Below are 71,294 nucleotides of genomic sequence, written 5' to 3' on the forward strand. Positions count from 1 at the left end.
TCTTGTGTAAATACTGATTTAATTTGATGATATTGAAGCCATTGTAGATCGTCTTTAAGTAACTGAAAGTCTTTTAGTGAGCTTTTCTTTCCTGTGATTATAATATTGTAATGCTATAGCTATCTAGCTATTACTGTCCCAGCTGCTTCCATTAATTCAGCAATAAGATGCCAGGATTCCCACAACAACTGGAATGCACAGAGAAACCAGTGAATTTAGAAGCAGCCGGTGAGACTGAGATGGGAGTGGGTGGAGATTGGCCCAAGGGTACTATGAATAGGGAGTGCCCCTGTGTTTGCTGTTTACACCCCCACAGTACAGGTTCAGCCTGCTCCTTTGTAAACAAAGAGGCCATGATGTAAAATGTCTCCTACAAAGCAAACGGAGGCCCTAAAAAGCTTTGTTCTTGCCACTCAAAGAAGTGGGGAACTAGACCTCCATTTACCCACCCAGGGAAAGAAATTACCCACCCCAGCCCTAATGGCCCACCCCTGAGGATTTGAAGCAAACATGGCCTCCACATGGTGTTGCTCTCAGAATTTCCCCTAGTCCCTATGGGACCATAGAGACTAGGTAGGGTTGCCAGGTCCCTCTTCGCCACCGTCAGGAGGTTTATGGGGCAGAGCCTGAGGAATGGGGGGTTTGGGGTGGGGAGGGACTTCAATGCCATAGAGTCTAATTGCTAAATCGGCCATTTTCTCCAGGTGAACTGATCTCTATTGGCTGGAGATCAGTTGTAACAGCAGGAGATCTTTAGCTACTACCTGGATGTTGCCAACCCTAAAAATGAGCAAAAGTAAAGATGGAGGCTGTTGGAAATGCAGAGATGCGGATGGGACCTTTTCCCATTGCTGGTGGTCCTGCAGTAAATTAAAGAAATTTTGGGTTATAGTGCATCAAGAAATTGAAAAAAAAAATACTCACAATCAAATTTCCATTAGAGGCAAAAATTAAGCTTTTGGGAATTCTACTGTAGACAAAAATAAAACAAAACTACTAACAGCTGCAAGAAGGTTAATCATGTTTAATTGGAAATCAGAAGTGATCCCCACGATTGATACTTGGCTGGAAAATCTAGCAGAATATGCAGTGATGGTGAAATTAACTAGCATTGTGAACAGAAGACCAATGTATAGGGTTGCCAACCTCCAGGTGGCAGCAGGAGATCTCCTGCTATTATAACTGATCTCCAGCCAATAGAGATCAGTTCACCTGGAGAAAATGGCCGTCTTGGCCATTGGACTCTATGGCATTGAAGTCCCTCCCCAAACCCCGCCCTCCTCAGGCTCCACCCCAAAAACCTCCCGTAGTGAAGAGGGACCTGGAAACCCTACCAATGGAGGAATTTCAGAAGAACTGGAAGTTGTATTTTGACTACGTAACCAAATAATACATGCAATAGAGGTGTAGCTAGAAAAGTGTTATTGATATAAGGTAATAACAGTAGATAATGGGTTACTAACAAAATAAAAAATTATATGTAAATATAGATATATACTTTAATTATAACAAGAGATTTTGTTGGCTATATTAGATATGAACTAGAGATAAATATTAGACGTTGGTTAAGATTAAAATACTTGGATTGAACTATAGTAGAGAAATACTGAATATCAGGCGTAGTAATATAAATTAACATATTAACACAATATAGTCTTAAATAAGATAAGCAATATATAGATGTGATATATGTGTAGATTCTAAGATCAGTATTAGATTATACAGAACGTATCAGTTCTGCTTTATTAGGTGCTTAATGAAGCATTTTGTATGGTGAGAGTATGATGTATGTGTGTTACTTTAAATTTAAAAAAGAAAGGCTTTTGGTTCTATGCCCATTTATTTACATTTAATCATCAAGCTTAAAAAACAAAATGTGTGCAAATGCTTTTTATTTAAATAATGTAAACAAAATGTGTGCAAATGCTTTTTATTTAAATAATGTAAACCTGGCCCACCAAGTGTTTATAGAAAGTGGGTGGGGGCCATGTGGGATTCTTGCCCAGCAGGACTTCTGACCGGCCTCTGGAGATCTGACTGGCTGTGCAGAATAAAATAACACTGGCTGGCTTGTTGGAAGGCACAGGCTGTGAGCCAGTCTTAGAACCAAAGGGACAACAGCCCTTTTGCTCTGGCCCTTAGCTCATGTTTCTGGCCCCGCCCACACTTCCTAAAGGAAGGGAATAACCAATCCTCAGCAAAGTTGTTAAGCAGCTGCTAAAGGTGTTATTCTCCCTCCCTCTCTGATGAATACGGTTGCTATCTTCCAGGTGGGACCTGGAGATCTCCAATAGCTACAACTGATCTCCAAGTAACAGAGATCAGCCCCCCTGGAGAAAATGGCAGCTTTTTAGGGTGGGATCTATGGCATTATCCCCTGCTGAGGTTCCTCTCTTCCCCAAACCCCGCCGTCCCCAGGCTCCACCCCCAGATCTCCAGGATTCTCTCACCCTGGTTTTGGCAACCCTATCTCATACTGAGTCTGTCCATTGGTCTATTTATCCCACAACTCTTTCTTGTTCTGGCAGTCTTCTAGGGTCTGGACCATGGAAAGGTCTTTCCACTTTCCAGTCCTGCTGCCTGAGTAGGGTTGCCAGATCCCTTTTTGCCACCGGCAGGAGGTTTTTGGGGCATAGCCTGAAGAGGGCAGGGTTTGGGGAGGGACTTCAATGCCATAGAGGCCAGTGGCCAAAGAGGATGTTTTCTCCGGATGAACTGATCTCTATCGGCTGGAGACCCTTTGTAATAGTGGGAGATCTCTGGCTAGTTGTCAACCCTACTCCTGAGGTCCTTTTTAGCTGGAGATGCTATTTCTGCAGTTGCCCCCTTGGGAAGAGGTACTGAAGGACATGTATGCTTACACCCTAAGGGGAGTTTGTAACAAGGAAGACAGGTGTCTTATTAGATCGTTTTTCTTGCAAGACAGTTCAAGAATAGAACTGGGGGTGCATCTTGTGTTGTACACACAAGTATAAAAATGCAAACCCTTAAGAACATAAGACCATATGAAGAGCCCTGCTGGATCAGACCAGAAATCCACCTAGTCCAGCATCCTGTCTCACATGGTGGCCAACCAGTTCTTCTGGAGGGCCAACAACAGGGCATAGAGGCCAAAGCCTTCCCCTGATGTTGCCTCCTGGCACTGGGATTCAGAGGTTGACTGCCCCTGCCTCTGGAGGCTCACCTCAGTCACCATGGCTAGTAGCTACCAATAGACCTCTCTTCCATGAATCTTAACCTCCTTTTAAAGCCATCTAAGGTCTGCGGCCATCACTACATCCTCTGGTATCAAGTGTCATTTCATTTCAAGTGTCCTTTCAATTCAATTCCAGCATGTCAATACCCAGTCCATAATCTGGTGTGCTTCATTTTTAACAGTTGTCAAACAGAGGAGGGCAACAAAGATGGTGAGGGGTCAGGAGACCAAGTCCTACGAGGAAAGGTTGAAGGAGCTGGGTATGTTTAGCCTGCAAAGGAGACAACGGAAAGGTGATATGATAACCATCTTCAAGTACTTGAAGGGCTGTCGTACAGACCTGGAAAGATGGAATAGACTTCAGCTTTCATGGTTTGGCAGGATCTCAACTATTAAGATGTATGTGCTACCGAGAATGAATTTCTTGTTTCAGACTCTTCCAATCAGTATTGGGAAAACCATAATGAACAAGTGGCAAAGAAGTATCAATAACTTTGTGTGGAAGGGGAAAAAACCAAGAGTTAGATTTAAGGTGTTACAAGATGAAAAACATAGAGGTGGACTTGCGGTACTTAACTTACTATTATATGATCAAGGGGCAGTGTTGGTGGCAATAACAGATTGGATTTTGTACCTGGAAGACAGGAAAATCAGGCTGGAAAAGGCAGTGTTGGGAAAAGGCTTTCACTATTGGCTTTGAACAAAACCCTCAAAGATTAAGCCTAAGGTGCTCCATCAAGAAAGCATAACAGAGCATTTGTTAAAAACATGGGGTTCTCTAAAAGTCCTCAAGTACCTGATATAATGTTACCAACTGAAGTGTATATGGAATATGGCAGTAGAATAAATAATGACTTTCTGACATATGGGGACCTAATAAAAAAGAATGGTCAAATAAAGACTCTATAGAGATGGCTGATGAGCAAGTAAAAATATGCATGATAAAGTGGATGCAAAATATTGGAGAAATGATTCCGATGCAAGTCTGGGAGAAAATGTGGAAATCAGAAATCAAATTTTCAAGGTCACAAGATGTAAGAGAAAACTGGTACAAGATGTTTTACCGATGGTATTATGGTCCAAAGGACTTACAAAAGATGTACAAATCAAATCAAGCAAATTGTTGGAAATGCTCAGAGGTAGAAGGAACATTCTTTCATCAATGATGGACATGTGGTAAAGCTCAGAAATTTTGGAAGTGTGTATATAGAGAAATTAAGGCAATTTTGCAAGTGGACTTTGAAATGAATGCAAAACGTATGCTTTTAGGGATAATCCCAACACAGATGCTGGCTGTTACCGCACTAGGTATTCCCAACATTTGGAAATGTTATAAAAAACATCGCTTTAAAAGGGTTTTTGGATGCCACGGCTAAAAAATGGTTGGAAGACGTCTTCACAGCTAAAGGGGCCAAACAAAGTGAGAACAGTATTTTTTATAACATTTCCAAACTCTTAATACATTGCTAGGAATACCTAGTGCGGTAACAGCCACAGACTCTACAAAAAGAAGTTTTTCAATATGCAGTAACAGCGGCAAGAATTGTATACGCGAGGCAAAGGAAAGATAAGGAGACACCAAAACTCTTAGACTGGATTACAAAAATGCAGGAATTTGCCTCGATGGCAAGACTAACAGATTCGTTACAAAGAAAACCAGTAGAAGAACATAAACAAAGATGGCCATCATTTTATGATAGATATGTGTGAGAGATAGAAAGTTACAATTGTTTCTATAGAGATGAACAATAAGGGGATATGACTAATTAAAACCATTATTGTGGAAGAATACATTTTCTAATGAGTTTTACTGAGACTAATATGATAGAAGAAATTAAACAGTTATAGATAATAGATATAAGGAGATAGTTATAGATAATAGATTATAAGGAGATGGGTTGCATGGCTTACAGTAAAATTGTAATTTTTCCTACCTGCTGTTTCCCAATTACCTTTTCCCCTAATTTCCCTTCTGTATCCTACAAAAACCAATAATTTTTTTTTTTTTTACAAAAAAGGTACTTGAAGGGCTATCATAGAGAGGATGGTGCCAAGTTTTCTATTGCCCTAGAAAGTCAGACCAGAACCACCGGGTTGAAATTAAACCAAAAGAGTTTCCGTCTAGACATTAGGAAGAATTTTCTAACAGTTAGAGCAGTTCCTCAGTGGAACAGGCTTCCTCGGGAGGGGATGAGCTCTCCTTCCCTGGAGGTGTTTTAAGCAGAGGTTAGACGGCCATCTGTCAGCAATGCTGATTCTATGACCTTAGGCAGATGATGAGAGGGAGGGCATCTTGGCCATCTTCTGGGCATGGAGTAGGGAGTCACTGGGGGTGTGGCGGGGGAGGTAGTTGTGAATTTCCTGCATTGTGAAGGGGTTGGACTAGATGACCCTGGTGATCCCTTCCAACTCTATGATTCTATGAATTCTGTTTTCCTGGCAAATCGTAAGCCCAAGCAGCAAGCATTCTCTCCCCCCACCCCCCACCCCGTTTAAATCAGCGGCAGACTGGCAGAGTAAAGGCACTGGGCACAGATTTGAGTGACAGCCCCATACTCAACAATCCTACCCCCAGATCATTCCCGCCAAACATCATTCTGGATTCTGCGACAGTCAACATTCCTGCTATCCTCAAAATGACAGGGTTGAGACCTGGCTCCTCCCCCTCCACATGAATATTCATCACGACGTTCTTGTCACCTCTTGAAGAAACAGATAATTAGGCGTTAATGATCTGGGGCTCTCTGGGGGCTTTGCCAGCCTCAAATTAGCAACCACAGCTCTCCTCCCCCATCCCCTGGCTCACCATTGATATGCCAGTCTACCCTTTGCCTCCAGACATAGAGTTTGGGAAAGGGAGGGACTTCAATGCCATAGAGTCTGATTGACAAAGTGGAGATCTCTAGCCACCATCTAGAGGTTGGCAATCCTACCTCCAGGGGAAGTAAACTCTGCAGTATGCAAGAAATCGGTTCTTATTCAAGAACTCCAACTATAGGATTGCCAGCTCTGGCTCGGGAAATTCCTGGATATTTGGAGGTGCAGTTGGCTTCCCGGGAAGGTGGAGTTTGGGACCTCAGCAGGATATAATGCCATAAAGTTCACCCTTCAAAGCAGCCATTTTCTCCATGGGAAGTGATCTCTGTAGTCTAGGGCTGTCAACCTCCAAGTGGTGGCTGGAGATCTCCCACTATTACAACTGATTTCCAGGCGACAGAGATCAGTTCACCTGGAGAAAATGGCCGCTTTGGAAGGTGGAGTCTATGGCATTATACCCCCTTGAAGTCCCCTCCCCAAACTCCACCCTCCTCTGGCTTCGCCCCCAAAATCTCCAGGTATTTCCCAAGCCAGAGCTGGCAACCCTACTGTACTCGAAAGATCAGTAGTAATTCTGGGAGATCTCCAAGCCCAAAATAAACGGGAAAGCAATGGGAAAGTATCTTCTCTAATTTTCTAGTAGACTTCACAGTGTGAGGGCAGTGTCAGGGTATTCCAAATAGTTATTACCGATGCATTTATTATTTTTAAATTATTATTTAAATTATTAGTTAAACATTATGATCTGAAATATGAAAGCGACCTTTCATAGTGGCCTAACATTTTTAACAGATTCATCTTTTGGATAGGGTTGCCAGATCCCTCTTTGCCACCAGTGGGAGGTTTTTGGGGCGGAGCCTCAGGAGGGCAAGGTTTGGGGAGGGACTTCAATGCCATAGAGTCCAAATGCCAAAGTAGCCATTTTCTCCAGGGGAACTGATCTCTATCGGCTGGTGATCACTTGTAATAGCAGGAGATATCCAGCTAGTACCTGGAGGTTGGCAACCCTACTTATGGCTCCATCTACCTAATGTCAGAAACAAAGTGTGATTATTTTTAAAGGCAGAATTTGGCTTCATCTGCTCATTAAAAGGCAGACATCACTCATCTGTTCTGTTATTTCTCAACCTGCTTAGGGCATGCATCCCTTATTCCCTTGCAAGCTTGAGCTTCTGAGGCGCTTGTCTTCCCCCCTATCTCAATGTCACTCAGAACGGAATCGGCACAAAAGCCAGACAAAGAACCAGGGGGAGGGGGCTCTCTGCAAAGCAAACCCACTTTTATGCTGCTAGTATTACTCCATACTGTTTTGGTTTTGCTCTGGGATGAAAATGGGGGTGGGGGGGATGGGACCACTGGTATTAAACTCTGCCTCTTAATTGAGCTGAGGAGGCTTTGGTGTTTCTTAAGGATCTCCCCAGGCTGTTGTCTAGGGCTTGGCTCACAGTGTGTTGGCTGCCGATTATACAGCTGTGTCAGTTCTGAGCTGCCGCTCATTCTCCCTGGGCGTTAGGCTGGGATTTCATGCATCATTGACAGCCTTCCACCATTAGTTTTGCAGCATTAGTGTGAGCGCTCTTGGCAAGGGGAAGCCTGTGTGATGGCTCCCGTTTGTTCTCTGCATGCACTTCAAGTTACTAGTCCTCATGTTGCTGGTGGAATTTGCAGGGCTGGCTCCAGAGAGCCCTACCAGGGCTACCGTTCACACTCTTCACAGAGCACTCCAGAAGATTGGAGGAGGAGGAGGAGGAGAAGAAGAAGAAGAAGAGGAGGAGGAGGAGTTGGTTTTAATATGAAGACGTTCTCTACCACTTAAGGAAGAATCAAACCTGCTTGCAATCACCCTGTGAGGTAGGTGAGGCTGAGAGAGTTCGGAGAGAACTGTGACTAGCCCAAGGTAGGGTTGCCAACCTCCAGGGGGTGGCTGGAGATATCCTGTTATTACAAGTGATCTCCAGTCGATAGAGATCAGTTCACCTGGAAAAAATGGCCGCTTTGGCAATTGGATTCTATGGCATTAAAGTCCCTCCCCAAACCCCACCCTCCTCAGGCTCCACCCAAAAAAACCTGGCAACCCTAGCCCAAGGTCACCCAGCTGGCTTCATGTGGAGGACTGGGGAAACCAACCAAGTTCATCAGCCACTCATGTGGATGAGTGAGGAATGAAACCCGGTTCTCCATATTAGAGTCTGCTGCTCTTAACCACTACACCAAAACCAACCGGCCAAGAGTTTTGTCCTGCTTCTTCATCCTCAGAACATTTGGGGATTTCACCCTGAAGTCAAAATGGAGACATCTCAAGAAGTTCAATGTGACTCTTGAGGCCTTTCTGTTTCCATTAATGTGAGGACCCTATCAAACACGGCGCTTAAGGAGGCGTTTTTAAATACCACCCTGTATTTCCTTGTTCATAAGGCACTGGATTTGATGTCTCCAGGCAGGAGCTCCACAGAGGGCTTGGCTTTCCTTTGCCGGGTCAGCGAGCAAGCATATTATTTCATAATTGAATTCATTCTTCAGATTAACACAAGCCACCTCTTGGCCTTTCAAAGATTGCGGCGTGAGGCCTTTAGAAGCTGGAGAAGATCTCTCTCGACATGACAGAGGCATCATTGCCTGTGGCACACACACTTATTCTTTCTGTAGTCTCTGGCCAAACAGGCTCGGCAGGTTTCTGAAGCACTTTAAAAAAACACCTACCACACGTGTTTGACCAGGCATGACAATGTCTGTACACCACAGGGAATGATGCCTGTTTGTATATGCATTTTGACTGTGCACTCAGATAAAATATCACGTCAAAGATCACTTCATCTGCTGAGTGGACAGTCCAAAAAGTCGCCACTTCCTAGAAAGACCATGTGATACTGTACAGGTTGGACATTGGGATGCAAGTCCAGGGCACCGCCTCAAAGACTCAGCAGGGATGCCCCTCAAAGAACATAAGAAAAGCCCTGCTGGATCAGACCCCTGGACTGGGTGCGATAAGCCTCCCAGGCCCATCAAGTCCAGCAGTCTGTTCACACAGTGGCCAACCAGGTGCCTCTAGGAAGCCCACAAGCAAGACGACTGCAGCAGCACCATCCTGCCTGTGTTCCCCAACACCTAATAGGCACACTCCTCTGATCCTGAAGAGAATAGGTCTGCATCATGACTAGTATCCATTTTGACTAGTAGCCATGGATAGCCCTCTCCTGCATGAACATGCCCACTCCCTTCTGAAAGCCTTCCAAGTTGGCAGCCATCACCACATCCTGGGGCAGGGAGTTCTACAATTTAAGAATGTGTTGTGTGAAGAAATACTTCCTTTTATCAGTAGTAGAAAAGGGCAAGAGTCCAGTAGCACCTTAAAGACTAACAAAAATATTTTCTGGTAGGGTATGAGCTTTCATACCCTTTTCATACTTTTATCAGTTTTGAATCTCTCACCCTCCAGCTCCAGCAGATGACCCCCCCCTTCTAGTATTATGAGAGAGGGAGAAATGCTTCTCTCTGTCCATTCTCTCCATACCATGCATAATTTTATAGACCTCTATCATGTCTCCCCTTAATTGTCTTCTATCCAAGCTAAACAGCCCTAAGCGTTTTAACCACTCCTCATAGGGCAATTGTTCTGGTCCCATAGATTTGTACATAGCAACTGTACATCCATATTCAATCAATCAATCAATCAATCAATAAACCTTTAATGGCATATCCATTATAACAATATATACTTCAAAAAAAAACATCCATATTTGAAGTATATATTGTTATGATAGTGGAATGCAGGATACTTTGATTAACATTCAGGGAGGCCTTAATCTAAGGCGAAACACTCTTTCCTGGAAACAAAGCAATTAACTCCTCATAATTCAGATGGAGAAGAGATGTTTCCTTTATGGAGACAAATAGGCAGGATAAGGATGACCATGTGCCCACTAGCCAGGAACAGCAAGACAGGTGCTTATTTGGTGCTTATTTGGATACGCCAGTTCTCTCTAGGAATTGCTAGAAACTCTATGGTAAAACCAGCAGTTCCTAGAGAGGACTGACGTCACTTCCCCGTTTTCCAGGAAGTGATGTTACTCCATCACCTATGGCAATTTAAAAAAAATTCTTCCACCAGCCAGTGGGGGCAGGAGATCTGCTACCCTCAACAGGCATATGTCAACCCTAGCTTGGCTTGCTGGGGAAGGGAGTGGTATCCCTTCCTTGCCTGCACTACAACTAATAGGGCAGCCAGCCTCCAGGTACTAACTGGAGATCTCCTGCTATTACAACTGATCTCCAGACGATAGAGATCAGTTCCCCTGGAAAAAATGGCCACTTTGGCAATTGGACTCTATGGCATTGAAGTCCCTCCCCTCCCCTCCCCTAATCCTGCCCCCTTAGGCTCCGCCCCAAAAATCTCCCACCGGGGGCAAAGAGGGACCTGGTAACCCTAATCCAGGAGGTGGCTGGAGATCTCCTGCTATTACAACAGATCTCCATCCAATGGAGATCAGTTCCCCTGGAGAAAATGGCCACTTTGGCAACTGGACTCTATGGCATTGAAGTCCCTCCTCTCCCCAAAGCCTGCCTTCCTCAGGCTGTGCCCCAAAAACCTCCCACTGGTGGCCAAGAGGGACCTGGCAACCCTCACCACTAACCAGGTTCAAGTGAAGGCCCAGCAGCTATGTCACAGTGGCTTGGCTTACCCTTGGCTCAAGATGACACAAACCCAGGAGGATTGAATGAATGGACCTCGCTCAGAGTGAGAAATACTTTCCACCGGCCCCACACCTCGCTTCCAACTGAGGAAATTACACCACTTTTTCAATCAAGATGCTAATAATGCAGCTTTTGTGACGGGCGGGAGGCTCCCTTTGTCATTCCGAAGCGATTGGTGGGTGACTCAGAAGCCTCTGAAAAGGTGCCGCGCCGGTGGCTGAGTCAGAATAATGCACAGCAGCTGGGCTCTCTGCCGTTCCCATATGCTTCGGCGGCTCCTAATTTGTATTTTAATGGAGAGGAAATGATAGAGCAAAACAGCCAGGAACAGTGAATGGGGCCGTCGCAGCACTGTTCGTGGGAGCTTGGGGGGGGGGGCTCATCGGCCCGCCTCCCTAACTGGGGGGAAAAAATCAATACACAATAATATTTTGCCAGGGCCGGTTAGGGTGGATTCCAACCGCAGGCCTGCTGGGAGTAGGGTTGCCAACCTACAACAGAAAAGAGCAACCAAAATGATCAGGGGACTAGAGCAACTGCCCTATGAGGAATGGTTAAAATGTTTGGGACTGTTTAGCTTAGAAAGAAGGTGGTTAAGGGGAGACACGATAGAGGTCTATAAAATTATGCATGGTATGGAGAGAGTGAACAGGGAGAAGCTTTTCTCCCTCTCTCATAATACCAGAATGTGGGGTCATCTACTGAAGCGGGAGGGTGATAGATTCAAAACCGATAAAATGAAGTATTTCTTCAAGCAACGCATAGTTAAATTGTGGATCTCCCTGCCCCAGAATGTGGTGATTGCTGCCAACTTGGAAGGCTTGAAGGGGGGAGTGGACATGTCTACGGAGTAGAGGGCTATCCATAGCTACTAGCCAAAATGGATACTAGTCATGATGCATACCTATTCTCTCCAGGATCAGAGGAGCACACCTATTATATTAGGTGCTGTGGGACACAGGCAGGATGGTGCTGCTGCAGCCGTCTTGTTTGTGGGCTTCCTAGAGGCGCCTGGTTGGCCACTGTGTGAACAGACCGCTGGACTTGATGGGCCTGGGTCTGATCCAGCAGGGCTTTTCATATGTTCTTATGTAACCTCCAAGTGGAGCCTGGAAACCTCCCTGAATTACAAACGATCTCCAGATTACAGAGATCAGTTCCTCGGGGGAAAACAGTTGCTTTGGAGGGTGGACTATATGGTGTTACACCCCGACGAGGTCCCTCTCCGCCCCCAAACTGTGCCCTCTCTGGGCTCCACTCCCAAATCTCCAGGTATTTCCCAACCCTAAGTGGAGACCTTAGAGGAATGTAAGCAGATGTCCTAAGGTAATTTGAGATTGTACTTCACTGTGCTGGTCTACAGGAAAATCCCCTGAACAAAAATCCCCACCTGGGTGGATAGCAACCTTAACCTAGAGTCCTTTCTAGAGGTGTTTTCAGAGGGCTCAGGCATTGCTCCCAGCCAGAGTTGCCAACTCAGTTGGGAAATTCCTGGAGATTTGGGAGTGGAGCCCAGAGAGGGCACAGTTTGGGGGCGTAGAGGGACCTCGTCGGGGTGTAACACCATATAGTCGGGGTGTATACACCACTTTCCAAAGCGGCTATTTTCTCCAGGCAAACTGATCTCTGTCACCTGGAGATCAGTTGTATTAGTGAGAAAGCTCCAGCCGCCACCTGGAGGCTGGCAACCCTACTTCACACAACAATTTTTGAAAACAAGTGCTGTTACCATAGCATGGCCACTGTCAGCAGCCTGGGCAGAGTTTAGGAAAGGCAACTGTAATCTCTCCCTCATCTCTAGCTCATCTCTGTCTATCTCAAAGTTTATGTGATTCACCAGGAATTTCAGAGGTTCATGAAATCCAAGAGTGTCAACAGAAATAGCTGACATCTCTGTGATACTAATTGAGTTGCCAGGTCCCTCTTCACCACTGGTGGGAGATTTTTGAGGTGAAGCCTGAGGAGGGTGAGGTTTGGGGAGGGGCTTCAATGCCATAGAGTCCAATTGCTAAAGCGGCCTTTTTCTCTAGGTGAATTGATCTCTCAGTTGTAAAATAGCAGATCTCCAGTCACTACCTGGAAGTTGGCAGCCCTAGATACTAAGAAGCTCAGTTCAGCAAACAGAAAAATAAATGGTTAGGCCTTCCCAAAAGTGACCAACATACTACAAAGATGCCAAGACTTATTTAAATTTGAAGCCCCGGAGGGCAGCCAAACACTTTGGGGGAAACATTCTCCGTGTTTAACAGAGAACTGCCCCTTTCCATTCTGTTTCTTGTGCTGGGGCAGCAGATTCAGCTGACCCTATCAATCCTCTAACTTCTGAGGCTCAGGAATATCCCTTCCCCCCCCCCCAAGATTTTATGAGAGAGAAAATTCAAGCTACACCCTTTCACAAATTATTTGTTTCATTTATACCCCCACCAGTGTGGTGTAGTGGTTAAGAGTGAGGGAGTGTAATCTGGAGAACCGGGGTTGATTCCCCACTCCTCCACATGAGCGGCACTCTAATCTGGAGAACCAGGTTCAATTCCCCCCTCCTTCACAAGAAGCCTGCTGGGTGATCTTGGGCTAGTCATAGTTCTCTCCAAACTCTCTCAGCCTCACCTACCTCACAAGGTGTCTGTTGTGGGGAGAGGCAGGGAAGGTGATTGTAGGTCACTTTGAAACTCCATAAAGGTAGAGAAAAGCAGGGTATAAAAACCAACTCTTCTTCTTCATCATCATCATCATCCCCAGTGTAGACCCAAAGTGGCTTATTCATCCATCTTATCTAAACAACCCTGTAGGGTAGGTTATGCTGACAGCGTGTGACTGGCCCAAGATCACCCAATGCATTTCCACGGCACATGTGGGGATTTGAACCTGGGTCTCCCACATGCTATTCTTAACCACTACACCACTCTGGCTCTCTTTTCATCAAAGGCGAAATCTACGCAGCGGAATGGATTTTATTTCACACCAAGAATAGACATGTGGCGTTACGTGGCTGGTACAGTATGCATAAATGTTTGCTTGAACCGCCAGGCGGTATTTAACTACAACGGAAGCGGGTAATTACAACTGATTTAGATGAGTTGTGTTTGGAAGGTCAAAGTAATAATGACGGCAAGAAATGCAATTGTCACTGCACTCTTCAACAGGTGGCAGAGTTCTACGTTGCCTCACGGCCTTATTATCTCTCTTTATCCTAACAGACCAGAGGCACATTTTGCCTGGGTTTTTGTTTTGTTTTTTGCATCGATGGTATTTTATCTATCATCTGTTACAATTATATTCTGCTTTCCTTTCATTGTGCTGAGTGAGAACGTGAGCATATGAGGCTGGCTCTGTATTGCGCATGGAGGGATCAGAAAGGGCACGGTTGCCTTAACCAGCAGCCGTCTGTTCTGTGATACTGATATGCATTTGCTTTATGTGTTCCTGAAGGATTGGGCTGCACGTTTGGCTTGGTCCCATGCTCCCAACTAAAGAGGGGAAACCAATAGAAATAAAAAGCAAACGGAATAACTAATCACTTCAATGATAGCTATAATGAAACCATTTTTTTAAAAAAAAAAGAGAAGGAAATGTACTAAAAAACCCTTCTTGTGGGTCACTTCTGAAAAAAAAAACCACTGGCTCAACATATTTGTACATGCGGCAGCTCAGTGGAAGATCTACCTAGTTATGTCTTGGCTTGTCCTCTATATATTGAGCCTAGGATAAGTCCCTGGACAATACACTCCTTATCTGATGCTGATAAATTAATTTTTTTGATATCAGATGTGAATTATTTTGTCTCTCGAAAAATGGCACTCAGCGCTTTGGCAGCCAGGAAAATCAAGGGAAAGAAAGGCATTAAAGGAACAGAACCTTCTTTCACAGAAAAGATGGTTTGAGCCGAATTTTGTCTCACTTGTTTTATTTTTATTGTTTTAATGAGAAATGGATTGTCAGGTGAAGTTTGAGAATCTTATCATTTTCTGGATCTTATTAGTGTTATAATTTTTAACTCATTGTAATAATGTTTTTGATTGTAAAGGCCGTGTACCATAAACTTGCCTACTAAAAAAAACCCTATGCATATCTCTAGCGGCAAAAATCCTTCCGCTGGCATTGATTCAGGCACATTTCCCAAGCAACTCACGAGGTGTAGTCACGCCCAAATGAAATACACTGCATGGATCGGACATTCTTCTCTCGGCAAATCTAGTCCCACGTTTCTGTGGGCCCTGAACAAGAGACCGGAAAGAGGGCCCATTTGTCCTTAGACTAGAAGTGACAATCCTGCAGAAAATGTAAAAAAGCACTACGTAGGGGTGGGGTTGTGGCTTAGTGGTAGAGCATCTGGTTAGCATGAAGAAGTTCCCAGGTTCAATCTCCAGTTAAAAGCACCAGGCAGTATCTGATGTGAAAGACCTCTGCCCTAGACTCTGCAGAGCTGCTGCCAGTCAGTGTAGACAATCCTGCTGTATGCCCCCAAGGAACACATGAAGCTGCCTTAAACTGAATCAGACCATCAAGGTCCATCAAAGTCAGTATTGTCTACTCAGACCGGCAGCGGCTCTCCAGGGTCTCAGGCAGAGGTCTTTCCCATCACCTACTTGCCTGGTCCCTTTAACTGGAGATGCTTGGGGATTGAACCTGGGACCTTCTGCATGCCAAGCAGATGCTCTAGCCACAGGGTATCTATGACAGAGAGAAGATCCAGGCAATTGGTCCCACGTGTGGTCATTGGACTTTCCACAGTACACAAATAGCTGTGGCACAGATCCCCAGAAAAGCCCTTCCCACGGCACTGGCATCACTAGGGTTGCCAACCTCCAGGTACTAGCTGGAGATCTCCTGCTATTACAACTGATCTCCAGCCGATAGTGATCAGTTCACCTGGAGAAAATGGCCGCTTTGGCAATTGGACTATATGGCACTGAAGTCCCTCCTTTCCCCAAACCCCGCCCTCCTCAGGCTCTGGCCCAAAAACCTCCCGCCAGTGGCAAAGAGGGACCTGGCAACCCTAGGCATCACATTTAAAAGGCACCTTGGGTTCCAAAGTAAAGAGGGTTAAAGATGGCAGCATTAATTTCTCAATTGCCTTGGCAACGCTAAATGGCTTCATGTGCCTCCGAGGAGCTGGCTGCCACGTTCAATCTGTGTTAATTTGATTGAATACATAAGACATTTACTCACCTGGAGGCAGGGGGGGGGAGAGAATTTGCACACGCCACTATGAGAATGTTACACCTTCTTTTCTGTTTAACGTATGACCTCCAATGCGTTCCCTTTTTTTGCCGCTATTAACTCTTGTCTGGGAGAACGCAAAAGACCTTGTTCTCTCTTTATGGATTTAATCAACCAGAAAAACATAGCGAGAAAATAGACGTCCCTCCTCTCCCCACCCCGCCTGCAGCTCATCGTCTGTATGGCTTGTCTCAGTAATATTCTACTTTGCAAAGAAAAGGAGAAAGACAGCAAATCAACATGTCCAAGCATGTTCCTGTCTATGCGCTGTACCCAGCGCATTTGTTTGCAATGTGTACATACCTAAAGACAACAAGGGTGTAGCGGGAGCATTCACAACGCCTACCCCTGCCAAAATCACGTTGGGTGTCTAGAGATAAGGGTGCGTGCCTTTGTAAGTCCTGTTCTCTGTGTACACTCAGAATATCAAGAATAAACAAGATATTGTCGGAGATAGACGAGGCCTTTGTAGCTCTGGTAGGAAAGGAACCTGTCCCCCGTTCTTTCCTCAACTTCTTTCGGTTTTATTATTTTTCATCAACTGGGATGGTGCAAATAATCCATCGTCACCCACCCTCTTGTCTGATCTCAGAAGCAAAGAAGTGTCAGCCCTGGTTAGTACTTGGATGGGAAGACACCAAGGAAATCCCATGTTGCTATGCAGAGTGATGGTAAATCACCTCTGTACATTTCTTGCCCTGACCTGGATGGCCAATTCTAGGAGGAGGAGGAGGAAGAAGAGGAGGAAGAAGAAGAGTTAGTTTTTATATACCGACTTTCTCTACCACTTAAGGAAGAATCAAACCAGCTTATAATCACCTTCCCTTCCCCACAACAGACATACTGTGAGATAGATGAGGCTGAGAGAGTGTGACTAGCCCAAGGTCACCCAGCTGGCTTCATGTGCAGGAGTGGGGAAACCAACCTGGAGCACCAGAGGAGAGGGGAATCAAACCCGGTTCTCCAGATCAGAGTCCACCGCTCCAAACCACCACTGTTAACCACTACACCACGCTGGCTCAAGCTAGAAGCGACTTGACGGCACATAACACCCAGAGAAAGAATCTCATTCTTGTTTTAGTATCAGATTTAACCGCTTTACTTGTCACAAAGTTTGGAAATGTGCCTGTTGTATCCCTGGAAACCTTGCTCCTTAGAGACATGGACTGGCCAAGCAGAAGACTGGCAAGGATCTGGGGTTTCGGCAGCACTACCAACCAGGGAGTTTACAGAATATGTCTTTTCTCCCCCTAGCAGCACTCCAGAACAAGGCGGCCTGGATTAATGTTTAGCTAGCATCCAGAAAACGTGCAGGGGGGAATGTTCAGGGAGAGCGAGGGGACCTCCGACGGTCAGAAAATGCAAGCATAATCAAAGCAAAGTCCCAAAGGAGCTGGCAGGGTGAACGTGAGGAAACAGCCAGGCATAAATGGCTGACGTGTAACTTGCCCTATGCCAGAGAACAGGCCTGCTTTGCACAGAAGTCAATGTTGCGGAGCAGCCAAGAACGACAGCTGAAAAGTCCCTGGTTCAAATCCAACCTCAGCTCATTAAAGAATGTTAGGAAAGCTACTCTTCATCTGCAAATATGGAGGGGGATGATAATAGGAGAGACCTACCTTATAGGGGTGTCGTAATAACAGTAGGAAGTTGGACTTAGACTAGGGTTGTCCCAATTTGTGCAGTTTGTGGGGTTGCCCACGCTCTTCCATCCTTTGAAAGATGACTTTTAAAAATATTTCACTAGTGAGAATTGCTATCCTCAATGCTTTCAACCCGCTGTCCTCTTCTGGCTGGAAATTTGATGTCCAAACTGCTTCCAGCCTCTAGTGCACATGTGTGAAACATCAGCCTAAGCCCATGAGCATTAAGGCAGCCAGCTAAGAGAGCCGATGTGGCGTAGTGGTTGCCATACCGGACTAGAATCTGGAAGGCCCAGGTTCATGTCCCCTCTTTGCTGTGACGCTTGCTGGGTGACCTTGGGCCAATCACAAGCACTCAGCCTAACCTACCTCACAGGGTTGTTGTGAGGATAAAATGGAGAAGAGAACGACATAAGCCGCGTTGGATCCCTGTTGGGGAGAACAGCAGGGTAGAAATGAAGTGAATAAATAAATCTATACTTGTGGTCAATGCTATGTCTACTAGAAGTGAATTCCACACTTTATTTACCAGTCGAGCAAAGAAATATTTCCTGAATCTATTGCCCATCAACTACGTTTGGGAGAGGCAGAGGAAGCACTCTGGTGCCATTTTCTCCACCCCAACCTCCAATTTGGAGGGGAGGTATTGAGAATAGCTGTTCACAGCCAACTCCAGGTTGGAAATTCCTGGAGATTTTGGGATGGAGCCTAGAGAGGACAGGGTTTGGGGAGGGGAGGGACTTCACTGGGGTCTAATGCCAGAATCTACCCTCCAAAGCCAGCGTGGTGTAGTGGTTAAGAGCGGTGGTTTGGAGCTGTGGAGTCTGATCTGGAGAACTGGGTTCGATTCTCCACTCCGCTACATGAGCGGCAGAGGCCAATCTGAGGAACTGGATTTGTTTCCCTACTCCTCCACACGAAGCCAACTGGGTAACCTTGGGCAGATCACACACTCTCAGCCTCACCTACCTCACAGGGTGTCTGTTGTAGGAAGGGAAGGTGATTGTAAGATGGTTTGAGTCTCCCTTAAGTGGTAGAGAAAGTCAGCATATAAAAACCAAATCTTCTTCTTCTTTTTCTTCTTCTTCTTCAAAACAGCCATTTTCTCCAGGGAAAATGATCCAGCAATGTGATCTCTAGCCTGGACTAGATATCAGTTGTAATTCTGGGAGCTCTCCAGATACCTATCCACCTCCAGCTTAATAGCTCCTGCTATTACAACTGATCTCCAGCCGATAGTGATCAGTTCACCTGGAGAAAATGGCTGCTTTGGCAATTGGATTCTATGGTACTGAAGTCCCTCCCCAAACCCCTCCGTCCTCAGGCTCCGCCCCAAAAACCTCCCATGCGGGGGGGGAAGAGGGACCTGGCAACCCTAACATGGAGGTTAGCAACCCTACCAGAATATATATATATATTAGCCGTCAAGTCACAGCTGACATATGGTGACACCGTAGGGTTTTCAAGGCAAGAGATGTTCAGGGCTGGTTTGCCATTGCCTGCCTCCCATCTCACACCCCTTGGTATTACCTAGAGGTCTCCCATCCAAATTCTAGCCAGCATTTCCCAGGTCCTACACCAGTGTGGTATAATGGTTAAGAGTGGTGGTTTGGAGCGGTGGACTCCAATCTGGAGAACCGGGTTTTTATCCCCCTCTCCTCCACCTGAGTGGAGGATGCCAATCTGGTGAAGTGGGTTGGTTTCCCCACTGCTCCACGTGAAACCAGCTGGGTGACCTTGGGCTAGTCACAGGTCTCTCTGAACTCTCTCAGCCCCACCTACCTCACAGGGTGTCTGTTGTGGGGAAGGGAAGGTGATTGTAAGCCAGCTTGGTTCTTCCTTAACTGGTAGAGAAAGTCGGAATATAAGAACCAACTCTTCTTTTAGTCCCACACACTGAACAGACAAGCAAAAAGGGTGACTCCATAAAACAGTGAGATCCTTCCCTTCCCCACCTTTAGTGTGCCTTCACTTACATCCCATTTCTGCTTTCAAATCAGGAAACCCTCCCCCCCCAAAAAGCTCAGCATAGGCAGACGGAGCTCTCAGTAATGTGGGTGGGTGGTGGTTAACAGAGGAGAAGGTGATGAGAGGGAGGGCATCTTGGCCATCTTCTAGGCATGGAGTAGGGGTCACTGGGGGTGTGGGGTAGTTGTGAATTTCTTGCATTGTGCAGGGGGTTGGACTAGATGACCTTGGTGGCCCCTTCCAACTCTATGATTCCATTATTCTAAGAGCATCTCGATTCTCTTTTGTAAAGAGGGGGGGCCTGTTATCGAATAGGCATTAGAAATACTTGCTCCCCACCCTTCCTCCAAAGCTGGCGGAGTCCTGCCACCCCCCAACCGTTCCCGTCCCCCCTCCCTCACACTGACACACGAAGAGCACCTCGGAGAGGAGGAGAAGGCGACCCTGCCCGGATGGCACAGCTCTGCTTCTAAGGCTGCGTCTACACAGGGAAGAGAAGAGGTTTCACGCCCCCCCCCGCGCAGCCCCCCTCCGTTTAGCGGGAGATGCTGCCCGCACGGCCAAAGATGCAACCCGCAATTTGCTTTCTGCAGCGGCTCTGAAAGGGGGAGGGGGCGTCGGAGGCTTGGCAGGCTGAAGGGGGGAGCTCCATCGCGGACGGTTGCAAAAGACCCCCCCCCTTTATTTTCCCGATCCAGGGAGCGCTTGCATCCGCCTCCCGCTATCTTCTCCCCCCCCCCCGCCCCGCGCAAACGCTCATGCAGCCGCTCAGGTAAGCCCCCCTGGGGGGAATCTTCTTCAGTTTGCAATAATGATTGGGGGGGGGGGTCATCTTACTCTGCAACTTTTATAATTGCATTATTCCCCCCCCCTCAAAAAAAAAATCCCTGCATGCTGGTTAGCCCTTGCGGAATTGCGCTTTTCCTTTCCTGCGCCCCCCCCCCCCCGGACACCTGCTCTCTCCCCCCAGTGCGGATTCCCTCCACCTCCACCTCCACCTCCCTAATCCCGTTTACACGGAGAACCTGTTGAGTCTCTCCGGGCCGCTTTGCCCGCCGGCGGCTCTACCTAACCACCCGCGGCAATTTGACACTCGCTTCCTTGGGTGTCAACCCCCCGGCACATGATGGCCTTACTTCCGAGTAAACCCATGCGAGCCAACTTTGCCCACGCGCGGATTGCCTTGGGCGGGTCCAAACCCCCCCTTCGGGGTTTTTTGGGGCATGTTTACTCGGAAGTAAGTCCCAGGGGCTCCGCCGGGCTTACTCCCGAGTAGGCGCGCACCAGCTGACGGCGCCTCGGCTGCCTCCCTGCCGAGGAAGAGCCGCCGCGACCCGCTGTGCGCACGTTTACTCGGGAGTCAGCGCCGGGCTTCGCAGTAGACGCCCCCAAGGTCGGCATCGAAGGCTGCTGCTCTCAAAGCGCCGTTAGCGGGGCGAGTGGCCCTACTGAACTCATTGGCAGGGGGGTCTACTTCTGAGTAAAACGCTCGTCGGATCGGGCCCTGCAGGCGGTAGTCCTCGGCGTGCTTGCTCGCGGGTCAGGGGATCTCGCGCCTGAAGACGCGGGATCGCAACCTTTAGCACGCGTGATGGTCTCTCCCCCCCCCCCTTTTTTAAATCTTTTCCTGGGTCTCCTTTTCTCCACCCCCCGCCAGCGAGTTTGGCGGTGCAGCCAACAGGCCGAAGAATAAAGCGGAGGCCCCCCTTTCAGAGGGGAGGGGGATCGACGGGGGTTGACTTTATTTTTTTGCAGATCCCCCCACCCACCCACCCCCGGTGCTCTTTCGCCCTCGAAATTATTTCTTAAATCGGGGGTGCAGGATCTCCCACACCATACACGCCACCCCCCTTCCACCCTAAATACACTTCTACACATGCAAACCCCATTCATTCCACGGGGCTTGGGAAACAAAACCCGGTAGGGTGTGATTAGGTGTGTGTGTGTGGGGGGGGGTCCTCAACACCCCCATACACAAACACTACTATATTGGGGGAGCGCTGCAATATGCTCTTTACATTTTCAGACTGCATTTTCCCCCCTTCTGTTTTCCCAATGGGCTCCAGGGAAAGGGCAGCTAGGGGTTCGCTGCCAAAAGAAGAGGTACTGAGGCTCAGGGCCCTGCGGGAGCCCCCTGCCCTATTTGGAAGGAAGCCCGTCTCCTCAATTCTGCAGCTGAAATTGTTCAGGGGGGTGTGAGCTTAAATGACAGAGGGGCGTGCCTTTAAAGAAGGGGCGTGGCCACGGAATTTAGGGGTGTGGCTACAGAAAGAGGGTGGAGCTAAGCGCCAAAGATTCTCTACCCATCCTTACAGTATACATACCTAACACCATGGCATCTTACACTGCACAGATTTGTAAAATCCAGCCCAGTTTCAATAATAATTTTTTTTTAAAGAACACAGGATCAATGAATTTGAGGGATTTTTTTTTAAGTTGTGTAAAATTAAAAATTGTGTTAGGTTACTAGCCAATCCCCCAAATGGCAGAAGACCATTTTTTCTAGACAACTTTTAGCTGGAAAAAAAAAAGTGTTTTATCCTTTGCAGGAAATTAATAGGGTTGCCAATTGACTTAGGGAAACAACTTGGACTGCTCCTGTATCTTAATCTCTGAAATTGTCATCCTGGCCTTGGAGCAAAATATTATCATGTGATCATGGTTGCTGGGAAGGGGACAGTGTGACGTAGTGGTTAGAGTGTTGAGCTAGGATCTGGGAGACCCGGGTTCAAATCCCCACTCTGCCATGGAACCTTTCTGGGTGGCCTGGGGCCAGCCACACACTCTCAGCCTATCCAACCTCACAGGGTTGTTGCAGTGAGCATAAAATGGAGGAGAGGAGAATGAAGTAAGCTGCTTTGGGTCCCCATCAGGCACAAAGGTGGGGTATAAATTAAATAAATAAAAGACCGTCCAAACCAGCAATCAGATTGATATCTTCTGGGGAGCAAGTGAGAGCCAGCATGGTGTAGTGGTTAAGAGCGGTGGTTTGGAGTGGTAAACTCTGATCTGGAGAACGGTTTGATTCCCCACTCCTCCACATGAGCGGCGGAGGCTAACCTGGTGAACTGGGTTGGTTTCCCCACTCCTCCACATGAAGCCAGCTGGGTGACCTTGGGCCAGTCACGCTCTCTCAGCCCCACCCACCTCACAGGGTGTCTGTTGAGGGGAAGGGAAGGTGATTGTACACCGGTTGGAGTCTCCCGTAAGTGGTAGAGAAAGTCGGCATATAAAAACCAACTCTTCTTCTTCTTCAAGTTAGATTTCCCCTGTACATGGAGGCTCTATTTTAAACTATCTTAGCCTCTCTGCCATTACCTCGGTGACATTTTAATCTGAACGTGTAAGGGTGCCTCGTTCTGTTTTTTTCTTGCAAGCCACTTCTTCCTTCTTCCCTTAAAACGAGCCATGCTGCTGTGTTGTGTTTGCCAGACAGATGTGCTTGTTTGTGGTTCTCGGCCAGAAGGAGACGAAAGCTCGGTGTTGTTTAGATGTGATTCTTGATTGCTGCCTGTTGAAGTAATTGCAGTCCAATTGCTCCGAGGTGGAATCAATTTCCCTAAATTGAGCTTTTAATGGGAAGCTTGCAAAGGGGCTGTTATGTCATGTGGCTTAAGGAGGCAGCGCACAGTTGCATGTATCGGCTGCCCGGGTCTCTCCCTCCCCCCACCCATAGACTAGGGGAAACAGCGCCATCTGCTGGGATTCAATGAACTCCAAGGTGTGTTTAATCTTGGGGGGGGGGATGCAGCACAAAAATTTGTAATGTTTTTAATTTCCTTAATGAGGGGTGGCATTTGAACAGATGGGAACCAATCAACTAAATTCATTCTGATTTCATATAGAAGAAGAAGAGTTGGTTTTTATATGCTGACTTTATCTACCACTTAAGGAATAATCAAACCAGTTTACAATCACCTTCCCTTCCCCTCCCCACAACAGACAGTAGGTGGGACTGAGAGAGCTTGAAGAGAGCTGTGACTAGCCTAAGGTCACCAAGTTGGCTTCATGTGTAGGAGTGGGGAAGCCAACCCAGTTCACCAGATTAGCCTCCGCCACTCATGTGGAGGAGCGGGGAATCAAACCTGGTTCTCCAGATTAGAGTCCACCGCTCCAAACTACCACTCTTAACCACTACACCATGCTAGACAGACAGGTATAGATATATATAGTTTCAGAAAACAAATAACCAGCCAGTGTATAAAGTTTGGAAAGGAATTCTGATTAGGCTGTTCAGTCGATACGATTAGGCGATCCAACCATGCGCCAGGGGAAGGCACGCTACCCCACCCCCACCCCCGATCCTCCTGAGATGCACAACTGCCATTTTGCACAAATCAGGCAATGTGCGTATTTTCCTGGTTCAGTACACGGTATCGAAAACCCAGGCTTGGAGCAAGTGTGCACTTGCACATACCTGCAGCTGGAAAATACATGCATGTCCTATTCGCATGGAATGGTGAGTTGTGCATTTGGAGAAGATCAAAATTGTTTGCGGGAGAGCTCTAGCCATTTTCAAAAAAAGGAACAGACTAGCCACTCTGAAAAATAAAACCAAAATGTTCCCCCCTTGTTGCATAGATATTTTTGATGTTATAAAACGAGGGGTTACTCTTAATTTTTTGTAGGCATCAAAAACTGCCCAGCCTTTCTTCCTTGTCTTCAAATCCACCTTGGGACCCAACTGCTGATGGTTTTATTAGCGAACAGCAGAGATGTGAAATGTGTTTAATTGGGGGGATGAGGCTCAGAGCTGGCTGGAAGGGAAGATGGAAGGAGCTGGGGTTCCCTGCAGAGAACAAAATACACAGAGGGAAGAATCCCAGCCAGCCCTCTGATGAATGGTTTCGAACGCGGCCTGTGATGTGTGGCGTCCATACCTCGTTTTTGCGATGTGTCTCCCACAGGAGGGGAGAGAGAAACGCCATCTGCCAAACCGTGTTTACAACGGAGGCTTTGTTCAGCCCCGAATGTCTAGGCGGCATTGTAAGGGGTTTTCTCAAACAGCCATGATCCTTTTGACGGGTGGGGCAGGCCCCCACTGAGGAATTTAGGGCCGTTGCTAGGGACAGCATTGACCAAGGCCTTTGGTTTTGGGAGCCAGGAGTTCCAGCTGTAACCTGGCTCCTTCCAGGTTGGCGTCTGTCTGAGTTGTGATGTCTCTGGGTTCCTTTTCAGTAGAGTTACCAACCTTAAGGTGGGGCCTGGAATTTCCCCAGAATTATAGTTGAGACCTAGACTACAGAGATGAGTTCCCCTGAAGGAAATGGCAGCTTTGGAAGGGGGACTTTATGGTATCCCATAGAGTCTAGGCAAAAGAAGTCCTAGAATGACGTCACATTCCTGCTGAGCTCCTGCCTGCCCCCAAACGCCACCCTCTCCAGGGGCCACCTCTGAATTTCCAGGAATTTCCAGAGCCAGAGTTGGCAACCCTATTTGGTCACCCGCTTTCTCCTCTGTTCCAGCACAGGAAAGCAGAACTTTTAAAAATTAGCACCTATAAAATGCAAATCTGGGACCCAAGCATGGTGTAGTGGTTAAGAGAGGTGGACTCTGATCTGGAGAACCGGGTTTGATTCCCCACTTCTCCACCTGAGCGGCAGACACTAATCTGGAGAACTGGATTTGTTTCCTCGCTCCTCCACATGAAGCCAGCCCTTGGGCTAGTCACAGATCTCTCAGCCCCACCTGCCTCACAAGGTGTATGTTGTGGGTAGAGGAAGGGAAGGTGATTGTAAGCTGATTTGATTCTCTCTTAAGTGGTAGAGAAAGTTGGCATATAAAAACCAACTCTTTTTCTTCTTCTTCAAGCAGAGTTCATGGCAAATCACAATTTGCTGCTAGACAATTCAACCTAAGTTTAATTGCTAAGCTTCACTTGAGAGCCAGTGTGGTGTAGTGGCTAAGAGCAGTGGTTTGGAGCGGTGGACTCTGATCTGGAGAACTGGATTTGTTTCCCCACTCCTCCACATGAAACCAGCTCAGTGACCTTGGGCTAGTCACAGCTCTCTCAGAGCTCTCTCAGCCCCACCCACCTCACGAGTGTCAGTTGTGGGGAGGGGAAGGGAAGGTTATTGTAAGCCGGTTTGATTCTCCCTTAAGTGGTAGAGAAAGTTGGGCATATAAAAACCAACTCTTCTTCTTTTTCAAATACTAATGCCCCATCCACTCCATGCGCCAGGAGTTAGCCATTGTTGGTTTTGCACCCAGGGCTGTGAGATCAGAGGCATTGTGCAACTTCTTCCAAGCCAGGAGGAAATTCCTGGTTGCAATTCTGAATTTTAGGAGGAGTACAGAGTTTGTCAGTTCAGGTCTATCAATGGCTCACCACAAACATGGAGTTAATTGTCTTACAGCACATAAGAAGGCTTCGCATTTCTCGGGATCTGACGAAGGGAGCTTTGACTCTCGAAAGCCTATACCCTGGAAATTGTGTTGGACTCTAAGGTGCTACTGGGTTCAAATCTAGCTCTTCTACTGCAGACAAATGCAGCTACCCACCTGAAACTATCTTCACTTTTCCTGTTTTGATGGTGGAAAATGCCGTCAATTCACAGCCAACTTATGGAGACCCCGAAGGGTTTCCAAGGCAAGAGACATTCGGTGGTGGTTTGCCATTGCCTGCCTCCGTGTGGGCTGAGAGAGTTCAGAGAGAACTGTGACTGGCCCAAGGTCACCCAGCAGGCTTCATGCTGAGGAGTGGGGAATTGAACCCGCTTCTCCAGATGCTCCCAGGGATTTAAAAATAATAAATTCAGGAGTGTGGGGTCCAGCTCAGATTGGGGCCATGGGAAAGGGGGATTTAAGTTTCCCCTGTGGCAAATGGAGGAGGCTTTCTGAAAACAGCCTGATCCAAAAGGGTCACACACAGAGAGACACACACATGTGCCTGAAAATCAAGTTTAAAAATTGCTGGGAATTCTGAACGCGGAACTCAGAAAGCTTATCTGATTTGGCCCCGAGAGAGAAGGACTCATTCTTGGGCACCGGGGAACTCTGTGAGTGAGGATTCGAATTGGGATCTGCCTCGTCTGAGACACTAACCACTACACTCACGCTGCCCCCTGAAATAGTTGACATAAGTGAAAGTTTTCTGTTGGATGCTATTAATATTCAAACTAGGGTTGCCAGCTCCGGGCTGGGAAATACTTGAATATTTTGGGGGTGGAGCCTGAGGAGGGCGGGGTTTGGAGAGGGGAGGGACTTCAATGCCATAGAGTCCAATTGCTAAAGCGTCCATTTTCTCCAGGGGAACTGATCTCTGCCAGCTGGAGATCAGTTGTAATAGCAGGAGATCTCCAGCTACTACCTGGAGCTTGGCAAGCCTAATTCAAACGATTTAGAGGGGGAGCAAATCAACAGACATTAACATAACAAAGCTCCACAAACTTGATGCAGAGTGAATTTCGGGGGGGGGGAGTTCCACAAACAAGGGGCCACTGTGGAAAAGACCCTTCCTTTGGTGTCCCAGCCCACTTATCTTTTCAGGGCCAGCCTGCCTCACTTACAGCCATGAAAGCACAGACTCGTAGATTTCCTATATTTAGGGGAGGGGCTGTGGCTCAGTGGTAGAGCATCTGCTTGGCATGCAGAAGGTCCCAGGTTCAATCCTTGGCAGCATCTCCAGTTAAAGGGACTAGGCAGATAGGCGATGTGAAAGACCTCTGCCTGAGACCCTGGAGAGCTGCTGCTATCTGAGTAGACAATACTGATTTGGATGGACCAGGAGTCTGATTCAGTAGAAGGCAGCTTCATGTATTCCCAAAGCAGATTGATAGCTATGTGGAGCCTCCATGTCCAGGAACAGTATACCTTGGCCAACCTGAGGGATCCCAGTCACCATTATACTTTGCTCATGGGAACAGAACGCTGGCCCCTCGGTTGGATCAGGCAGCGCCGTTCTTGCGGGAGGTTCACTCCAGCACCCAGTTTAACCGGAGGAAGTGTCTTTTCCAAAAGGGCCCAGGGTCGTGGCCCGGGGGACGGCCACCTCTCAAGCCCCTGCGCATGGGCCAGGCCAGCTTTGGCCCCAGGGCCCCCCAGTTGCCGACCCCAGCCTTCCCGGCTGCAACCTCCCCCTGCTTCCTCCTGCCACTTCTCTGCAGCTCCAGCGTCTGGAATCCAGCTGCAACCGACTCCTCCTTTCTTTTGCCCCAACCCCTTTTGACGTTCCTGTAACCAGAGCTGGGCCTGGACTACGCAGGCGGCTCCCGGCTCCTGAATGGCCCAGGCAGGAGCAGGCCTACAGGCATTGGAAGGAACCAGGAGTTGATTGATGGCTGAGGCTGTTTTCTAGAGAGAGGAGGCGGGTGGAATTCGGTGTGTGCCTTCAGAAGAGCCCCGTCCGGGCTTCCCTGCAGCTGGATTCCTCCTCTTTCCTGTCTGCCTCTGGTCGATCCTGGTTTTGTTTCATATCACTTTTGCCTTCCGCGCCTCCTCTCCCTTGCGACTAATTTCCAGCCCTCTCTTTCCTCTGATTTTTTTTTCTCCTTCTCTCTTTCTTTCTCTCTCCCTCTGTGTCTTCGAAAACAACGTCTAGGGAGAGGCTAGTGGTTAGAGGCGAAGCTGGATGGATGGGTATGGGGAAAGGGGCAAGAGCGGATGCCCTCCTGATCCAAACCCTCTTTCTCTCTCTCTGCATCTTCCCGACAGGTAAGACACCCGCTTCCCTTGGCTTGTGACAAACGTGGTTGTGATCAGCTGTTGCTTTCTTCCATTGGGACCTCTTTCGGGGAGCAGCTCTCTCGGTTCCTTTCCCCCCCACCCCCAGCCTGTGGGCCTGTCTGTTCCTCCTGGCCCCACATGTGGCACTCACCCTCCCAAGCCTGAATCTTATGCCCCGATCCCACCTCTTTTGGCACATTTCTCTTCCCCGCTCAGTTGTCAGCTGCGCTCAGATGCCTTTGGCTCCTGAGCTGAAGAATCCGGGCCAACAGATCCCACTCCAGATGCAAGGATGCAGGGTGAATTTCGGGGGGACGGGAGTTCCACAAACAAGGGGCCACTGTGGAAACGACCCTCCCTTGGGTCTTTTCCACCGTGGAAAAGAAACGGGGGGTTCATGGCAGAAAAGACCCAAGGGAGGGTCTTTTCCATGGTAGCCCCTTGTTTATGGAACTCCCACCTCCCAGAAATTCACCCATTGGTGGCACAGAAAACATGTTGCTGACCAATCTGTGGGGTTTTGGGGCCCAGGTCCAGTGGGATCTGCTTGCCGCGGGGTGTGTGTGTGAAGGTGAGCAGTGACCCGGAACGTTGGGTAGCCACAGAGAAGGGGGTGAGAGCCACGTTTATTCTCGCCCGATGAAAATGTCTGGTTTATTTTCCTTTCGAGATATTTTTCAGCAGTGGGGTGGGGGGAAGCTCCCTGCCCTTTCCGCCGCTTCGGTTAGGCTTGTCAACTTTGGAAAAGGGGGGGAGGGAGGGATCCAGGTGTGCCCGCTCCTTTTCTGGGAAGACAATTCCAGATGTGTTAGGCTAGCAGCAAACCAAGAGTCTAGCAGTGCCGTTTAAAGACTTGGCTGGAATGAATGGTGTTGGTCTGTAAGGTGCCGCCGGACTCTGGTTTTACTTTGGGGGAGAGGTTCTTGCAGCAGGTAGATATTGCCTAGCTGTGCCACATCTGGACCATAATAAACCAGGTCCAACTCCATATTTTGGGGGGAGGTGGAAAGGAAGAAAGCTTGTCACACACATTTGGAGCCAGTGTGGTGTAGTGGTTAAGAGCGGTGGTTTGGAGCGGCAGACACTGATCTGAAGAACCGGGTTTGATTCCCCACTCCTCCACATGAGTGGCCGATTCTCATCTGGTGAACTGGATTTGTTTCCCCGCTCCTACACATGAAGCCTTCTGGGTGATCTTGGGCTAGTCACTGCTCTTTTAGGGCTCTCTCAGCCCCGCGTTCCTCACAGGGTGTCTGTTGTGGGGAGGGGACGGGAAGGTGATTGTAAGCCGGTTTGAGTCTCCCTTAAGTGGTAGAGAAAGTCGGCATATCAAAACCAACTCTTCTTCTCCTTGGAGAAGACAGATGTCTCTCTCCGGCCGTCACCTGCCTTTTCCCACCGCCGCCTCTCCGTCCTTCGGTTTGAAACCTGAGCAGCAAAAGAGGTTGCAGATGTTCTTTTTTTTCTGGTCACCCATTTCAATGCAAAAAAGGGTGTGTGGGATTTTCTGAAAACACCTACATTTTGCTCCCCCTTCTCCAAAACAGCTCTCCTCAATCTCTCTTAACCCTTCTGCAACAAAGTGATCTTTTGCTGTTTGCTGACTTTTGCGTCCCCCGCCCCAGTTTTCCGTCTCCCCCACACCCCGCTTCAAGCCCAAGATTTGTTTTTATGGTGGGGGGGGGGAGAATTTTCAGAATCACAGCTGAAACCGCCATCTGTTTCCAATGAATTCCCCCCCCCCCCCATCGCTTTTCACAATGTTTCTGGCCGATTCTTGCTAGCAAATTCCTTTGAGCTCCCAGGACTTGTTTTTGTTGGGGGAGGGGAGGGTAACTTCACACAGGGAGAGTTGTTCCTTCCAAAACTCTCCAGTTTCTTTACCTCTGCTTCACCCCCCCCTTCCTTCATTGGAGGCAGAAGGAGGAAAAATAGAAGAAATGATTAATGCGCTAGAAGTTAAATCTCCTAATATGGTGTGTTCTGGGGGGGGGGCTTTTTATTTTTCATTTTTTTAAAAAAACAAACACCTTTTATCTTTGCAAAGCCTGACATGATTGCACCAATGAGATAATTCTCTTTATCTAAAGGGAGGGGGAGGATGAAATTATTTCATGGTTGCTGGGGTCTCATGTGCACGCATCCTGTCTCCCCCACCTCAAGCAAGTTTTCACCATTTTTTTTGGCTTGCTTTTTAGAGCAGGCATAAAAACCCCTGTGACCTGTTGGAGCCTGTGTGGTGAAGTGGTTAAGAGCGGTGGTTTGGAGCGGTGGACTCTGATCTGGAGAACCGGGTTTGATTCCCCACTCCTCCACATGAGCGGGGGACGCTAATCTGGTGAACTGGATTTGTTTCCCCAGTCCTGCACATGAAGCCTGCTGTGTGACCCTGGGCTAGTCACAGTTCTCTCTCAGCCCCACCTACCTCACAGGGTGCCTGTTGTGGGGAGGGGAAAGGAAGGCTATTGTAAGCCGGTTTGATTCTTCCTTAAGTGGTAGAGAAAGTCTACTATAGAAACCAACTCCTCTTCTTCTAAACTCGGCTTTACTAGGAAGGCCCAATCCAATGCAATATGTTGCTGCATTCCGTGTTATACGAAGCACACTTGCTCACCGTGTCAGGAAGAACTTGATCTTGGGTTGTGCACGCATGTGTTTGGAGTCCTTCTCCTCTGCAGCAACTGGTGTGCAATAACCGAGCTTGGAGGGCTTAAAATGGGGGTCCTATCCAGCTTTCCACTTGCATGAAACGAGTCACAGGTGCTGAGAATTTAAGTTGCCCCTGTACCTTGAGATTTCCCCAACCCCCTTATCTCAAGGGGCAGGAAGTGTGATATTGTCAGCTCTAGTCCCATGATAATCCCATAAACAGACATCCGTAGACAAGTAGTCCAAAAGAGAGTTGATTTATTGGAAAATCCACAGGTTAACAGAAGCTAAGAGTCAAACGGACACTAATGAAACCTATAAGCACGGTACAGGGCGTATATGAAAGAGCATAGGGCAAATCAGGGTAGATCTGGATGCCATGGCAACCCCCCTCCCAGGAGCTGTCAGGGAGGTAGGATTCTACCGGCATTCACACAGAGTCCAGTCAAAACACGTTGTTTGCAGGGCTAGAGCTGGCCTTGGCCAGCACCTGGAGAAACCACAACATCCTTTTCTCAGGCCATGCCTGACAAATATAGAATTCTTCTGACTGTTTTGTGCATCGCCTCTAAATGCATTTGCAAAGTCTTCAGCGATGTCTCCTTGGCTTATGTCTCCTTGGCTTATGGAGCTTTGCGGGATCAGACCGAGTCCCAGAATCCCATTTCCGCTACGGACTGGGTAAATGCTTCTTGAGGTTCACAAGCCAGGTATAAAGTTGTATATTTACCTTTGTCCCCAGCCGCTGGTATTTAGAGGTATACTGCCTCTGTACATGTGGGCTCCATTGAAGACAGAGGTTCTGCAGCTGATAGCTATTGGTAGACCTATTCTCCATAAAAGCGGTTGATTTTTTTTAAAGCCACCTAGTCTAGTGGGCAACATATTGTCTAGCAACAGCAAATTTCAGATAATTCAACCTTCTATGGAGACACACTTCATTTTCCCTGCTCTGAATTTACCATCAATTGGACGACTCCTAGGATTATCCGAGTGAGAGCGTCAGGTTAATTTCTCTCCAAATTGTACAGATATTTTAAATTTCCAGTCATTCCCTCATCTTTTCTCAAACGAAACAAGCCTGAAGACGCTTCGGCGCTTCCATGTGCAAATTCAGTCAAAGGTGCTTCCGAGGAAATATGCCTTGGGTTGCGTTATAGTTTTACACCTGGGGTCTGGGGCATGTTTCCTTAGAGACCAGGCTCATTGAATTCAGCGGGACTTTAATTTCACCCCTTCCAGCACTGGGAAGGGGCTGTGACTCAGTGGTAGAGCCTTTGCCTGGCATGCAGAAGGTCCCAGGTTCAATCCCCGGCATCTCCAGTTAAAGGCGAGTAGGTGATGTGAAAGACCTCTGCCTGAGACCCTGGAGCTGCTACCGGTCTGAGTAGACAATATTGACTTTGATGGACCTTGATGGTCTGATTCAGTTTAAGGCAGCTTCATGTGCTGTCTTTTCTTAGCAGGCTTAATACATCTGAGATGCCATGGGAGTGTCATGTAAATAATAACTGTGGAATTTGTTTAACTTTTGAAATATTCTGGGGTTTTGATTTTGTGGTGTGATGTTCATACTGTCACTCAATGCTCCAAGCAGAAAAGTATGTTATAAATGTAGTTATCGTCATCGTCTCTCATGGTCTTGAAAGTCAGTGTGGCGTAATGGTTAGGGTGCTGCCGAGATTGAGGAGACCCAATCAAGTTCCCACAATAGTCCATAAAGCTAACTGTGTGACTTCGGGGAAGTCCTTCTCTCTCAACCTAACCTGCCTCATAGAGTTGCCAAGGAGAGAAAATGGAGAAGGGAAGAATGGTGAACCCTGCATCAAACTCCCAGGAAAAAAGGGCAGCATAAAAAAATGCAATAAATAAATCAATCGGCTGTTTGAAGGTTAATGATTAGATCTCTCCGTGGCCCAAGAGGTTTCCACAAACTAATTCCCCCCTTTCTACAGGCCTTATCTGGTTTTTCCAGAACCTCTTGCTTGTGGAAGCAAGGGCTTTCTAAGGTCTTTCAATGTTATAGTACATACATGAGTAGACTAATTTATATATGTTATCCCCGCCCCCCATTTTATCCTCACACCCACCTTATGAAAGAGGTGAGGTTGAGAGATGGAGAATGGCCCATGATCACTCGGCTAGCAGAGCGCAAGGGTGTGAAGCCAGGTCCCCCTGGTTGATGGATAGCCGGTGGCTGTTAAGTCTAGGGAAAGGAAATTTCACCCCTAAGAAAAGCCGTCCCTGGCTGGCTGTTGTCAAGATCAGACTGATCGACAGATTTTTCAATTAGATCCCATCAGGCAATTCCCCCTGTCCACCAAATCTATCTCCCGTGCCACTGGAGAGTCTCTTTGGTATGCTGTGTGTCTCCGGATGAGTGAAACTCTACTGAACGAGTTTTGCCAAGTTGGGGAGAATTCTCTAGCATTCCAACTGTCGTGTGTGGTTAGAGGGTCTAGGAGACCCGGGTTCGAATTCCCCACTCTGCCATGGAAACGTGCTGGGTGACCTGGAAGCAGTCCCACACTCTAAGCTTAGCCACGGGGATCCATGCGATGGTCACCTTCGGATTAGATTACTGCAACTTGCTCTACGTAGGACCTGAGTTCGATCCCGACCGAAGTTGGTTTCAGGTAGCCAGCTCAAGGTTGACTCAGCCTTCCATCCTTCCGAGGTCGGTAAAATGAGTACCCAGCTTGCTGGGGGTAAAGGGAAGATAACTGGGGAAGGCACTTGAAAACCACCCTGCAAACAAAGTCTGCCTAGTAAACGTCAGGATGTGACGCCACCCCATGGGTCAGGAATGACCCGGTGCTTGCACAGAGGACCTTTACCTTTTTTTTTTAATGACCTTTAAAGCCGTACACGGTCTGGGACCCTTGCATCTGCGGGACTGCCTCTCCTGGTAAGTTCCCCAGAGAAGGCTAAGATCATCTAATACAGGGGTCCTCAAACTACGGCCCGAGGGCCGGATCCGGCCCCCGGAGGGCTTTTGTCCGGCCCGGGGACCGAGAAAGCCAGTCCCCCCTTGCCCCCCTCCCCAGAGCTTTTCTGGGCTTCCTGGCCGCATGCGCCCAGCCGGAAGCCTCCCTCCCGCCCCAGTCGCCCCCTTCCCTGCTCCCTCTCCAGCCCAAAACCCCCTTTCCTGGTGGGAGGAAAAGGGCGAAGGGGGCGACTGGGCGGCGCGAGGCGGCAAGACGCCTTGTGCGCCGCCCAGTCGCCCCCTTCGCCCTCTTCCTCCCACCCTCCCCGGCCCAAAAACCCCTTTCCTGGGCGCAGGAGGCATCTTGCTGCCTCGCGTGCCGCCCAGTCGCCCCCTTCCCCCTCTCCCTCCCAGCCTCCCCAACCCAAAACCCCCTTTCCTGGGCGCACGAGGCGTCTTGCTGCTTCGCGTGCCACCCGGTCGCCCCCTTCCCCCTCTCACCCTCCCCGGCCCAAAACCCCCTTTCCTGGGCCCAGTTGCCCCCTTCTCTTCCGCAGCACGCCCCACCGGGAGACTTCTCTTATTGCCTAGCTTTGTTGCCTGGCTGGGCCTGGCCTCCTCGAGCTCCATGCAGCTGCGCCTGGTCCTTCGGGCCCTCCACGATGCAGCCCAACATGGCCCTGGCGTTCCTGTTTTGGCCGCAGTCGGGCAGCGTTCTCACAGCTCGGGGCTCTCTCTCCTCCCGGGGGTATTCTTGTGGCCTGGAGGTAATTGTAGGGGCCCCTTGGGGGGGCATATCTCCAGGGAGAAGAAGAAAAAGACTTGTGGCCATTTATGCACAGGAGGTTTTGCCTTGGATTTGCCGCTCTCCAGATGCACATTTTCCCCATCTGAATTCTCAGAACTCAAAAGTAAGCTCCCCCACCCCCGGGCAGAGTTTGGAGAATTCAGATGGGGAAAATGTGCATCTGGAGAGCGGCAAATCCAAGGCAAAACCTCCAGTGCATAAATGGCCTTGGTTTTTACATGCTGACGTTCTGTACCACTAAATGGAGACTCAAATTGCCTTACAATCCCCTTCCCATACTTTCCCACAACAGACGCCCTGTGAGGCAGGTGGGGCTGAGAGAGCTCTAACAGAGCTGTAACTTGCCCAAGGTCAGCCAGCTGGCTTCGTGTGTAGAGGTGGGGAAACCAACCCGGTTCACCAGATTAGCCTCCGCTTCTCACGTGGAGGAGTGGGGAATCAAACCCATTCTCCAGATCAGAGTCCCCGCTCCAAAACGCCACTCTTAACCACTACAGGGGGAAGGTCCGGGCTTGCGAGAAGGATGCTTTTCCGGAGAGCCCCCTCGGCCGCCACCTCCTCCCCCGCACACGTGGGGAATTTGTTCATATTTTTTTCCAACTATAGTCCGGCCCCCAACAGTGTTTGAGGGACAGTGAACCGGCCCCCTGTTTAAAAAGTTTGAGGACCCCTGATCTAATACCTACTTACTGGTGGTCCCTGGCCAGAGAAGTATCCGGCTGGCCTCGGCCAGGTGGAATGGTCTTTCTGCCCTGGTGGAACGGTCTTTCTGATGAGTCCAGGGCCCTGCCGGACCTTATGGAATTCCACAGGGCCTGTAAAACAGAACTGTTCCACCAGGCCTGTGGTTGAGGCCAACTACGGTTTGTGCCATAAATGTTGGCCTCCCTGCCAAACAACTACCTGCAGGCCTTACTGTGGCCTTTGTATTGCAGCCCTATGTGTAGTGTTGCCAACCTCCAGGTACTAGCTGGAGATCTGCTATTACAACTGATCTCCAGCTGATAGAGTTCAGTTCGCCTGGAGAAAACGGCCGCTTTGGCAATTGGACTCTATGGCACTGAAGTCCTTCCCTTCCCCTCCGCACCCACCCCCTCCTGAGGCTCTGCCCCACAAACCTCCTGCTGGTGGCAAAGAGAGACCTGCCAACCCTACCTATGTGCCATCAGGAACTGGAACTGAAATTTATTTTAATCTGCTTAGGGCTGTTTTAATGTATAGTTCTATGTGGTTTTATCATTTTAATGTATCTTTGTAGTTTGTGTGAACTGCTCTGAGCCCAGCTCACTGGGGTAGAGCGGGTTATCAGATTGATCAAATAAATAAATGCATTAATAAGCCTAACTGACCTCGCTGGGTTCTTGTGAGGATAAAATGGAGGAGAGGAAAATGATGTCAGCCTCTTTGAGGGCCGCTTGGGGAGCGAGGCGGGGTACCCTGAAGTAAATAAATGTAGGAATAACAGTAGCACTGCATAGAATCCTGGATGTGTCTTCTCTTTCCCTTTGGAGAAGACAGAAATGGAGGGGCAAGGTCTTAAATCTGATCTTCTCAGGTCCCTAAATGTGGTAGACTCTGATCTGGAGAACTGGGTTTGATTCCCCAAACTGGGTTTGATTGTACACATGAAGCTGCCTTATACTGAATCAGACCCTTGATCCATCAAACACAGTATGGTCTCCTCTGACTGGCAGTGGCTCTCCAGGATCTCAGGCAGGGGTCTGTCTCATCACCTACCTGCCTAGTTCCTTTAACTGGAGATGCCAGGGATTGAACCCGGGACTTTCTGCAGGCCAAGCAGATGCTCTACCACTGAGCCACGGCCCCTCCTCCACATGAGTGGTGGACGCTAATATGGAGAACAAGGTTTGATTCCCCACTCCCCCTCATGAAGCCAGCTGGGTAACCTTGGGCTAGTCACAGTTCTCTTAGAGCTCTCTCAACCCGACCTGCCTCACAGGGTGTCTGTTGTGGGGAGGGGAAGGGAAGGTGAATGTAAGCCGGTTTGATTCTTCCTTAAGTGGTAGAGAAAGTCGGCATATAAAAACCAACTCTTCTTCTTCTACCTCACACCTTCTGGCTGGGATATACTCTGAGATCGCCATTCCTTCTCTCGTAAGCCGAATTGATTCTCCTTAAAAAGGTAGTGAAAATGAGCATACAAAAACGAACTCTGGGAGCCAGCGTGGTGTAGTGGTTAAGAGCAGTGGTTTAAAGTGGTGGACTCTGATCTGGAGAACCGGGTTCGATTCCCCACACCTCCAGATGAGCGACGGAGGTTAATCTGGTGAAAGGGGTTTGTTTCCCCACTCCTCCACATGAAGCCAGCTGGGTGACCTTGGGCTAGTCACAGCTCTCTCAGCCCCACCTACCTCACAGGGTGTCTGTTGTGGGGAGGGGAGGGGAAGGTGATTGTAAGCCACTTTGATTCTTCCTTAATTGGTAGAGAAAGTCGGCATATTAAAAACAACTCTTCTTCAGGATTGGGGAGGGCATCACCCACCCACCCCCAGCTTCATTTCACAGAAGAAACAGGCAATTACTGTGGGCCCATGTTCCTTTTAGGGGCCCGCACAGATCAGGCGGTCTCTCTGTTTGGCCTTAAGAACATAAGAAAGGCCATGCTGGATCATAACAAGGCCCATCAAGTCCAGCAGTCTGTTCACACAGGGGCCTCTAGGAAGCCCACAAACAAGACAACTGCAGCAGCACCATCCTGCCTGTGTTTCAAAGCACCTAACATAATAGACATGCTCCTCTGGTCCTGGAAAAAATAAGTGTGTATCATGACCAGTATCCATTTTTACTATTAGCCATGAATACCCCTCTCCTGCATGAACATGTCCACTCCCCTCTTAAAGTCTTCCAAGTTGGCAGTCATCGCCACATCCTGGGGCAGGGAGTTCCACAGTTTAGCTATGCGTTGTGTGAAGAAATACTTCCTTTGTCTGTTTTGAATCTCTCACCCTCCAGCTTCATCAGATGACCCTACGTTCATGTAGTCTGAGAGAGGGAGAAAAGCTTCTCCCTGTCCCCTCTCTCCACACCATGCATAATTTTATAGACCTCTATCATGTCTCCCCTCAGCCGCCTTCTTTCCAAGCTAAACAGCCCTAAGCGTCCTAACCGCTCCCCTTAGGACAGTTGCTCTAGTCCCTTAATCATTTTGGTTGCTCTTTTCTGCACCTTCTCAAGCTCTGTAATATCCATTTTTAGGTGTGGTGACCAGAACTGTACACAGTATTCCAAGTGTGGTCTCACCATGGATTTGTACAAGGGCAGTATGATAGCAGCAGTTTTATTCTCTATTCCTCGTCTAATTATGACCAGCATGGAATTTGCCTTTTTCACAACAGCTGCACACTGGGTTGACATCTTCACTGAGCTATCCACTACCACCCCAAGATCCCTTTCTTGGTCTGTCGCTGCCAGCACAGATCCCATCAGTGTATATGTACAAGGGCAGTATGATAGCAGCAGTTTTATTCTCTGTTCCTCATCTAATTATGGCCAGAATGGAATTTTCCTTTTTTCACAGCAGCCACACACTGCCGTGATTTGCCACTGGCATTTCCCCTCGGCCATGCAGTTGGGAGCAGCTCTTCAATCCGTCCAGGGTGTGTGGTTAATCCCAGATAAGAACTGGCCTGTCAGTAGTGGTTTTATCAGATAAATTGATAAATGGCTATTGTGTCTTCCCTGGAAAAGCTCCACTGCTAAGCTGAAATTTAGAGAGGAGGTTTAGAGGTTGTTCCAGATACCTCCTGAGCTCTTAAAGAGGCGGCTGTTGGCTTGAGTGATCCCCATTTGCCAGTGAGGCAGCACAATGACTAGGGGAAAGGAATCCGTTTTGGGTATATCATGACTAGGCAGGGCAGCAGGTGAGACCTAGGGTGTTCATTATTAACCATAGATCATAGGCTGCTATGTTAGTCCTTCAGAACAAATCTCAAAACACTTAGAGAGCCAGCGTGGTGTAGTGGTTAAGAGCGGTGGTTTGGAGCAGTGGACTCCGATCTGGAGAACCAGGATTGATTCCCCACTCCTCCACATGAGCGGTGGACACTAATCTGAAGGACTGGGTTGGTTTCCCTACTCCTACACATGAAGCCAGTTGGGTGACCTTGGGCTAGTCACAGCTCTCTTAGAGCTCTCTCAACTCCACCTCCCTCACAGGGTGTCTGTTGTGGGAGGGGAAGGGAAGGCGATTGTAAGCCGGTCTGATTCTTCCTTCGTCCCCTGCTCATGTGGAAGAGGGGAGAATCAAACCCGGTTCACCAGATTAGCCTCCGTTGCTCATGTGGAGGAGTGGGGAATCAAACTCGGTTCTCCAGATCAGAGTCCACCGTTCCAAACCATTGCTCTTAACCACTACACCACGCTGACTCTTACCACACTGGAGGTAAAGAACATCAAGTGCATCAAGAGCATCACGTTAAGCTTCTGCTGGGACAGGGCTTTTATTTATTTATTTATTTTTGCTACGGGCAGTTGGCAACTCGGCTTGCTAACCAGTAGGTCTGTGGGAGTTCCATGCGGAGGATGCTGTGGGCGATACCTACACCAGCACAAGCTCAAAAGTCAGCTGTTGAGCAGGTCTGCCTGTGGGTATGAACACTAGGGGTGTGCAAAAAAAAAAAAAAAATCGGTAAATTTCAGGTTCAGGTTTATTGGGCCTGATTTTTTTCGGGAAACCCGAAAAAAGCCGAATTCCCATACCGGTAAAAATGGAAATGCAGCTTTTGGGGGGTTTCCCAAAAATAATCCGGCCGATTAAAGACTATGGGGACTTTTTGCGGCTTTTCATGGCTCCTGGGGGGCATTTTTGCAGGCAGAGGTGAAGGGTAGCTTGAAGGGACTCTCCTTGCAAGAACCCCCCAAGTTTGGGTCAGGGGTTCCGAAGTTATGGGGTCTGGAAGGAATCGCCCCCATCCTCCTCCACAGAGAAAATATAGTGAAGTGTCCGTGGTCAGATTCTCTATTGCGAACTTCGCTATGCTTTTCTTTGGAGGAGCCCGGCAAGGTTTCCCTCCCTTGAAAGCAACGGGCCATTGAAAGCAATTCAGTTGGAATAAGTGGCTAGGACTCGGCAGTTTTGGAGAGCTACCATTATAACTATTAGAGATTAGCCAGCGTGCTGTTGTTTTCTGTAGTGATAAAATACATGAGCAGAGCTTTGGGAAGGGGTTAAATCTGGAATAATAACAAGAGATTGCAAATTTGGGTGAGGGCAAGTTAACAAAAGCCAGTTTGGTGTAGTGGTTAGAGGATCTGGATTCTTCACATAGTTAAATGGTGGAACTCCCTGCCCCAGGATGTGGTGATGGCTGCCAATTTGGAAGGCTTGAAGAGGGGAGTGGACCTGTTCATGCAGGAGAGGGGTATCCATGGCTACTAGCCAAAAGGAATACTAGTCATGATGCATCCCTGTTTTCTCCAGGATCAGAGGAGCGTGCCTATTATATTAGGTGCTGAAGAACACAGGCAGGATAATGATGCTGCAGTCGTCTTGTTTGTGGGCTTCCTAGAGGCACCTGGCTGGCCACGGTGTGAACAGACTGTTGGACTTGATGGGCCTGGGTCTGATCCAACAGGGCCTTTCTTATGTTCTTATGGAAGACCAGGGTTAGAATGCTGACTCGCCTGAGGAAGTCCGCTGGGTGACCTTGGGCCAGACATACAATCTCAGCCTCGCCTAGTTAACAGGGTAGTGGTAGTGGTGAGGAGAAAATGGAACAAGGATGTTCTAAACTGTTTGGGGAAAAGAACGCAAGGGACAAAGAGTGCAATAAATGAAGAGATAAACATTGTTGGGCAGAAAGGGGGCAAGATCTGGAGGGGGGGAGATGTGTCCCCATCACACAGAACTGACCTTTCTCTGCCCGTCTGCATTATGAGCCGCAGGTCCCTTTTTCTTTCACAAGGATTTACTTTGCTCATAAAAAGAAATTTAAAGGCTCTGCAACCTGCAATTGTCAAATATTGTAATTAAGAGTGGAAATCCTAGAACGTGGCCGCGGCTTTTTCTCTCTCTCCAGAAACTGGGGCAGTAAAAATACTAATGGGCGTCTGATTGAAGCCTGAACTGTTGTTGTTTTTTTCACACTGGAGTTGGCATGGGTTTGTACACACTTGTCTTTTCTCTCTCTCAAAAAAAATTAAGAGGCTGTCCTAGGGTTGCTAACCTTCAGGTACTAGCTGGAGATTTCCTGCTATTACCACTGATCTGCAGCCGACAGAGATCAGTTCGACTGGAGAAAATGGCCGCTTTGGCAATTGGACTCTATGGCATTGAAGTCCCTCCCCTCCCCCAAACCCCGCCCTCCTCAGGCTCAGTCCCCCCCCAAATCTCCATGCAACCTTGACAATTAAAAAACCCACAGAAATTACAAATGATTGATAAAATATATGAGCAGAGCTTTATGAATAGGGTTGCCAACCTCCAGGTACTAGCTGGAGATCTCCTTCTATTACAACTGATCTCCAGCCAATAGAGATCAGTTCCCCTGGAGAAAATGGCCGCTTTGGCAAGTTGACTCTGTGGCATCGAAGTTCCTCCCCAAACCTTGCCCTCCTCAGGCTCCGCCCCAAAAACCTCCCACCAGTGGCGAAGAGGGACCTGGCAACCCAGGTGAACTAATCTCTATTGGCTGGAGATCAGTTGTAATAGTGGGAGATCTCCAGCTAGTACCTGGAGGCTGGCAACCCTATGGGGTTCCCAAGCTCGAGGAGTTCAACTTTTTCCTTTCTCCATGCAGTCAGAGGAAGGGGGGGGGGGTTCAGTGCTAAGTACCTGGAGGTTGGCAACCCTACTAATCCACCAGGGCTTTTCTTACATTCTTTGGCAATGAAATAAGTGCATGCCACCCCAATAACCATTCTTTGTCTTGTCTCCCCATGCCCCCAACCTTAATTCCTCTCCTTAGCTCCGTCTTTCCTTGTTAGCAGCGGGCCAATGATATGGGCTGGCGTGGGAGGAGAAAGGGAAGGCTGGGAATTAATGGAAAAAATTGATAGAAATTGACCTTCCCCCCTTCGAGTGCAAGCCGAAAAAGAAAACCTTGCCTGTTCACCTGTGGCGAGTTAAGAATCCTCTCCAGGTGACCAGATGGCACAGAAAGGGTACAGAAACTGCTTCTCTTTTTGCCCCTTTAGTCTTAGAATGACTAACTCAGCTATGTCTGGACAGGTGGGATGGTTTTTTGAAAAACTGCGGACTAGTAACTTACATGGGCTGTTGGCAAGACTGTTAAAAATTTTTTAATCAAGTTTGGCAGAGGGAAAGGGGATGCTGGCAAGTCTGCCAGGCCTGCCTGGCAACAAGTCCTTTCAAGAGCTCCAGAGCTTGGGCTTGTTCTGCCCGCCCAGGGAACAAAGTGTAATGTCAGATCGTTGATCCGTTCTGCTGATTAATCAATGGAGGCTCCCAGCCCAGCTTCAAAAAATGTGACAGTTACGAATGCAACCACCAAAAACAAAGCGGAAAGGAAAGGAAAGGGGAAAGGCAGCTTAGTTTGAAAGATCTTGCAATGTTTCAAAAATACATTCCGTCTTAGCTCCTGTGAATTTCCTTGTTAGCAGCAGCCAATAGTGTTGGCTGCTGCTAGGCGAGGTATGTCCGCCTCCAGGTTTGGGTGGCCAACCTCCCGGTACTAGCTGGAGATCTCCTGCTATTACAACTGGAGAAAATGGCTGCTTTGGCAATTGGACTCTATGGCTAGGGTTGCCAGGTCCCTCTTCGCCACCGGTGGGAGGTTTTTGGGGCAGAGCCTGAGGAGTGCGGGGTGAGGGGAGGGACTTCAATGCAATAGAGTCCAATTGCCAAAGCGGCCATTTTCTTCAGGTGAGCTGATCTCTGTCGGCTGGAGATCAGTTGTAATAGCAGAAGATTTCCAGCTACCATCTGGAAGTTGGCAATCCTACTCTATGGCATTGAAGTCCCTCCCCTCCCCAAACCCCGCCCTCCTCAGGCTGTGCACTAAAAATCTCCTGCCGGTGGGGAAGAGGGACCTGGCAACCCTAGATGCCAGCCTCCAGGTGGGACCCGGGAATCCCCTGGAATTATAGCTCCACTCAAGACTACAGAGATTATTTCCCCTGGAGAAAATGGATGCTTTCTAGGGTGGACTCTACGGCATTGTGCCCCACTAAGGTCCCTGTCCTCCCCCAGGCTCCACCCCCAAATCTGCAGGAGTTTCCCAACCTTGATCTGTCAACTTGACCCTCCCGCCATCACCTACTGGTGGCCGGGGAGGACCTGGCAACTCTAGTCTAGACTGCTGGTCGGTGGCAGTGACCGGGATCACGTGACCCCAACCCTACAGCACTCACGGTGGCTTCTGATCCATTCTCACGCCCAATTCCATGTGTTAGTTTTGTCCTTTAAAGTCCTACAAAACCTGGGACCAGGGTATCCAGAAGGCCGTCTTCTCCCGTATGTTCCTGCCTGGGAAATGAGATCACAGGGAGAGGCCCCTCCTGACTGTCCCATCGACCATCGAAGCATGTCTAGGGTTGCCAAGTCCCTCTTCGCCACTAGTGGGAGGTTTTTGGGGCAGAGCCCGGGGAGGGCGGGGTTTGGGGAGGGAAGAGACTTCAAGGCCATAGAGTCCAATTGCCAAAGCAGCCATTTTCTCCAGGTGAACTGGTCTCTTATGGGCTGGAGATCACTTGTAATAGCTAGTACCTGGAGGTTGGCAACCCTACGTATGTCTCATGGGTACACAAGAGAGGGCATTTTCGGTGGAAGCCCCAAGATTATGGGACAATCTCCCCAAGGAAGTACCACTAGCCCCCATACTCATTATCTTTAGAGGGTGGCTGAAAGAGAGTTAGGTGGCTAATAAATGTTTTAAATAAATAATAAATAAAGGAGGTGGAAGGAAAGGGGCGTACAGAGAGGTTTGAGGATTTGCCCATCCGTACTAGGGCTGCCAACCTCCAGGTGGTGGCTGGAAATCTCCCCCTATTACAACTGATCTCCAGGCGACAGAGATCAGTTCCCCTGGAGAAAATGGCCGCTTTGGCAATTGGACTGTATGGCACTGAAGTCCCTCTCCTCCCCAAACCCCGCCCTCCTCAGGCTCCGCCTACAAAATCTCCAGGTATTTCCCAACCTGTAGAGACACTGGGAGAGGGTTTTTTTCCTTCTGAGTTTAAAAGCAGAGCTGTTCTCATGACTTTTTGTCCATGGGCTGGAAGAGACTGCTCTCTGCTGATTCTCCAAACTCCATTACGGGAAACGTCGACACCTTCGACGGAGATGCTGCAATGTTTTTTGGCAGGGCCTCAACTGTACACCTGGCTCTGATTCCAGACTTACATGCCTGGGGCTCTCTTCCAGAGTTCCTTTCGAGTTGGGACGGGTGTGAAAGAAAGAGAGAAAGGAGAGCACGTGCACCCCATTGGGTTTTGCCCAGCCGCAGTCCCAGGACAAGAATTACAATTGGGGAAGGGGTCCCTCTAGGGTTGCCAGCCTCCAGGTACTAGATGGAGATCTCCTGCTATTACAACTGATCTCTAGCCGATAGAGATAAGTTCACCTGGAGAAAATGGCCTCTTTGGCAATTGGACTCCATGGCATTGAAGCCCTTCCCTTCCCCTCCCCTACCCAAACCCCGCCCTCCTCAGGCTCCACCCCAAAAACCTCCCACCAGTGGCGAAGAGGGACCTGGCAACCCATTCAGTGATAAACAGCATGGGGCAGAGAAAGGGTCAAGAGAAAAGGACTGTCATATGAACACACATGAAGCTGCCTTCTACTGAACCAGACCCTTGGCCCATCAAAGTGAGTATTGTCTACTCAGCCTAAGACCCTGGAGAGCCGCTGCCAGTCTGAGGTCTTTCACATCACCTATTTGCCTAGTCCCTTTGACTGGAGATGCCGGGGACTGAACCAGGGACCTTCTGCGTGCCAAGCAGATGCTCTACCACTGAGCCACAGCCCCTACCCTTTAATATTCTCTGAAAGGAAAGAAGGATTCTAGCAAGCCCTATTCAGCAATCATCAGTTTACAGGGTTGCCAGCTCCAGGTTGGGAAATATGGGATATTTTGGGGTGGAACCTGAGGAGGGCATGGTTTGTGGAGGGGAGGGACTTCAATGAGGTATAATGCTACCGCCTCCACCTTCCAAAATGGCCGTTTTCTCCATGGGAACTGATCTCTATCAGCTGGAGATCAGTTGTATAGTGGGAGATCTCCAGCCATCACCTGGAGGTTGGCAACCCTAGGCACTCTCTAAACACTGCCCTCCTCAGGCTCCATCCCCAAAATCTCCAGGTATTTCTCAACCCGGAGCTGGCAACCCTATCTCTGAGACTGCCTGGGGACAAGACGGCCAAGCTCTTTCTCCTGCAATAAAATGTTGCCCCCTCCCCATTTGGCACCACTGCCACAGGCCTCCCCATCGTCTCCCACCCAGGGTACAACCAAAGAAACATCAATCAAAGCTCCCTGGGCTCAGAAGCCAGGAGCCCCACACACACACACCTGCTCCTCTGGAATAGGAGCCTGCTTGGAGAATTAGAAGCCAAGTTTGCAAAAGGGGAACTTCAAAGGCCGGGGGACAGAAGCGTTTCTAAGAAGTGAAATCATAAACCTGGGATTGAAAAGCGATCTTTTTTTACATCGTAGACCCCCACCAGCCCTTTTCTTTTCCCTATAAAGGGGTCTGCTCCTTTGTGCCTCTTAACAGCAAAAACAGAACTGGAGTTGGAAAATTCCTGGAGATTTGGGGGTGGGTCCTGGGGAGGGTGGGGTACAATGCCAACTAGTCTTCCCCCCGCCCCAAGCAGCCATTTCCCCCAAGGAAACTGCTCGCTGTTTTCTAAAGATCAGGTTTAATTCTGGAAGACCCCCCAGGTCCCACCTGAAGGTTGGCAACCCTAAATCTGAAGTTAGGAACCACAGCAAATGTGCTTCCCTGGGTGTAGGGTTGCCAGCCTCCAGGTGGTGGCTGGAGATCTCCCAATGTTAGAACTGATCTCCAGGAGACAGAGATAAGTTCCTCTGGAGAAAATGGCCTCTTTGGTCATTGGACTCTATGGTATTGAAGTCCCTCCCCTCTCCAAACCCCACCCTTCTCAGGCTCCACCACCAAAATATCCAGATATTTTCCATCCTGGAGCTGGCAACCCTACCTGGCTGTCTCCATTTCCTCAGTCATTTATGCTGCCTGCAGGTCCCAAATCCTCAATGCAAATGTCCTTCCAACCATCCTCATGCAATCAAGGGCGCAATCCTAAGCAATCTTTCCTGGGAGGGACCCCCCCCCTATTCAATAAAATGGGGTTTACTTTCAAGGAAACCTTTTTAGGATGATTCCCTAGTTCCCTTTCTTTGGATCCTGCCCCAACTTTGAAACTAGAGAACCGATCACAGAACGTTGCACACCACAAGCCATTGGGACCACCGTCAAGCGCAAAATTGTACCAACGGAGATGGAACGGTGACGTTCTTGAATGACGCCGGTTCAATGCAGTGGGGGTTGTGCCTGAGAGTACCTAGATTTCACCGATACCATGTCCACCTCCTCCGGTGCTCATTTGCTTAGCCCCCCAAATTAGGGGTCTAAGAAAAAAAGTGCACAGCCCCAGAGGTTGCAAGACATTTTTTATAACAAACAGTACGAGAACAAACAAAATAGTTGTAACAAAAGTTCAAAGAAATTGTGAGACATGTATTGCAGTACACATGTAATGAGCAAAAACAAAAGCGTAGATAATATTACACAAAACCACACAGTGCCGGCGAGCCGGCTAATGTCCCGTTTTGATACCTCTTCTCTGGACTGTAACCTTGGGATTTGTAGCTGTTATCCAAACTGCAGAAATTATCCTTTGTGACATACAAGTAATTCAGAACAACGAAGCCATACATTCAAATAGGCACCTGCAGTCTGGACGGCAATAAGGTTGAAATGTAATATTATTGCTTTTGTTTTTACTCATTACATGTGTACTGCAATACATGTCTCATTGTTTCTTTGAACTTTTGTTACAACTATTTTGTATGCTCTCGTAGTAGCTACAATTTGTTATAAAAACGTCTTGCAGCCTCTGGTAAGAACATAAGAAAGGCCCTGCTGGATCAGACCAAGGTCCATCAAGTCCAGCAGTCTGTTCACACAGTGGCCAACCAGGTGCCTCTAAGAAAAGGTGCTGTTCACCGTTGCCTTCTTCTTCCAAAATTAGGGTTGCCAACCTCCAGGTGGTTGAGCAACCCAAAACAAAAACAGCAATAGGCTCAAATATTTTGTATTGAAATTCACTGTGCATATAAACTGACGCACATCAAAAACACCCTAAAAAAAGAGCAAATAACAATAACAATAAACCAACTAACCCCAAAAGTTAAGGACTGAGGAAAAATTCTATAATAAGCAATGTTAAAAAAAAAAACGGCAACATGATATTTGGGCCGTTTTGCGCAGAAGGTGTCCTCAACTCAGGCAGTCAAAGAACGGCTGTAACCCTGCGCAAAGGCGCTGCGCATTGGCATGGCAGTCCTGTGTAGTTAGAGTCGCCAACTTGGGGCAGTCAGAATGAATGCTGCAGAGCTGCACCCCAAATCCTTGTCCATTCCGACAGGGAAATGCCCAAGTGAGGTGAACAGCAAGGGAAAGGAAATTCCACTGGAGTGGAGCAAGTATCAGTCATGTCATATGCCCCACTGGGATGGAAAAACAGACTAAATACACTTGTCTCTCTTTCTGAGTGGACAATACTGACTTTGATGGGCCAAGGGTCTGGTTCAGTAGAAGGCAGCTTCATGTGTTCATGTGTGTTCATATGACAATCCTTTTCTCTCAACCCTTTCTCTGCCCCATTCTGTTTATCACTGAATTGCATAATTGTCAGGATAGGGAGCGGTCATTTGGGTACCTCCTTCAGTTTGTGGGTGGGTTGAATTTGCAAAGTTGTTTTTTTCCCCGAACTGGTTGCATGGGACTCTTCAGATCACGTCTGATAGGGGCGGGGGAGTGGCGTTCCAATGACAGCGCTTTTGCAATCTGGTTCACTTGGGGAGAGTCTGATTGGACAGATTTGGGCTTTGTATGCAAGGACACCCGGGTTGCAAAACACAAATGTCTCTGGATTCCAAGCTGAGGTGGGGGTGTCAAAAGGCCAGGAGGCTCTATTATGCAAAGGGACCCCCCTTTTTCCCTGTCTTTCTGCAGTAGGGTTGCCAGGTCCCTCTTTTGTCAGATCTCAGAAACTAAGCAGGGTCGGCCCTGGTTAATACTTGGATGGGAGACCACCAAGGAAGTCCAGGGTTGCAATCCAAAGGCAGACAATGGCAAACCACCTCTGTTAATCTCTTCCCTCGAAAACCTTATGGGGTTGCTAGGGTTGCCAGATCCCTCTTTGCCACTGGTGGGAGGTTTTTTGGGACGGAGCCTGAAGAGGTAGGGTTGCCAGGTCCTCCTTTGCCATCAGTGGGAGATTTTGGGGGCGGAGCCTGAGGAGGGCAGGTTTTGGGGAGGGGAGGGACTTCAATGCCATACATTCCAATGGCCAAAGTGGCCATTTACTCCAGGGGAACTGATCTCTATCGGCTGGAGGGCAGTTGTGATAGTAGGAGATCTCTAGCTAGTACCTGGAGGATGGCAACCCCATTCTGCAGGCTCTGAGCACAAAGCCATAGTATTAAACAGGCCAAGTTCCAAGGTGTGAACCTTGATTCCAAGACAGGGTTGCCAGCTCCAGGTTTGGCAAATACTTGGATATTTTAGGGGTGGAGCCTAGGGAGGGCGGGGTTTAGAGAAGGGAGGAACTTCAGTGGGGTATAAGGCCATGGGGTCCATCCTGCCCTCCTCAGGCTCCACCCCCAAAATCTCCAGGTATTTCCCAACCCAGAGCTTGCAACCCTAATTATTGTTGTTACCACAGCTCAGCCATGGCTCATGTAATATAACAACAGAGAGTGTCTTTGAGCATCTTAACGCCATCCTGGCATGACCCCAGCCAGCTCTCAAGGGTTACCAACTGTGGGTTAGGAAATTTCTGGAGATTTCGGGGGGGGGGAGCCTGGGGAGGGCAGTATGTGGGGAGGGGAGGAGCCTCAGCAGGGTACAATGCCATAGAGTCCACCCTACAAAAGCAACCATTTCCTCCAGGAGAATGGATCTCTGTAGTCCAGAGGTCAGTTGTAATTCCAGGAGAACTCCAGGCCCCACCTGGAGGTTGGCAACCCTGCATCTCTCACACATTTCTGAGCAGGAGGAAGCCCTAAGTGTGGAGAGCCAGTGTGGTATAGTGGTTAAGAGAGGTGGACTCTGATCTGGAGAACTGGGTTTGATTCCCCACTCCTCCACATGAGCGGTGGATGCTAATCTGCTTAACTAGGTTGGTTCCCCCACCGCTACACATGAAGCCTGCTAGGTGACCTTGGGCTAGTCACAGTTCTCTTAGAACACTTTCAGCCCCACCTACCTCACAGGGTGCCTGTTGTGGGGAGGGGAAGGGAAGGTGATTGTAAGCCAGTTTGATTCTCCCTTAAGTGGTAGAGAAAGCCGGGGTTTAAAAACCAACACTACTTCTAAGTGCTGGGGGCAGATTTGCCTAGAACTTCCCACTGCATTTTTGAGTTCCTGGTTTTTAAAAGCACATTAGGCCCTTTTGCAATTTCCAGCATCCTCCTTAGCACCAAGAGAACAGCACGGAATTCCCCCCTCCCCATAAAACATCCAGGGTGTCTCATAAAAACCTCCCTCTCCTTTCTCCCTTTCCCATAAAACCCAGCATTTTAGGAATGCCGTCTTCGTTTTCACACACACACCCTGCCAGGCCCCCGCCAAAACCTGACCGTATTCTTTTACACTTGGAGGTAAATTTATTGCTCCATTGGATTCTTTTCTCTCCTCCACCCTGGAAGGCGGAACTTCATTGTCTTTCTTTCCACTTTGTTTCTCAGAGCTGCCTTCCCTTTCCCCCCTTTATCTTTTTGCTACCCAAGCCGAATCAGTTTTATGGGACTTTTGTTATGCAAAAGGGGAGCCTGATAATCGGGCTATTCTTTGGGCCCAGATTTGCCCTCATTGAGCAGTTCAAAGGCAAGCGCTTAATGGGCTGCTGTCAGGGCCTGCTTTGCTCTGGTCAGGGGGTCGCTTCAAACCTGCCCCCCTGCTGGGAACTTCTCTGGGGCTTTAGGGGGACCTTTTGAAAAGGGGCATCAATCATTCCTCCATGGGAGAAGGGTTCATGCACACCCCCAGAATAAATCTATGCAGGTCCCTGACATCATTGATGTAACCTGATTGGAATAGGTGGGCTCGACTCTCAGAGCTGAGGAGAGATCTCCAGCCACCACCCAGAGGTTGGCAACCCCAGTTCCAATGCAACGGTAGAGAAGAACCTTTTTGGTAGGGTTGCCAACCTTCGGGTACTAGGTGGAGATCTGCTATTACAACTGATCTCCAGCCAACAGAGATCAGTTCGTAGGGTTGCCAGGTCCCCCTTCATCACCCGCGGGAGGTTTTTGGGGCGGAGCCTGAGGAGAGCAGGGCTTGGGGAGGAGAGGGACTTCAATGCCATAGAGTCCAATTGCCAAACCAGCCATTTTTTCCAGGTGAACTGATCTCTATTGGCTGGAGATTAGTTGTAATAGCAGATCATCTCTAGCTACTACCTGGTGGCTGGCACCCCTATGGGGTTCCCAAGCTCAAGGAGTTCAACTTTTTCCTTTCTCCATGCAGTCGGAGGAAGGGGGGGTTGGTGCTAAGTCACCGGTGACTGTGGTGCAGATGTCTTCTGAGCCGATGGAAAATGGATTGTGTGAAATGGAACAAACCGAGTTTTCTTGGCTTCTGTTCAAAATGCGTTCCCAGGCCTGTGCCGAAAGCCTTTGGGAGGGTGTTGGCTGGCAGGGCATTAGGGAGGGGGCGGACTTGATTTCCCAGTATCTGAAATCCAGGACGCGATATCAGATAAGACCGAGTGAGAAGAGATTAGGATTAACCCTGGCTTCTCTCCGCAGGCTTGGTGTGAAGGGCTTTTTATTTTAAAAAAACAGTGACTTCCTTGGCTTTTAACAAGCTGAATTAAACATTTTAAAAAACTGAACAGTTACTTTCTGGCGACTCCGAAGGGAGAGAGAGGGCCAGTTCTCTGCAGACCAGCGAAACAGAGGCTTGGGCACAAAACAGCATGGTCAGGCGATATAAATATAATTAATCTGCTTGGCAACAGGAGCAAAATCAGAAAGTCAAGATTTTCCTGTACAGCAACAACAGACTTCTGATGAAGCCAATGCAATGAGCGGAACCAGGATAAGATTCGCGAAACCTTGTAAACTTGCAACTTGTATCTTTTCTGGCAAGGCAGTAATAAAGTGTTTGTTTGTTTGCAACTTGTATAAATTGTTTCTTTGTATAACTTGAATCATTTGTTGGTAATTGCGTTTTTAAAACCACATAAACTATTATATTTATGTATATGTGTGTCCCAGGTACCACTCCCCTTCTGGTATTGTAATCTCCAGGTAGTAGCTGGAGATCTCCTGCTATTACTACTGATCTCCAGCCAATAGGGATCTGTTCCCTTGGAGAAAAGGGCCGCTTTGGCAATTGGACGCTAGGTAGGGTTGCCAGGTCCCTCTTCTCCACCGGCGAGAGGCTTTTGTGTGTAAGTGAGTGCGCGCGCATCACTTCCGGCTTAGAAACAAAGTGCTGCCTCACAAAGGGCCTTTACCTCTTAGTTTGAGTGGTAAAGTGGCCCTTTACCACTCAAACTAAGAGGTATAAGGCCCCTCGCGTGGCGGAACCTCAGGTGGTCAGCGGGCAGAGGGGTCAATTGCCGGGGGTTTACCTGCCACCAGCTGGCACCTGGCAACCCTAACTCTATGGCATTGAAGTCCCTCCCCTCCCCAAACCCCGCCTTCCACAGGGTCCACCTCCAAAAACCTCCGGCTGGTAGCAAAGAGGGACCTGGCAACCCTGTCCCTGGAGGAACTGGGGAAAGTCTGTTATTTCTCGCTCAAGTTGCATTTAATGCTTTCCTTTGCTTCTTCAGTCCCCCCCCCCCCCGCCTCCGCCCGAGTGTGAAAACCCTTCCCTGGCAAAGGACTGGTTTTGGCGCACCCGCCCTGCCCGGGTGTCTTCGCCAAAGGGGTTGAGTCACGCAGGTGTTTGTGTAATCCGGAGGAAAGGGGCAAGATGAGGCCACTGCCAACCGATCAAACCAGCGCCCGGTACTGGATCCCAGCCGGAGAGCCTCACCCTTGGCCCCAAAGCCAACCTTGATCTCTTTAGAGCAGCAGAAAGAGTTGGGGGGGGGGTTAGGGGGGTGCTTCCTGCTCTCAGCCAGAGTTGCCAGGTCCCTCTTTGCCACCAGTGGGAGGTTTTGAGGGCAAAGCCTGAGGAGGGTGGGGTTTGGGGAGGGGAGGGACTTCAATGCCATAGAGTCCAATTGCCAAAGCGGCCATTTTTTCTCCAGGTGAACTTTTCTTGATCGGCTGGAGATCATCTGTAATAGCAGGAGATCTCCAGCTAGTACCTGGGAGTTGGGAAATCCAGCAATGGGTGTATAACGTTTGGAAAAAATGGCTAAATTCCAGTCTGGATGGGGACTTAGGGATTTGAGTTGCAGCTATGGTTGCCAGTAGGGTTGCCAACCTCCAGGTGGTGGCCGGAGATCTCCTATTACAACTGATCTCCAGGCAACAGAGATCTGTTCCCCTGGTTTTCCCTTTCCTTTTTCTGTACCCCTTTCGTTATGGAAAAAAAACTTTCAAAAAAAAAAAAAAAATCCAGGTAGGGCGTGGAAATCTCCCAGGATTACATCTGTTCGATAGAGATTTGCTCCCCTGGAGAAAGTGGCTGCTTTGGAGATCGGACTTGATGGCATTATACCCCAGTGAGGTCCCTTCCCTGTCTTCATGAAACCCTCTGCCCTCCCCAGGCTCCATCCCCAAATCTCCAGGAATTTCCCAAACCAGAGTTGGCCACCCTAGTTGCAGTGTAGGAGACAGGTATACCCCCCCCAAAAAAAACCCCACTATTTTCTTAATCTCACTGATCTCTCAGGGTTGCCAGGTCCAGGTTGAGAAATACCTGAAGGTTTGGAGGGTGGAGCCTGAGGAGGGCGGGGTTTGGGGAGGGAAGGGGCTTCAATGGGGTATAATGCCATAGAGTCCACCTTTCAAAGAGGCCGTTATCTCCAGGGGAACTGATCTCTGTAGCCTGGAGATCAGTTGCAACAGCAGATCTCCAGCCGCCACCTGGAGGCTGGCAACCCTAAGGTAGCCTGTATGGTGTCTGGCTGGCAAAAAGCAATTCCATGGGACATTTGAGGTTAGCGAAACAGGAAGTGGGGGAGAGAGAATCAATCCTTTCACTCTCTGTGTTATATCTTTTCCTTTCGGCAATTAAAAAATAAAAATACGCTGGTGATGCCTTCATAACCCTTCCACGATCTTGTTGCTCAAGAGATGGGTGCAGAAAAGGTGGCTTTCGCGCTGTTCTCTCTCCATTGTGCATGTCCCCATAAGCACCCCCAGGTCTGGTCACAGTTTATCTGTGACACCTGGCTTGGTAAAGTTGGCCTTATATGGAGACCTGTGCGAAGTGGCAAAGGAGGATGCTTTTTCCAGAGTTGAAATCTACCGCATCTTCCGGGAAATGTCTCCCCCTAGAGGCCTGTTAGAGCAGATGACTCTTCCCTTCCTAATTTTATCTGCAAAAATTTCTCCACTGGGGCCTAGAGTACCTTGGACAGAAGGGCCCGGTGCATTGGGTAGGGTTGCCAACCTCCAGGTGGTGGCAGGAGATCTCCTGCTGTTACAACTGATCTCCAGGAGACAGAAATAAGTTCACCTGGAGATAATGGCCGCTTTGGAATGTGGATTCTATGGTATGATACCCCATTGGCTCCACCCCCAAAATTTCCAGGTATTTTCCAAACCGGACCTGGCAACCCTAGTGGTAGGGTAGCTTTCTAACAAGTAGGGTTGCCAGCTTCGGGTTGCGAAATACCTGGAGATTTGGGGGAGGGGGAGTCTGAGGAGGAGAGTGGAGAGGGGAGGGACTTCAGTGCCATTTTCTCCAGGGGAACTGATTTCTATCGCCTGGAGATCAGTTGTAATAGTGGGAGATCTCCTGCCACCACCTGGAGGTCAGCAACCAGGGTACAAATGAATAAAATAAAAAAACCCGTAACTAAATAATAAACCACCTCTGTGACGAAGGGCCTTCATGTGTGTGTTTCTGCTCTCTCCCCGTAGGGACATCTCCGTGTAAAATCATGAAGTGCAACTCTGAGTTTCTGGCTGCCACTTCAGGGCCTCACCACCCCGGCGCTGAGGATCCCCCCGAATTCTGCACGGCTCTGCGCACCTACGCCCACTGCACCCACCGGACAGCCCGGACCTGCCGGGGGGACCTGGCGTACCACTCTGCCGTCCACGGCATTGAGGACCTGCTGGCCCAGCACAACTGCTCCAAGGAGGGTCCCACCTCCCAGCCCCGCCCCCGCCCCCCACCCCGGGGGGACAGCCAGGAGCGCTCAGACAGCCCCGAGGTCTGCCATTACGAGAAGAGCTTCCACAAGCACTCCCCCCCGCCCAACTACACCCACTGCGGGCTCTTCGGGGACCCTCACCTCCGGACTTTTTCGGACGCTTTCCAGACCTGCAAAGTGCAGGGAGCGTGGCCACTCATCGACAATAACTACCTGAACGTACAGGTCACCAACACTCCCGTCTGGCCCGGCTCCGCTGCCACCGCAACCAGCAAGGTAAAAACATGGCAGGCGCAAGGGCTCTCTGGGGGAAGCCGTTCACGTGGGAGGTTTTTGGGGTGGAGCCTGATGAGGGCGGCGTTTGGGGAGGGGAGGGACTTCAATGCCATAGAGTCCAGTTGCCAAAGCGGCCATTTTTTCTCCAGGTGAACTTTTCTTGATCGGCTGGAAATCAGCTGTAATAGCAGGAGATCTCCACCTAGTACCTGGAGGTTGGCAACCCTAATACCAGTGCCAGCCTCTGCGGCTAAGAATGTCAGAAGAGCCCTGCTGGATCCTACCAGTGGTTAAGGTTGCCAGCTCCAGGTTGGGAAATACCTGGAGATTTTGGAGGTGGAGCCTGAGGAAGGCAAGGTTTGGGGAGGGGAGGGGCTTCAGTATGTATAATGCCATAGAGTCCATCTTCCAAAGTGGCCATTTTCCCCAGGGGAACTGATTTCTGTTGCCTGGAGATCAGGTGTAATAGCAGGAAATCTCCAGCTACCACCTGGAGATTGGCAACCCTAGTGGTCCATCTGGTACAGCATCCTGTTGTACGCAGCAGCCAAGCAGCTGTCCAGGAGAGCCAATAAACAGGGTACAGAGGCCTTCTTCTGAAGCTGCCTCAAAGCACTGGCATTCCGAGATTTACTGCCCTTGACTATGGAGGCTCTCTTCAGCCACCATGGCTAATTGCCCTTGACAGAACCTCTCCTCCACAAATATATCTGTTCCCCTTTCGAAGCCGCTTGTGTTTGTGGTCATTGCTATATCCACAGGCAGTGAATTCCACTGTTTAATTACTCATTGAATAAATATTTCCTTCTGTCTGTCATGCATCCATTGCCCATCAATTTCTTTGGGTGTCCTCGAGTTCTTGCATTGTGGGAGAGGAATCTGTATTTTCCAGATTCTGGCTAAAACAGCGACTGGAAAATGCGGGTCAAATGCAGGGGGAGAGCGAGGCGGCCTCTGACGGGCAGAAAAGGCATATGCACAATTGAAAGGAAGCCCCGAAGGAGTCAGCAAGGGTGACCATGAGGAAACATCCTGGCATAAAAGGCCAGTGAGATCTTGGAAGCTAAGCAGGGTCAGCCCTGGTTCGTACTTGGATAGGATACCACCAAGGAAGTCCAGGGTTGCTACGCAGAGGAAGGCAGTGGCAAACCACCTCTGTTCGTCCCTTGCTTTGAAAACCCCATGCAAGGTCACAATAAGTTGACTGCAACTTGTCTGTGTGGTCGGGTCGCCAGGCTTTAAAGGTTTCCCAGAAACATAATTTGAGCCCAGAACCCGATAGGCATCTAGCTAATATGTGGTTGCTCCAGAACCAGCGTCATATTGCTGGCAGTGTCAGGTTTTAGTCAAAGGAGGACTTCCTGCTGGGGCAGCTGGGCTGAGCGCCATGTTTCCTGGACTCTCCAGGAACAATCCAAGAAATGTTCAAATTGGGGTGCTAAATAGCACCTCAACCCGGTCCTAAACAGTGGACTTGGGAAGCAGGAATTCCCTGCAGCCACTTATGCGGTTTGACCTCCAGAACTCTCCGAGGGAGGCTCCTAAGCCCCTCGGAAGTTTTGATGCCGGTCCTGCGGGCAAGGGAAAGTCATCGCCGGAACATTTCATGGGTAATCAAGGTTCAGTCCTCCCCCTTCAACCACCATCTAAGAAAATTATCATCACCGTAACCTTATCATCCAACATCTGAGTAAGTTGCAAGAATTCTTTTGTCTTTACCTTGAAATTGAAGCTCTGGAAGATCGTAACAATCATCAATGCAATCTGCATCTCTCTGTCCAGAATATAAGTGACTTTGTTTGTTTAAAAAGACTATAGTTGAACGGCAGGAGCCTTATCTATTCGATCTCCACTTTGGCATAACAAACGGGACGGCTGACAGACACTCTAGCTACCAATTAGAAGCCGAAGTGTTAAAAGGGGTGGGAGCGAATGGGCTAAATTCCTCTGGAGATGACGTCTTTCCGATTCATCAAAGAAAACCATCGAGACTTAAAGGGAAAGATCATACAGGAAAATCGCAGGGCTCGAAGTGTGTCTTTATTGTGCAACACGCAACATATTCCTACTACTGGAAAACAAGACAGCCGAAGGTCCGCGATTTAAATAATGCCCAGCTCACCCCCTTCTTTTACAATCGAGCAGAGTGTCAATAAAACCTGATGGTCCTTTACAACAACACTAATTGTTTTACAGCAGAGAGAAGAATTTACAGCCATTTAATCCCGGGACCTGTATAATTGATGAATAGAACCACTACAAGATCTTGGACCCTGCCAACATATTTAGAACAGCACTTCTTGATATTGGTGAATTATTAGATTTATGAAATGAATGTGTTGTTGAAAAGTACCAGACAGTAAAATATTTTAAAAATAATAAAAATTTTATGGAAAAAAAAAGGTTTTAGTCAAAGGAGAGGCTGCCGTGTTCTGACATTTCTGGATTGTCTCCAAGGGCAGCCCCTTGAAGTAGTAGTAGTGCAGATCGGGGCATGGATGGACTGATTCCTCCCACTAGGCAGAGACTTGGGGAAGGGGGAAGGCTCAGGAGAGGGAGCCTAATGGCTAGGTTTCTAAGAAAGTTTTTTGAGGGGGAGGGGCTTGGATGAATGGATGTCCTCTTCCTAGAATGCTCATGGCTTTTGTATCTGGCTTTAGCATGCTGTTGTAGAGACGCAAGGTAAGTGGATGCCAACCATGTCTAATCCAGTGTCACTCTGATTTGAATTAATGGAAACTTGCAGGATAGTGTATTGCTGAAAGCTCCCTTTAGGGAGAGGCTCTGGTTCAGTGATAGAGCATCAGCTTGGCATGCAGAAGGTCCCTGGAATCTCCAGCTAAAAGAGTCAGGCAGTAGTTGATGTGAAAAATCTCCATCGGAGAACCCAAAGGGCACTTCCAGATAGGGTTGCCCACTCTGGGTAGGGAAATACCTGGGGGTTTGGGGGGGGGGTGGAGCCTGAGGAGGGCAGGGTTTGGGGAGGGGAGGGACTTCAATGCCAGTTGCCAAAAGGGTGGGGTTTGGGGAGGGGAGGGAGTCCAGTCGCCAAGCGGCCATTTTCTCCAGGTGAACTGATCTCTATCTCCTGGAGATCAGTTGTAATAGCAGGAGATCTCCAGCTAGTACTTGGAGGTTGGCACCCCTACTGCCAGACAATACTGACCTCGAGGGACCAGTGGTCTGATTCAGTATAAAATAGCCTGATGTTTTCAACCAGCTCAGTTTGCTGCCAGGAAAGCAAGCGTTACACTTCCTTGGTGCTCTGGCACCAGGAGAGAGAGGGGCTTGGGTGTAGGATTGGCAGGCAGTGCTGACAACAGGCAAGAGTGTTGTGGGAGGGAGCATCCCTGCAGAAACATTAAAAAGAAAAACAAAGCCTCGTCCACTTACAGGAAGTTCTGATCATAGAGTTCCTGACAATTCCTAGAGCTACCCAGAACTGGCAAGAGTAGCTCTAAGAATCACCAAAAACTCTATGGTCAGAACTTCCTGTAAGCAGACAAGGCTTAATTTTTCTTTTTAATTTTTCTCCCCAGGATGATTGCACCCTCCCTTGTTTTGCCCTAGTTTTTGCCCACCAATCAGGTGAGCATTGGCAGGCAAGGGCCACAATTACCTGAAGGTCTCCTGACATAATCAACGGGTACCTCTAGGGATCACCAGAAACTCTTTAGTAAAACCATTACGTTTGCAGCAATTCCTATAGCTACCCGTTGTCATTTCCAGCTTGTACCTGGAAGTGATGCAGCGACGTTGGGGGCGTATTATAATCGGACAAATAGGAACCCTAGTTGGGTGTAGGCTGTCATCTGACCTACAGCTGCATTCGAGAACTCTCTTGAATGCTATACTATCATTTTCATGCCATCTTTTCCCCTCTGTTGCCCTTGCAGCTCACGATCATCTTCAAGAGCTTCCAGGAGTGTGTGGACCAAAAAGTCTATCAGGCGGAGATGGACCAGCTGCCGGCAGCTTTCATTGACGGCTCCCAGAACGGCGGTGACAAGTACGGTGCCAACAGCCTGAAGATCACCGAGAAGGTGTCAGGTCAGCACGTCGAGATCCAGGCCAAGTACATTGGTACCACCATTGTGGTGAGGCAGGTCGGCCGCTACCTCACCTTTGCCATCCGCATGCCCGAGGAGGTGGTCAACGCCGTGGAGGACAGAGACAATCAAGGCCTGTACCTCTGCCTGCGGGGCTGCCCCCTCAACCAGCAGATAGACTTGGAGGCCTTCCGCTCTGCCGCACCGGCCACCGAAAGCCAACCTCGCCGAAAAGGGCTGGCCTTCACCCACGACACGGCCACGGCCAAGTGCCGAGAGAAGCTGCCGGTCGAGGACGTGTACTTCAAGTCCTGTGTCTTTGACCTCTTGACCACGGGGGATGTCAACTTCACCCTTGCGGCCTACTATGCCTTTGAGGACGTCAAGATGCTCCATTCCGACAAAGACAAATTGCACTTGTATGGACAGTCCAGGAATGCGGCTGCCTCCCATCAACACGCCCCTCTTTTTGTTCTCCTCGCCACACTGGTGTGTTTGAGTCACTTCTCAGCCATTGTGCTATAGGCCTTCACCCTGGCGGAAGTCGCAGAAGGGGGAGGTGGCCACGAACAAAATCATTGTACTGGCACAAGCTGAGCCATCCGGGAGGGAATGGTTTCTTCACCTCTCGGTGTGCGTCTGGGACCCCCTTGGAGGATGACGTTTTTCTTCCACTGGGAAGAGCGGCCTGTAAGACCCCCAACTAGCCTTCGCCGCCGACTCCATCTCCTCGTTTCCTCCTGTTGCAAAGACCAATGGGAGGCCCTTTCCCTTCCACACGCCCCCTTTCTCTGTGTTTCAGATGGTTGTGGTGATTGTAACTTTGGCATTTGTGTAAATCGGGTTGTTGTCGGCGTGGCAGAGGCGGCTGACTCTGCCTGAAAAGAGCGGCAGGATCACAGCTGCGCAAGGTGGCATCAAAAGGCGAGCGGGGAGGGCCTTGCAAGGGTCTTTGCAGCACGGGCCGCTCGACGCCTCACTGGGTGGCTAGAATTTCATTTCGTCGGATGGGCCTTTCCAGGGCATGTCATCTCCACCTGGTGAAACACCTCGCCTGTCCTCCTCCTTCTCCTCACCTGTGTGGAGCATGCCCTTAGACGTTTGTAACGGCTGCCGACGCATCCCCGACCTCGGCATTTTTGCTTGTGCGGCTGCAGGCAGCTGCCTGGACAAAGTTGGGCATGGCACGTGTGTTAGAATCTGCCCTCTTCTCTCCTTTCCCGCATTCCCCTCCTCAGTCCTGGAAAGACTAGTGGGGCAGGAGATCTGGTTTGCAGGAATCAATTTCTTTCTCCTCGAGCAGGGTGTTTGCTCTTTTGGTAAGGGAAGGGTGTAACGAGGGTCGCTGATATTCTTCGTTGCCCGGTGCCACTTCAAGCGGTGGCAGAATAAAAATAAAGGGGGGAAATATCACTGCTGGATTCCGCAGCAGTATGTCACAGTATGTACAACCCAGAAGAGACAACCAGTACCTCTAGGGATCACCAGGCAGTGTGGTGTAGTGGTTAAGAGCAGTGGACTCTAATCTGGAAAACCGGGTTTGATTCCCCCACTCCTCCACTCGAAGTCTGCTGGGTGACCTTGGGCTAGTCACAGTTCTCTCAAAACTCTTTCAGTACCACCTGCCTCACAAGGTGTCCCATATGGGGAGAGGAAGACGGTTTGAGTCTCCTTAAAAAGGTAGAGAAAATTGGGGTATAAAAACCAACTGTTCTTCTTCTATAGTAAAACCGTAAAGTTTCCAGCAATTCCTAAAGCTACCGATTGTCACTTCCAGCTTGTACCTGGAAGTGATGTTGGTGACATCATATGCCCCCCATGTCCTCACACCCCAGCCTTCCCACTGGTTGCCTGGAAACCCTAGGCATAACTCCAGTAGGGAAAGGATCCTCCTGGCCCAAGGGAGCTTCTTTCCAGCACATCGGATCTTGGCCTTGGTCCAAGGCCCCCCGGACCCTTTCTATCCTTGCCCAGTTTTCCAACCTCTGCTTCTAACTCCCGCCTCTCACACTCACTCCGGTACTCTCAGGATACACCAGGCCAGTATTCCAATGGTGTAGGTTGCTTGCTTCCAGCTTCAACCTTACGCAGCAAATAGAGGTGGAGAATTTTCTTCCTGGGGGCTCTTGACTAAAACGCGTCATGGGCTATAAACCATATATCTCCCTCCCTTTTTTTAGCTCAACGAGAGACAGCATGGTGTAGTGTTTAATAGTGGTTTGGAATGGTGGACTCTAATCTGGAGAACCAGGTTTGATTCTCCACTCTTCCACATGAGTGGCAGAGGCTAATCTGGAGAACCAGGTTCAGTTCCTCACTCCTCCACACGAAGCCAGCTGGGTGACCTTGGGCAAGTCACACCTCTCTCAGCCCCACCTACCTCACAGGGTGTCTGTTGTGGGGAAGGGAAGGTGATTGTAAGCCGGTTTGAGTCTCCCATAAGTGGTAGAGAAAGTCAGCATATAAGAACCAACTCTTCTTCTTCTTAAATTATAGAATTCGCTGCCTGCCAGTTTTTGTGATGGACGGGTTCAAATGGTGGATGCAGATTGAACAGTCAGAAGCAGTGTGAAAAGCACACCGATCTGCTGATGTCATCCATCCTTTGGACACTAGCATAAAAACCAGAGCTGGGCAGGGGTGCAGGATACCCTGACTTACTCCTTTCGCATGTGCAAAAGGCAGTGGCATGTCTGGTAAATAGAGGTGGGCCTCTTGATCTTGTGTGACGGAACAGATGAAGAGGTGCAAGTTTTCTTTCAAACATTTAAAGGCGATAATGTGTTTACTACTTTGTCCCCTGGTTGATTGGCCAGTGAACCGTTCTTCTCCCCTTTTCCACGGGTTGGCGTTTCTTTTGAGAGAGAGCATAAACTAGGGAATCGCTCGACCAAGTTTGCAAACTTGGGTTGGGTTGGAAGGGGAGGCTGGAGGCGGCCCAGTTTGCAAATGAGGGGACCGGAGCTCCAAACCCCTAGAAAACCACCAGCCAGTTTCTTTGGGGAGAGGAAATCTAGTTGAGACCTGCTTGAAATTCGGCACGCACGCACACAAGCTTTCCAGCTAGGACAATTCTTTTCCCCATCTCACCTCTGAACACTTGCTAGAAGCAGAAGTTGGGTTTCCTTCTACTGTTTTTTTCCACCAGCACGTAAAGGACGGTAGTATGGTGATTTGAAAACATGTTGCTGATCTTCGGACAACTCTTCTTACCGGTTGGCTGCCCCTGCAGTTAGGGCTGCCGTAGAAATTCCTTGAAATTTTGAATTATGGGACCTGGGGAGGGGAGGGACCTCAGCAGGGTATAATGCCATGGAGTCCACCCTCCAAAGCTGCCATTTCCTCCAGGGGAACTGATCTCTATCCTCTGGAGACCAACTGAAATTCCAGGAGTTCTCCAGCCCCTCCTGGAGGTTGGCAATCCTACCCACAATCCTTTGCAATGTCAGAAGATTGTAGGGGCAAAACCCAGTGGGGAATGTAGTCTTTGTTGACGGGAGCATAGCTCTCCATGTCTTCTGCAAAACTGCAGGTAATAAAGAGGTACCTTTCAGATAGTATCATTAGTACTCGCCAAAAAATCTCACTGAGGACACCAACTGCAAATTTGGTTTATGGATGTGCCCAGTCCAGCCAAAGGGGGACATCTTTGCATCTAATCTTACCCCTTCCAATTCCTTTAAACCCAAAGATCTTTTATACGGGGACGTTTCCCCGCGGTCACCCCTACCGACTGCTTCGGGGCTTCCTTTTGATTATGCATGCCTTTCCCGACCGTCAGAGGTCACCTGGCTCTCCCCGCATGTTTTGCCCGTGTTTTCCAGATGCTGTTTTAGCAAGAATCTGGAAAATGCAGGCAAAACAACACGGGGAGAGCGAGGCGACCTCTGACAGGCAGAAAAGGCATGCATAATCAAAAGGAAACCCCGATGCAGTCAGTGGGGGGTGAGCGTGGGGAAACATCCCTGCATAAAAGGCCAGAATTTCTGTCGGGAAATAGAGATATTCATATTTCCATCCATGAAGAGACTGGGATGGAGGCTTTACAAAAAAATAAACGTCAGGGCTTGAAACAAAATTGAACTCTCGAATGTGGAAACTTTGGCCATACTGGGACATACTGGAGAGGTTCACAAATCATGGTCGGGGGATTAAGGGAATCACATGACCCAAACCGAAACCCCCTCCACATTTGTGCCACATTTCTAGAGCAATTCACAAAAAAAGACAGGCAAATCTGAGCTCTCCCTTTGGCTGTGTCCATACAAACAGCCCTAGCAACATTATCCAAATCAACCAATAACTTGAAACAGGAATCATTGTCTGCCACGGGGATTTTTTAAAAAAATGAAATTGTGTGCGTGTGTGGTGAGATTTTCTCAACAGATCCCATTCTTGAGGATCGACTCCTTCCTTCCTAGTCCATAAATTCTGTGATCGTTTTCTAGGCGTCGGGATAGCCCTGTTTGAATGATCCAAGAATCGAGAAAGCACTTTATTCTGTAATGTTCTGGCTTACCGGTGAAGCAGAGCCAAGGAAGAACCAACGGACTGAAAAAATAAAGGGCAGGATGTACATATCCCCTTCAGCCATTCCCAACTCCCTTTCTACCTTTTCTGTGTCCGTAGAACTTTTGTGGGGTGTTAATGTATATACTGTAAATTATTTATTGATGAAAATTCAAGTAAAAACTTTTTTTCCCTTCCCAACACTGTGGAAGTGATTGCTTTTTTGTGGGTGTGGGATCTTTACTAGGCGTTGTGAATCGGTGTGGGGGTGCATGAAACTCTTCCAGTGTGGTGTAGTGGTTAAGAGCGGTGGTTTGGGGCGGCGGACTCTAATCTGAAGAACCAGGTTTGATTCCCCACTCCTTCACATGAGCGGCGGAGGCTAATCTGGTGAACCAGGTTGGTTTCCCCACTCCTACACATGAAGCCAGCTGGGTGACCTTGGGCTAGTCACAGCTCTCTTAGAGCTCTCTCAGCCCCACCTGCCTCACAGGGTGTCTGTTGTGGGGAGGGGAAGGGAAGGTGATTCTAAGCCAGTTTGATTCTTCATTAAGTGGTAGAGAAAGTCGGCATATAAAAACCAACTCTTCTTCTTCTACCTCCCACCTTCTTGCTGGGATATAAAGATTCTGAGATCGCCATTCCATCTCGCGTGTGACAAAGGGACTCTGTTACATACCCCAAAATTCTGGTTGGTCTCTAAGGCTCTGCTGGCCTTGAATCTAACTGTTCCACTGCAGACTGACTCGGTGACTCTCTGCAACTCTCCCCACCCCCCACCCCCCCCCGCCTCCCATACTTGCGCTCCAGCCTGCCTGGGGCCTCTCTCCACTAAGCCGGCCTGTTCACCCGTGCCAAGTCGGCAAGGGCTGAATCAGTGTTTCCATTATAAAACCCGTCTCTTTGGGGAACGAGTCCCAGCTGTGAAATTTCACTCTTGCTCGCAGACCAGAGCCGCCTGGCTCCAGCACTCGCAGGTGTGGAAAAAATCCTTTTCATTGGGGGCTCCCCCTCCCCTGCGCGGGCAGGCGGAAGAGCGGCCTTCCACTGCCAGAAAAAAGGCATTTTGTTCTCTTCCCTTTGGCAGAGAGGAAGAAAACGACCCAAAGACATCAGAGTTGGTGGCCGAGATCCAGATTGGATGCTACAGGCTGGAGGTTGCCAACTCTGGCTTGGGAAATTCCTGGAGAGTGTGGAGTCTGGTGCAGAAAAGAGCAAGCAAAATGATCAGGGGGCTGGAGCAACTGCCTTGGGAGGAGTGGTTAAAACACTTAGGGCTGTTTAGCATGGAAAGAAGGCGGTTAAGGAGAGACATGATGTGTGCGTGCGTCAAGTCGCTTCCGACTCATGGCGACCCTATGAATGAAAGTCCTCCAAAATGTCCTATCTTTGACAGCCTTGCTCAGATCTTGCAAATTGAAGGCTGTGGCTTCCTTTATTGAGTCAATCCTTCTCTTGTTGGGTCTTCCTCTTTTCCTGCCGCCCCCAACTTTTCCTATCATGACGGTCTTTTCCAGTGACTCTTGTCGTCTCATGACGTGACCAAAATACGACAGCCTCAGTTTAGTCATTTTAGCTTCTAGGGTCAGTTCAGGCTTGATTTGATCTATAACCCACTGATTTGTTTTTTTGGCAGTCCACGGAATCCGCAACACTTTCCTCCAACACCACATTTCAAAGGAATCTATTTTCTTCCTATCAGCTTTCTTCATTGTCCAGCTTTCGCACCCATACATAGTAATAGGGAATATGATGGCATGAATTAATCTAGTCTTGGTGGCCAGAGTCACATCCTTACACTTCAAAATCTTTTCTAGCTCCTTCATGGCTGCCCTTCCCAGTCTCAATCTCCTTCTGATTTCTTGGCTGCAGTCTCCCTTTTGGTTGATGGTGGAGCCAAGGAATAGAAAGTCTTGAACAATTTCAATTTCCTCATTGTCAGCCTTGTTGAGTTGAGTAATTCTCCTGTAGTCATTACTTTTGTCTTCTTGATGTTCAGCTGTAATCCTGCTTTGGCACTTTCTCTTTTAACTTTCAGCAGTAGTCGTTTCAAATCTTCACTATTTTCTGCCAATAATGTAGTGTCATCAGCATATCTCAAATTATTAATGTTCCTCCAATTTTCACTCCACCTTCATCTAAATCTAATCCAGCTTTCCTAATTATATGTTCTGCATATAGATTGAAGAGATAGGGCAGTGATGGCGAACCTTTTAGAGACTGAGTGCCCAAACTGCAACCAAAAACCCACTTATTTATCGCCGAGTGCCAATGCGGCAATTTAACCTGAATACCACCCCCAGAGGGGGCCCAGAGGGAGAGGCTAGGGTTGCCAAGTTCCTCTTCGCCATGAGTGGGAGGTTTTTGGGGTGGTGCCTGAGGAGGGCGGGGTTTGGGGAAGGACTTCAGTGCCATAGAGTCCAATTGCCAAAGTGGCATTTTTTTCCAGGGGAACTGATCTCTATTGGTTGGAGATCACCTGTAATAGCAGATCTCCAGCTAGTACCTGGAGATTGGCAACTAGTTCCTTAGTGTTTTCTCTCTACATATCAAGACAAATGGAAAGGTGTTTGGAGGATGGCTTGTGGGCACTTCAAAGGTGGAATAGGACTGCACGCCCCTCCACCCGCACAGACCCAGAGGGCGCCGGAGAAGCCGCTGGAGGGAAAGAAGGAAGGAAGGAAAGAAGGGAAGGGAGGGGGAAAGGGAAGGAAGGGAGGGAGAGAAAAAGAGAGAGAAAGGGAGAAAGAAATGGAGCAAGGGAGAGAAAGAAAAGGACAGAGGGAGACAGAAAAAGAAAGAGGCCATTTATGCATGGGAGGTTTTGCCTTGGATTTGCCACTTGGTGGGGCACTGCGACAGGCTTGTGAGAGGCGAGCAGGATGGGGCAGAGGGCGCTTCCTTCGCACCCACCGACCAGCCACGCCCCTCCGCCTGCACAGGCCCAGAGGGCGCCGGAGAAGCCGCCGGCCATGCCGAGTGTGGGTGCTCGGCTTCTGTTCCCCGCTCTCCCATTCGCCTGGCTGGCCGTGCACACTCCAGCAGCGGCAATGGCGGCAGCTTCTGTGGGAGAGTCCGGGGGCCACCACCAATGATGTCGGAGGTTCCCCACCCCTGGGCTACAGCCTCCCCCATCCGGGGCGGGGCAGAGCCGGAAAGGCCAGCGGCTTGGAGGAACCGCGCGTACCGGCAGAAAGGGCTTCGCGTGCCGGAAGTGGCATACGTGCCATAGGTTCGCCAACACAGAGATAGGGAGATAAAATACATCCTTGTCTGACACCTTTGCCAATTGGAAACCATTCCGTTTCTCCATATTCTGTTCTAACTGTGGCCTCTTGTCCAGAGTACAGGTTGCGCATCAAAACAATCAGATGTAGTGGCACACCCATTTCCTTTAAAACCAGCCATAGCTTTTCATGATCCACACAGTCAAAAGCTTTGCTGTAATCTATGAAACACAAGCTGATTTTCTTCTGAAATTCTCTCGTACGCTCCAGTAACCAGCGTATATTTGCAATATGATCTCTAGTGCCTCTTCCTTTTCTGAAACCAGCTTGAACATCAGGCATTTCTCGTTCCATATATGGTAACAGCCTTTGCTGTAAGATTTTGAGCATCACTTTACTTGCATGAGAAATTTATGCAATGGTCCGATAGTTGTTGCAATCTTTGATATCTCCTTTCTTGGGAATTGGAATGTAAATGGATCGTTTCCAGTCTGTGGGCCATTGTTTTGTTTTCCATATCTGTTGGCATATTCTTGTCAAGATTTTGATGGACTCCGTTTCTGTGGCTTGGAATAGTATTGATACCCCATCTGTTCCTGGTGATTTGTTTCTCCCGATTGCTCTCAATGCAGCTTTCACTTCACTTTCTAAAACTGTAGGTTCTTCTTCAAAAGATTCTTCTTGGAAAGTATCTTTTATCCTTTCATCTCTTCTGTATAGTTCTTCAGTGTATTGTTCCCATCTTTTCTTTATTTTGTCCTGTTCAGTTAATGTATTTCCATGCTGATCTTTCAGCATGCCTAACCGTGCTTTAAATTTCCCTTTGATTTCTTGGATCTTGTGGAACAGATCTCTTGTTCTTCCTTTTTTGTTGTTCTCTTCTATTTCTTTACACTGGTTATTATAATAGGTCTCTTTGTCTCTACGTGCTAGTCGCTGGAACATTGCACTTAGACTTTTGATTCTGTTTCTGTCACCTACTTTTGCTTCTCGTCTATCTCTGGCAATTTTAAGAGTTTCCTCAGACATCCATCGAGGTTTTTCTTTTCTTTTGGCTACAGGAATAGTCTTTGCACATTCTTCCTTGATAATATCTCTAGTTTCCACCCATAGTTCTTCAGGTTTACATTCACTTGAACTAAGTAATGCAAATCTGTTCCTTACATGGTCTTTAAACTCTTCCGGAATATTGCTTAGATTGTATTTTGGTGCTATGAATGTTTTGGTGTTTTTCTTAAGCTTTATCTTGATTTTGGATATTACCAATTCATGATCTGTACCGCAGTCGGCTCCTGGTCTTGATTTGGCCGAGAGAATAGAGCTTCTCCATCTTCTGCTTCCAATTATATAATCTATTTGATTTCTATACTGGCCGTCTGGTGATATCCATGTATACAATCGTCTATTTGGTTGTCTGAAACATGTGTTTGCAATGAACAGATTGTTGTCTTCACAGAATTCTACAAGGCGTTCTCCTGCTTCATTCCGTGCTCGTAGCCCAAATCTGCCAACAACATTTGATTCTGCTTTGTTTCCTACTTTTGCGTTCCAATCACCTATGATTAGGGCTGTTGAATTTAAAAAAATTCGGTATAGTTCAGATTTGGCTGAATTCGGCCTGTTTAGATTCGGGATATGCCGAAGTCCGCACTCCCCCACTTCGGGTCCGTGTAATTCGGGTGGACTTCAAAGTTCGGGAAAAAAATTCGGCCGAATAAAGCCATTAAAAACACAACCGCGACTTTCCGCAGCTCCGGGGGGGCACTTTTGGGGGTAGAGGTCCCAAACTTTCAGAGGAGTTTCAAAGGACCCTTCTTGCCAGACCCCCCAAGTTTTGTAAAGATTGGGTCAGGGGGGGCTGAGATATGGGCCCCGAAAGGGGTCCCCCCCACCCTTAATGTGTATCTCTGAGCAGAGCTTGCCGCCCACGCACAAAGCTCCCAGACCCGACAAACAGATGATGAGAGCAAGGGCGGGGCAGCTGCTAAGAACTTTGCAAAGCAACACAACTGCAAAGCAACACCTTTGCAAACATGCAAAGGACGGGGCAGGTGTGAAGAATTTTGCAAAACAATACAACTGCAAAGCAACACAAGCAACCAATGCAACACCTTTGCAACAGTGCAAAGCAACACCTGACACCTGGGAGTTTGCAAACCATGGAAAGGGACAGAGGCAGCTAGCTATGCATAATGAGCAGGAGGGGGTGGAATTTCTCCTTTTGCATTGGACTTGGGACCAGCAGATGCATTCTTTAAGTCACCATTTGAAAACCAGTTTTGAGCAAGCATCAAAATAACCTAACTGATCTTATGAATGAGGGAAAACCTGAAGACATAAAAATGAAGCCCCCCCTCAAACCAGGGAGAGACTGGAGGGGGAACACACACCCCAGGCAGAACCGGCAAAAGCCCCCTTTGGCTTCCCCCCCCAACCACAGAAACTGCTCCCTCCCCACACACACACAGACTCTGCTTTCCCCCCCACACACACACAGAAAAGAAAAATTACAGATTAAAGCCCCCAAAGGGGTCTTACTGTGGCTGTCTTCTGTTCCACCAGGAGGGGCTGGGAGGCTGGGTAATCCAATATGATTCCATTTGTATCCAATATGAGATCCATATGTATGCGTCTCTCGAGGGTGATCCATTCATCCCAATAGGGAAAAGGGGAAAGCCCATATCTCGGGGGGCCCTGACCCAATGTTTACAAAACTTGGGTGGTCTCTTAAGAAGCCTTGTCTGAAAATCCGCTGAAAGTTTGGGGTCTGCACACCCAAAAATGCGCCCCCTGCAGCCACGGAAAGAGAAAAGGGGGGGAGCCAATATTTCTGCCCCCACTGAACCCATCTTTACAAAACTTGGGTGGTCTCTTAAGAAGGATTGTCTGAAGCTATGATAAAAGTTTGGGGGCTGCACCCCCAAAAAAGCGCCCCCTGCAGCCACGGAAATGGAAAAGGGGGGAGAGGAAAAAGGGGTGGAGCCCATATCTCGGGACCCCCTGACCCAATGTTTACAAAACTTGGGGGGTCTCTTAAGAAGCCTTGTCTGATGCTCCGCTGAAAGTTTGGGGTCGGCACACCCAAAAATGCGCCCCCTGCAGCCATGGAAAGAAAAAGGGGGGAGCCCATATCTCGGGACCCCCTGACCCAATGTTTACAAAACTTGGGTGGTCTCTTAAGAAAACTTGTCTGAATATCCCCTGAAAGTTTGGGGTCTGTACCCCAAAAAATGCACCCCCTGCAGCCACGGAAAGGAGCAAATGTGCACCCCCTCACACACACACGAGGATTTCCCTCTCTCTCTCTCTCTCTCCCCGGCCGGGCCGCACATCAGCTGATTCCTCCAGTACTCAATCCTGACTGATTGGCTAGAAGAAGACCCAGCTTGGCCACCGATTGGCCGGGGGAGGAGAATGCTGCGTACTGAAGGTTATGCTGCTTACTGACGGCCCCGAATTTGCCGGATTTATTCGTGAACTCCCGAACTCGCTGAATTCGGTTCCCCCGGTTGCCCACCATTTTTGAGTTCGGTTCGTCCCGAACTAAAAACCGCCGAATCAAGGGAAATTCGGCTGATTTTCAGTCCGGGCCGAACCGAATCAACAGCCCTACCTATGATTATCAGCATATCTTGTTTAGGTGTGTGATCAATTTCTTCCTGAACACTGGCATAAAAACTTTCAATTTCTTCCTCATCAGCATCTGTAGTTGGGACATAAACTTGAAGGATGCTTATGTTGATAGGCTTTCCCCGAAGTCTGATTGATATTATTCGGTCAGACTTTGCATTATAGCTCCTGACTGCCTTTGCTACATCTTGCCTCACTATTAAAGCAACTCCGTTTCTTCTCTTTTTGTCATTCCCTGAATAAAACACTTTGTAATTTTCTGATTGAAAATGTCCTAATCCAGTCCACTTTAATTCACTTACTCCCAGGACTGAAATGTCCATACGTTCCATTTCTTGTTTAACAATTTCAAGCTTACCCTGATTCATGCTTCTCACATTCCATGTTCCTATTATATGCGTCGAACAGCTTCGGACTTTCCTTTTGCATCTATTCATGTCAACCACTGAATGTCCTTTCGGCTTTAGTCCAATCGCATCATTAAGAACAGCGCTACTCGTACTTGTCCTCTGCTCTACCCCAGTAGCAGATTGAGTGCCATCCGACCTGGGGGTCCCATCTTCCAGCACTATATCTTTTTTTATTTTGGATTGTCTCATCATAGGGTTTTCAAGGTAAAGGTTGTTCAGAAGTGGTTTACCAGTGCCTTCTTCTGCGCAGTACTAACCAGAGTTAGCCGTAGTGGCGCTGCCGTTGTCTACGAAAGATCTTCCGCCAGTGTCACCTTCCACTACTGCTGCTGCCCAGTAGCTAACCTTCAAGGATTCCTCTACCCCCATCCCCATTGGAACTGCCTGTTCTCTTCTGCGGATGTGGCCATTGATCCCTTAAGGGGGTGGATGCATCGTCTGGTGTCTCAGCTGTGACCATTCCATCTTGAGTGACTCTGCTAGGAGTTTAGTCTCTTGATAGAGTCTAGACCCCTTACGGTATTGCTCTCAGCTTCCCTGACACTCACAAACCCCCTCACCATGTTAAGGTGTGCATCCAGAAGGGGTGTGCATCCAGAAGGAGACATGATAGAGGTCTATAAAATTATACATGGTATGGAGAGAGTGGACAGGGAGAAGCTTTTCTCCCTCTCTCAAGAATATCTGCTGAAGCTGGATGGTGAGAGATTCAAAACATAAAAGGAAGTCTTGCTTAACACAACACATTGTCAAATTGTGGAACTCCCTGCCCCAGGATGTGGTAATGGCTGCCAACTTGAAAGGCTTTAAGAGGGGAGAGGACATATTCATGGAGGAGACAGGTATTTATGACTACTAGTAAAAATGAATACTAGTCATGATGCATCCCTCTTCTCTTCAGGATCAGAGGAGCAGTCCTTGGGTGCTTTGGAACAAAGGCAGAACAATGCTGCTGCTAGAGGCACCTGGTTGGCCACTGTGTGAACAGACTGCTGGACTTGATAGGCCTTGGTCTGATCCAGCATGGCCTTTCTTATGTTCTTATGTTGAGTCTGTGAAGGGTGGGGTTGGGGGGTGTATAACACCATAGAGCCCACCCTCCAAAGCAGCCATTTTCTCCAGGGGAATTGATCTCTACAAGCATGCCTTGGAGA

At 48.7% G+C, this 71,294-nt stretch overlaps 1 protein-coding gene across 1 annotated transcript; it reads left to right on the forward strand.

Moving 5' to 3' along the window:
* Window positions 1–20,294: 20,294 nt before the first annotated feature.
* Window positions 20,295–58,889, forward strand: RGMA (repulsive guidance molecule BMP co-receptor a). The gene is made up of 4 exons (XM_056865694.1): window positions 20,295–20,308; window positions 28,076–28,188; window positions 53,804–54,315; window positions 58,212–58,889. Exons 1-4 carry the CDS (start codon window positions 20,295–20,297, stop codon window positions 58,887–58,889), a joined length of 1,317 nt encoding a protein of 438 aa, XP_056721672.1.
* Window positions 58,890–71,294: the final 12,405 nt, after the last annotated feature.

The sequence above is a fragment of the Euleptes europaea genome, chromosome 20 (genome assembly GCF_029931775.1).
Source record: "Euleptes europaea isolate rEulEur1 chromosome 20, rEulEur1.hap1, whole genome shotgun sequence".
In the NCBI taxonomy this organism is placed as follows: domain Eukaryota; kingdom Metazoa; phylum Chordata; class Lepidosauria; order Squamata; family Sphaerodactylidae; genus Euleptes; species Euleptes europaea.

What these genes read in the sequence shown, in the direction of transcription:
- RGMA (XM_056865694.1), top strand. An exon ending in TCTCTGCATCTTCCCGACAG is followed by an intron (nt 28,189 to 53,803) that starts GTAAGACACCCG and finishes CTCTCCCCGTAG; the next exon opens with GGACATCTCCGTGTAAAATC. An exon ending in CTGCCACCGCAACCAGCAAG is followed by an intron (nt 54,316 to 58,211) that starts GTAAAAACATGG and finishes TTGCCCTTGCAG; the next exon opens with CTCACGATCATCTTCAAGAG.